The sequence below is a fragment of the Carettochelys insculpta genome, chromosome 4 (assembly GCF_033958435.1).
Source record: "Carettochelys insculpta isolate YL-2023 chromosome 4, ASM3395843v1, whole genome shotgun sequence".
Classification (NCBI taxonomy): domain Eukaryota; kingdom Metazoa; phylum Chordata; order Testudines; family Carettochelyidae; genus Carettochelys; species Carettochelys insculpta.
This window is the reverse complement of record NC_134140.1, coordinates 63,102,553-63,174,641: the sequence shown is the minus strand read 5'-3', so window position 1 is coordinate 63,174,641 and position 72,089 is coordinate 63,102,553.

Genomic DNA, 72,089 nt, shown 5'->3' with positions numbered 1-72,089 from the left:
GAATGTGTCACACAATCACTTGCACAACTATTTTATAGGCCCCAGAGGAAGGCTGAATTCTCTCTGACTCTGTGGGAAAGTGTAGTCTAGTGATTGGTGTCAGTATAGTGAAGCCCTTATCTGTGCAGAGGAAGGTTATTCCAGCAGCCAGGATACTAACCTATGACTTGGAAGAACCAAGTTCAATTGCATGGTTTTGACAGACATGGTCTATGGAACCACAGCCAAGTCTGAGTGCTCCACTTGTGATAACAGTACTTCTCTGCCTCACATGTTTATCGTTAAGACAATACTTTAAAACAGTGCAAGGTGCTCAAATACAATGGAAATGGGGACTACATAAGTATTGTGGCAAGGCCAGTACCACTCTTCAGCCCCAGACTTCAAAATACCCACACTACTTTGAAGTGCCTTTACTCCCCAAGATTATGAGGAGTGAAGGCACATTGAATTCGCATGGCACTTCAAAGTGCCCACAGGTACATGCATGCCAGCACTTTGAAGCTTGAATTTGCTGCAGGGGAGAATTAGCCTAATGAAGGGCTGCATAATCACCACAACACTTCATTAGTAATCTACTATCACCCTGATTACCCTTTGAAATTGGTGGCAAGTGTAGACAAGCACTAGGTAACTCATTCCAGTACTTCATTACCCTCCTAATAACATAGTTTTTCATAATATCCAACCTCCACCTCCCACTCTGTAACTTGAGAGCACATCTCCTTGTTCTGCCATTGGTCCCTACTGAGTACAGTCTCTCTCCATCCTCTTTAGAGCTTCCCTTTGGGAAGCTGAAGGCTGCTATCAAATCACACCTCACTCTTCTGCAAATTAAATAAGCCCAGATCCCTCAGTAATAGCCACCCCCTCCCCCGGTTGAGTAACCAGCGCTTCCCACCCATCAGCCTGAGGTTATCAGGGGAAGAAGCCCCAATGCTCCTCATGGGAATTCCTCACCTTCCCTGCTGTCTCTAATAATGCTGGTGTTCTCCTTGCTCCTCTCATTATATCTGTTCTGTCATCTCCCTACAACCAACCAACCAACCAACAGCAAATTCTCCTCACACTCACTACTAGGGTGAGGCAAGGTAGGGTGCAGGTTTGTGTGTGTGCATGTGTGCATGCAAAAGACTCCTTGCATCCTCAAGTGGGATCAGCTGGCCCTAACTGATTTATAGCAGACTCTTCCCCACTGTTCCTACTCTGCCTGTGATAACACCTGATTAGCTAGGGCTGTTTCTGCTTTTTAAGAGCTGTTTCTCTGTAAGATAATCCTCTGTCCTGAGGATTTCACAATGACTTAGGACATTCATTCTCAAAGAAACTATGATTGAGTTCTGTGATTATGTTTGAAAAGGTGAAACTTTAGCCTGGATATCAGTGTCCTGGGTCCAGATTCTAGGCCCCTTACTCCAGCAGCATGCAGAGACAGTCAGCTGCTTATAAAAACTACCTTTCCCCCTCTTCAGTCTTTATCTGCTTTGCTACACCTCCCCCGGGTTTTGTCCCCAGTGCTATCAAAGATGACCTTGCGTAAGCTTTCAGTTATTCCCATGTGCAAAATTGTGTTTGGCTGCCTCTTATTGTCTCTTCAGTGTTAAGGTCTGTGAAGTGCACAGGTTTAACCCCAGCTCAGTGGAAGAGGGAAAATTAGGATCTATGTTCTCCCCCTTGCTCTCAGCACTTACTATTAAATGTCCCTGCTCTCAGTTCCCTAATCCCTGACTTCTAGGGCAAAGGAGAAACAGCATGGTGGATGCTTCACTGTCTCTCCTTGCTGAGTTATGGCTTCTCTCTCCTGTTTGTAATTGCTATGTTAAGGATTTTCAAGAGGAATATACACAATGCAGATGGAGTGAATGACAATTTTATGGGTCTCACTAATTTGGTCAAACTTGGAGGTATTTTCATGGGGATAACAAAAATAATCTTGAATAGTAACAGAGAGAAAGCCATGCTCGTCCACATACTATCAAAACCAAAAAGCATCAAGTTGCACTTTAAAGACTAACAAAATAATTTATACATTGTTAAATTGTTAGTCTTTAAAGTGCTACTTGACTGCTTTTTAAAAATAATCTTGTTGACACAGGGCCACTCCCAAAGTGAATTTCAAGTTCCTGCTCCAAACCCTTTAATGAAATGATAGGACTTTTTAAACTTTTCTAAAACCTATTTTTAGCTGGTTTCATTCTCAGCATCAGCTAAAACATTCCTGGTGAATGTTTACAAAAATATTCAGCCTGAGGCAGAAAACAAGGGAAGGTATGCGAGGATATCAGCCCATATGGTTAATAACCAATAATGTTATAAGGAATTAAAAATGAGGATTTATAATTTAAAGTGTTCGGTAATCTTAAATATTGATGTCATTGCTGGCTCTGCTTATAATAATGGTGAAAAAGATAAGGTTGGGAGGTGGTTACGGTCTGAGCTGTGTTTATCGAAGACACCTTCAAAACAAAACCCTTCACCATGTGCAACAGGAAGTAGTGTTACTGACCCAGTATACTACACCAAAGCTTGATTGTGTATCATTGGAAAGACCACCTATGTCATGTAAAACTGTGGTCATTACATGCCATTAAAGATTCTATCCACTTTTCAAAGGATTGTTAAATCCAGATTCTGGGCCAAATTCCAATGTGAGTAATTATATTTTGCCTAACTAAATTCCCCCTGTAGTTTCAGTTAGGAAAGCTGTTATTCATTCCATCTCAAAAAATTGTAGGGTGTAATTAGAATAGAATATTTACTCTGTTTCTGCCCGGATGGTGACATATTCTGTGGCAGAGCTTATCCTCGTATTCAAATTTTCTAATAAGCTTTGAGTAAAGTATTCAAATTTAACTATGAGTATTTTATTGCAGCACAGTCTTTAAATTGGAATAACTAAAAATGGCTACAATTCAAAGCTGGTAACCTTGCTTATAAATATCCCTCAGTGAAAGGGGTTTGCTTTATTAAAGCCGCATCTACACGTGCACGCTACTTCGAAGTAGCGGCGCCAACTTCGAAATAGCGCCCGTCACGGCTACATGTGTTGGGCGCTATTTCGAAGTTAACATCAACGTTAGGCGGCGAGACGTCAAAGTTGCTAACCCCATGAGGGGATGGGAATAGCGCCCTACTTCGACGTTCAACGTCAAAGTAGGGAACGTGTAGTCATTGCGCGTCCCACAACATCGAAATTGCGGGGTCCTCCATGGCGGCCATCAGCTGAAGGGTTGAGAGATGCTTTCTCCAGCCCCTGAGCTCAATGGTGGCCGCATGGAGCGGCCCCTTAAAGCTCCCCGCCCCCTCCCTTCCTGTGCAGGAAGCTGAGAGAATGTGCAGGTGGCAGCCCAGACACGCGGCAAGCCTGCACGTCCCTCAGCCACCACAGACACCACCCCCAGCTGCAATGGCCGCACGCCAGCCCCCTAAGCGCCCCCAGGGAGCACCCCCCAAGGGGAGCCAGGGCTCCCAGCCCAGCAGCCAGGTGGGGAAGTGGCAGTGGGGCCCCTCCTGGATGGAGGCCAAGCTTCAGGACCTGCTGGGGCTCTGGAGCGAGGAGGAGGTGCTCCAGGTAATGGGGAGCAAGAGGCGGAAAGCGGATGCGTTTGCTCGGCTGGCCGAGGGCCTGGCCGCCAGGGGTCACCCTGCCCTCACTCCGGATCATGTCCGGAGTAAAGTGAAGGAGCTGCGGCAGGGTTATGCCCGGGCCCGGGATACAACCGGCCAATCTGGGGCAGCCCCCATCACTTGCCCCTTTTACAGGGAGCTCAGAGACATCCTGGGCCCCCGGCACACCTCCTCCCCTCTGGCCACTCTTGATACCTCGGCCGACGAGCCCCAGCAGGCCCCGGAGGCAGAGTCCGCCCCGGAGGCAAGCCCCGCACCCCGGGACCCCCTCCAGGAGCCCATCCCTGGGGTACCGGAGCAGGAGGAGGAGGAGGAGGAGGAGGGGGACTCCTCCTCCAGCGACACCGGCCTCCAGATCATCCTGCCATCCAGGAGCTCCAGCCAGGCAGCCACCCCCTGGGTGTCCCCTGACTGTGGGAGTGGACTGTTAGGTATGTACCCCCCCGGTGCACACCCCCGGGCTTGAGGGGCGGGGGTAATAGATATGACCAGGGCATTCCACATGCCCAGATGACCACGGCCCCAAGGACAGCAGTGGCATGTCCCTCAGAAGAGTGCATCAGCCCCTGCCCGCCCCACCCCAGCACGACAGTGCCATGCCCCATCCCCGGGGCTGGGGGGAGTGGAACCTCCAGGGTCTCCTGGGCGGAGGGGGTGGGACATCCAGCAGCAGCAGCAGCAGGTGATGGAGTGGGGGGAGTGTAAATGCGAGACTCAGGCTACATATGAGAAACAAGCAGAATTATCTCCCAGTGGCTAAAGATGATCCTGGGGCTACAACTGGCAGGTTACACCTCTGCCCTGAACAAAGAGGAGGGAGGAGCCGAGCTGGGTTTGAATTGCTGGTGGCAGTTAGAGGCTAGGGGAAGGGAGAGCTAGAAGGCAGCCAGCCTGAGGAGGGGGAAAGCTACACCCCAGAGAGGCACCCCTCGGGGTCTTCTCCCCAGGACGGGTTGGAAGGACTGTCTCTGACTGCTGTACTGTCGCTTCTGTGAGAAACTTGGCATCTGTTGCCTAACAAACCTCCTGTTGTACCTGCTGAGTGAGAGTCACTCCTGCCAGCAGATGGGGTGCAGTGCAGGGGGACCCCTGAAGCCCATCACAGCAGCATCTCCTGGGGACGGGGATGGGCAACCTGCAGCAGAGGGGTGGGGGGACAAGGGCCACGGCTCGGGGCCCACACTAACGGCTGTCTCCACTCTTCCCCCTCCCCATGTTCCGCAGCTGCACCATCGGAAGGACTGGAGAGCACCGGTGAGGCGTCAGTGGTCCCGGACAGCCATCCGGGGCCATCACTCCAGGACAGCCCCTTGGCAGAGGACCGACCAGCCCCACGGCGGGAAAGACGGCGGACCCAGCACCACCAGCTGACGGTGACGGACTCCCAGCTGCTGGACCTCCACCGTCGGCAGCTGGAGGTTGCCGAGCAGCAGCTGCAGGTGGAGAAAGGCCGCCTCCAGCTGCAGGAGTGGGTGCTGGCCTGGCGCCAGGAGGCATGGGGGGCCTACATGAGGACCTTCAACCATATCGCGGACTACCTGGCCCCCCATGCTGCGCCGGCCGCTGCTGCTCCCACCCTGCCTGCTCCACCTGCTGCTCCACCCCCTGATCCAGCCGCTGCGCTGTCCGCCGTCGCACCGCCACCCACCACCGAGGGCCCTTCCGCCAAGGGGGACCTGGGGCCAGCTGACACCCGCCGGCCGTATCTCCCGGTCTGGCCGGCCCCCAGCCAGCCCCGGCCAGGGCTGAGGCCGAGGCGGGGATCCTGGCCACCCACCCCCAACGCTGGACATTAGGGGGTGTGGGGCCCAGGACGTGGCCCCCCTCCCCCTTTGTATGTAGTCCCCCCATTTTTAAGTTAGTTTGTTTTAAATAGTTTGTATATTTGATCCCTGTTACTATGCTGATCCTTACCCCCCCATGTAAATAGTTCTCCCCTTCCTTTTCTTCCCCTTTCATCTTGTCCCTATTTATAATACATATGTATGTATAAGTTAGATTTTGCCTGTAAACAGTTAGTCTTGTTGATAATAATAATAAGAGTTCTACAGATATTTGAGTTGACGAACAACTGTCTGCTTTTATTTACAAGAAAATTGGCAGGGGGTGTGCTCTTGGGTGCTCTGTGATATGGGCGTAGGGGCAGGGAGTGTTGTGGAGGATGGGGGGGCAGTAGGGGGCCTGCCAGCATTCACCCAGCAGCCTCATCGAACGGGGCCCGCAGGGCCTCCCAGACCCGGGTCCCTTTGGGGTCCACCTGGCGACTGGGGGCAGCGGGTGGCTGCACATCAGCCCTGCCCGCCTCCACAGCCCAGCCTCCCTCTTGCTGTCCACGAGGTTGTGTAGGGCACTGAACGCGCCCACAATCTGGGGGATGTTGGTGGGGCCCGCATCAAGGTGGGTGAGGAGACACCTCCAGAGCCCTTTGAGGCGGCCAAATGTGCTCTCCACCACCTGGCGCGCGTGGTTCAGGCGCTGGTTGAAGCGCTCCTGGCTGGCAGAGAGATGGCCCGTGTAGGGATGCATGAGCCAGGGCCAGAGGGGGTATGCCGCATCTGCGATGACGCAGAGGGGCATGGTGGTGTCCCCCACAGGGATCTCCCGCTGGGGGATGTCGTTTCCCGCCTCCAACCGGCGGCACAGGCCCGAGTTCTGGAATACCCGGGCGTCATGGGTGCTGCCAGGCCAGCCCACATAAATGTCCAGGAAACAGCCCCAGCTGTCCACCAAGGCCTGGAAGACCACTGAGTGGTAGCCCTTCCTGTTTAAGTAGCATCCTCCATTGTGTTCTGGGGCACGGATGGGGATGTGAGTCCCATCCAGAGCCCCAAAGCAATTGGGGAAGCCCAGGGTGGCAAAGCCCACGATGGCGGCATCCGGGTCCCCAAGCCTCACGAGCCTGTGGAGGAGCAGGGCTTTGATGGCACGGACGACCTGCAGGGGAAGCACATGGGAGAGCACCAATGAGAGGTGTGCAGGGTGTGTGTGGCCCTCCCCTGCCAGGGCCCCCCTCCCCCACCCGCCAGGTCCCCCCTCCCCGCCCCCGCCAGGGCTGCCTCCCTCCCCTCCCCTGCCAGGGCTGCCTCCCCCTCCCCCAGTGGGTCCTCTTACCTCCATGAGGACAGCCTCAATGGTGGCCTTGCCGATGCCAAAGTGCTGGCCCACGGTTTGGTAGCTGTCTGGAGTGGCCAGCTTCCAGACAGCGATGGCGACCCATTTCTCGACGCTGAGGGCACGCCGCATGGCGGTGTCCTGGTGCCTCAGTGCGGGGGTGAGCCACTAGCATAGCTCCAGAAATGTCTGCTGGCTCATGCGAAAGTTCTGGAGCCAGCGGTCGTCGTCCCACTCTCCGAGCACCAGCCGCTCCCACCAGTCAGTGCTGGTGGGGTAGCTCCACAGCCAGCGGCGTGTGTGGCGGGGCGGGGTGCTGCAGGGTTGGGGGTTGCGTCTTCCTCCCCTGCGGGCAGCTCCTCCTCTGTGGCAAGGAGGTGCTCAGCTGCCTCCTGCATGGCATGGAGCAGGGCGAGCACTGCTCCTGCAGGGGTGTCTGGGTGGACCTCTGGCTGCTGCTGCTGCTGCTGCTGGGGGTCCATGACTGCGTCGCTCGAGGTGTGCGTGCCTATGGCTCTGCAGACCACGTGCTGTGCAGGCTGCGTGTGTCTGGGAGGGGCCCTTTAAGGGAGCGGCTAGCTGTTGCCCCGGAAGCGCTAGTCAGCCCTGTGACCCTGTCTGCAGTTGTTCCTGGCACCCTTATTTCGATGTGTGCTACTCTGGCATGTAGACGTTCCCTCACAGCACCTATTTCGATGTGGTGCTGCACAACATTGACGTTGAATGTTGACGTCGCCAGCCCTGGAGGACATGTAGACGTTATTCATCAGAATAGCCTATTTCAATGTGACTAGATTGAAATAAGCTATTTCGATGTAGCGTGCACGTGTAGGCGTAGCCTAAGTGTGAAATAAGTTGATGCTAATTTAACAAAGTTATGACTGTTTGAAATTTGGAATATTTTTGTTACATATATAGGCTCCTATTCTGCAAACAATTCTGCAAATACTACTCTCATGTTTAAATTTAAGCAAATGCATAAATATTTGCATGAACAAGGCCTTAATATGCAGCATGTGCTTCATCATAATGTACACAATATTTAACATAGGTGCAAGTAGCAGTTGACTTTGTCCAACTGATACCACTTAGGAGACTTTTCTTTCCATAGTGAGCAGGTTAGCCTGACTTCCCCTTAGACAGAGTAGGAAAATGTGTGTATCCCTTATGCACAAGTGTTCCGGTGTCCATTTCAGATCCCTCTCTACTTATAATAATAACAGAAAGTGCACAGCATCTCAGCCCACTAGATATACACTAATTGACAGTGACTTCCAACTAGATTGAATTCTAGTAAAAATAATGTGCCGTATACTGGAACCGAAAAATGTTGAGATCCAAGCTACTAGTTTATATAACTTGCATAATTTCTTCCAGGTGACTCTCCCAGAAAGAAGCATGTTTAAATATAAAGTGCTAAATGTCACCAAACTGAAAAGCATCATCATTTGTACTGATTTAATACAATTTTTTTGTAAATAAATACTCGATTTTCCATGTTGTTACAATTTTGAGCACATTAACAATATTAAATAAAACAAAACTGCATCTTAAATGAAAATTAACAAAATGAACAGCATATTAACTGGGTCTTGTAGCAGTCAACTGCACTGCTAAAACAAGTATTTTCCATAGCAAATGTAGTCAATTATGTGTAACTTCTCACTTTCAAAAAGCCCAACACACAACACAAAAATAAAGTTCTCTGTGAGAATATCCATGTAAGATTAAAACAAAAGGAAACTAAAGCAATGGCTGCCCCAAATGCCTAAGATGAAAATAGATAATTACTGAGAAGAAAGTAAAAAAGACTGGTTGAGTTAGTTAAATTTCTTAATAAAAGCACTTATTCTCCTCAGCTTCCTTGACTTCATTCTCACCTTTAATGCTCTGTGCAGCTTTTAGATTTAAGAGGTGTACAAGCTTTTACCAGAGGAACCACCCAATGTCATGAACTAAGGTTCCTGAGTTCACTGAGTCTTGAAGCCCCACAACATGCTCTTGCTGTAACTTATAAACAGTTCAGAGAAAGGGTGCATGTTGCTGAGCTTATAAACAGATATTTCAACACAGAATAAGATTCTGCATCAAAATATGACAAACCTGTAAACTTTCCATGTGGTATGGATTATGATACTTAAATTAGGGTTCACAATGTATTCCACTGACCTTCCACTGATCAGGGTCAATTTTGCACTGTAATTTGATCCAAACACAAAAAATGTTACCAAAGCACATCAGCAAATTTAGTGGGTTTTTTTTCCAAACACACTTGTTTCTGCAGTTGAAAACACACAGACACACATGGTCCTAGGGACTTTAGTCCCATGAATATTCCTGACTCATTCATGTATAAGTACAGGTTCAACCTTTCTCATCTAGCACCCTCAAAACCTGACCAATGCCAAACTAGAGAATTTGCTGAACCACAGGAAGTCAATATTGTCTAGCTGCATTACCATCATTTCCAATGTTTATTGAGCTCTTAGAGGATATTTAGTGGGTAAGTAAGTGCTAAACAATAGCACAGAACACTGAAAGTCAGGACTGAATGCTGTAAACAAACTTTATGGGACATCTGGCTCACTAAAATCATGATGGGTCAAGGATGTTGCTGGACCAGGGAGTGCTGGTATAGGAGGTTCAACCCATAATACTTTTTGCTGGCCTCCACTGTTATCACATAATCCTGGTAATTTGACCCTTCCACTTGGACAAACTCAAATTCACTACCTGGGATCAAATAATAAGTTGGCTTGAGCCTATTCCCTTAGAAGAGTCAAGGCACCCTGAGATATGTGATCTCTATTTTCAAGGACCAAACCCTGGTTCCACTGAAATCAATAGCAAACTTTCCAATAACTTAACTTTGATCATGGTTATATGCCATTCAGCACTTAGTAAACAGCTATGTGACCCTTACAGACAAATAGAAATGCCACCACTAACCTAGTTCTCTTCTGGGGAAACTCTTAAAATCCTCACATTAGTTCTCAATACAATTTTGGGGTGTGGTGGAAACATGCAGTTTGGAATGTGATAATTTAAGATAAAAGATTTTTAATGGAGTCTCCAAATCAATGTATCTGAGATACTCCACATCCTTTCTATAGTGTATCTACCATTACATAACTCTCTAACTTGCTTTTAAAATGATACTCAGTTTAGGAAGTGTCGCTTCTGTTTTTTAGCACCATCAGATGAAGTTTGTATTTTATCATTTATCATTTGCATTGGAAGGAGACATTAGTTGTCCTTTTAAATGTTGACTACTTTTTTCTGTTTGATAGGAAAGGTACATATGCAAAGAGAAACAAAATGATTTCCTAACCAGGATGTTCAGAGAGGGGAATATTTTGTTTTTTTGCTTCCCTTGAGATGAGGAAATTGTAAATATAACATACATTAATATAAAACACAGTCAAATCCTCCTGGTAAGTCAAGTGTCTGTATGGCTCACCGTGGCTGTGTCTACACTAGCTCCCAACTTCGAAGGGAGCATGGTAAGTAGGGTGTCCGGAGATTACTAATGACGTGCTGCAGTGCATATGCAGCATTTCATTAAGCTAATTCTCCCCCGCAGCAACTTTGAAGCGGCAAACTTCAACATGCTGGCTTGCGTGCAGCTGCAGCTTACCTGTGGGTACTTCGAAGTGCCCGAGCTACTTCGAAGTACCTTTACTCCTCAAAATTTTGAAGTAGTCCAGGCACTTCAAAGTACTGGCAGGTTAGCCACAGCTACACGTAAGTGGGCACTTCAAAGTTTGCTGCTTCAAAGTTGCCATGGGGGAGAATCAGCTTAATGAAGCACTTCATTAGTAATTTCCCAACATCCTACTTACCATGCTCCATTTGAAGTTGGGAGCTAGTGTAGACACACCCTATAAGACTATTAAGTATAAAGTAAAGTATATGAATTTGAGGAGGGCAAATGTATACTCCATGGATGTCTGGTAAATAAATTCCATTACTTCAACATTCAGAATTTCTTAGGTATGGTAAAATGTTTTTCACGATGGCAGTGGAAAGGCTAGTCAGGCTAATTGCTCTTTATTTCTTGTCCTGTCAGGAAACAGTGAGATTCATTTCAATATGGAGAATAGTAACAGAGAGGTAGTTGTGTTTGTCTGTATGCTAACAAAACAACCAAGCTGTCATGTACCTCCTTAAAGACTAACAAAATAATAATACAGGGGATCTGAAGAAGCTCATCACCTAATAAATAATTTTGTTAGTCTTTAAAGTGCTACATGACTGCTTGTTTGTTTGTTTGTTTGTTTCAACATGGAGAATATATCTGGAGGATCAGGTGATTGATAAACTGTGGAAACATTCTAAGTGGGAATAATATTATGACACAGAAGTACCAACCTTTTTAACTACATTTTCTACGTGATTGTGAGTGTTGGTTGCTGTAAATTACACTTTCACATTTTTCCTGTCATATCATATCTTTAAGCTCCCATATATACTGTACAACTTTAGGGTGCATGCCCTTCTAGGGAAAAGATTGTTCTTTTGAGCTAGGGTGACCATATCTCCCCTGGCCAAATAAGGGATATGGGGAATGATCCCTCTCCCGGGCAAAACAGGATGGATGATCACCCTATATGGGGCACTGGGAACAGGGTTGCTGCCCTGCCAGTGAAGTTCCCGGCTTCCTCAAAGTGTGGGTGGCAGCCCATGCTGCCGCACAGGTCTTAGAAGCTCCATACCCAACCCCACTACAGCCCTGGCGCAACCTGCCCGTGGCTCTGGCTTCAGCCCCCTCCAGCTCCAGCAGCCCCGCTCCAACCCCCCTGGCCCCGGCTCTTGCTGCAACCTCTGAACTCAACTCAACCCCCACAAGGCTCTGGCTCCCACACCAAGTCCCACAGCCCTGGCCCTGGATTCAATCCTACTGAGGCCCTGATTCAACCCCCCCGTGTCTCCAGTCCCAACCCCTACGGCCCCAGCTCAGCTCCAGCCCCCCAATGGGGAAAGCTGGGCAGAAGCTGAGCCACCCCGCGGTCTGGCTCCTGGCTCCCTCAAGTAAGGAAAGCTGATGAACCACCTTGAATAATGGGCAATTAGCGCCTTTTGCACAATAAATCCGGATGCCTTTATGGCGCTTGAAGTATAGGTCTGTCCTGCCAAAAATGGGATGGACAGTCACCCTATTTTGAGCTCCTCCTCCAGATGTCTTGCCAGTCTGTTTTTTCCTGCACAGTCACCAAAGGGAGAGGACTTTTACATTTCCAGCTTCATTAAAGAGAACACTGCCTACTAAGACAATGGAATAATTATAAATTCATATTGAAAGATGGCACAGAGCATATATTTTTCTAAAATTTTCCATGTAACTTTTATGAATGCAAATGGGAGTTAAGTGTGAATTTCTACAGCAGAATACCCCTTAAAAGGCAATAACTAATTTCCAAAAGTGTCAGTCTCCCCAGTAAATCTGTACCAGTAAAATAAGCCATTTAAAATATAAATATTTTCTGTTCCTCTTTTGGTGTTTTATATGAATATGAAGATTTTATATGTATTTCCCAAGGATAATTAAATGCTAACTATGACACAGACCATGCTGGAAACAGAAAAAGCTGTACAATCCAAAGGTTTTGCTCCATTATTTTTTTAAAAAAAGCAGTTTTCAGCCTATGGGTTAGGTTTTCATCTGTCTTCCATATTTTTCAATTGTTTATGTTCCCAATTAAAAATAAGAGTAGTTATGACATTTTGTGCTCGGGCTCTTTTCTTCTAGACTTTTCTCCAGCCATAGCAATAACAAAAATGCTCTATGACATGGAGATTGTGGCTACACTAGCCCTCTTCTTCAAAGGGGGCATGGTAATCATCCTGAGCAGAGAATACTAATGAAGTGCTGTGTTGAATATGCAGCAGCTTATTAGGCTAATTCTCCCCGTGACAACTTCGAAGATGAAAACTTCGAAGCACCAGCATGCCGTGCAGCATTTTTGGGAGTAAGGGCACTTAGAAGTTGCGCGGGTACATGGAAGTGCCTGTGGCTACATGGCATGCCAGCTCTTTGACGTATAAGACTTTAAAGTTGCTGCAGGGAGAATTAGCCTAATGAGTTGCTGCATATTTATCCCAGCACTTCATTAATATTCCCTGGTTAGGCTGATTATCATGCCCACTTCAAAGAAGGACAGCTAGTGTAGACACAGCTTCAATTAACAATGTCCTTTTTCTGATAATGAGTAGGGAGACAAAGCAAATTCATTCTCTTTAAGCGCCTGGACTGCATCATAGCTAACCACACATTTGTTTCCTACTTGCCAGTTTCACCTGGGAGTTTTTCTAAGGGACATTAATAAGGGTGTAAGAGAAAACATTTCCACTACATAGAAAACATAGGAAGTCTAGCAAAGTATCATCCTGGCTTAAGTAGGAGAACTTGAATGATCTAAAAAGCAGAAAGGAGTTCTATAAAAAGTGAAAACTGATTCACATTATAAAGAATTATTCCAAACATATACCAGAAATATGTATGGACAAAATTAGAAAGATTAAGGCACAAAATTAGCTCATTCTTGCTAGAGACATAATGAGTAACAAGAAAACATTCTACAAATATATATAAAAAAAAGAGGAAGACCAAGAACAGCATAGGTCCATTGTCCAGTGAAGAGCAAAAAACAACGAAAGAAAATGTAGAAACGGCAGAGGTGCTTAACAAGGTCTCTGTTTCATTTTTCACCAACAACGTTGGTGGCGATTGGATTCCTAGAAGAGTGAAACATGGGGAAAAGAAGGTAGGTCTGAAGTTAAACTAGGAAAGAACAAGTTAAAATTTACTTAGAAAAGTTAGATGTCCTCAAGTCACTAGGGCCTGATGAAATGCATCTTAGAATATTCAAGGAGCTGATTGCGGAAGTATCTGAGTCATTAGCTATCATCTTTGAAAAATCATGGATTACAGGAGAGATTCCAGAAGACTAGAAAAGGCACATATATTGCCCATCTATGAAAAGGGAAATAAAGGCAACCCAGTGAACTACCGACCAGTCAGTTTAATTTATCTGCCAGGAATAGAAGAGAGAATTAAGGAATCTATCTGCAAACAACTACCAAGTGGCTGCCTAACTGGCTGGATAACTACTCTCAGAGAACAACAAGAAGTCCTGTGGCACCTTATAGACTAAAAGGTATTTTGGAGCACGAGCTTTTGTGGGCAAAGACCTGCTTCATCAGATGCATCTGATGATGCGGGTCTTTGCCCATGAAAGCTTATGCTCCAAAATATCCGTTAGTCTATAAGGTGCAACAGGACTTCTTGTTGTTCTTGAAGATACAGACTCACATGGCTACCTCTCTGATACTCTCAGAGAGTAATTATCAATAGTTCACAGTCATTCTTGAATGAAATAAACATTGGTGTTATGAGGGGATCAGTTGTGGAACGACAAACAAGATAATGGCACAGAATGTCTGCTTATAAAGTTTGCAGATGATTCTGGGCTGGGAGGGATTTCAAGTGCTTTGAAGGGTAGAATTCAAAATTATCTGAACAAACTGGAGAAATGACCTAAGGTAAATAGCACGAAGTTCATTAAGGACAAATGCAAAATATTCCACTTAGGAAAGAACAACCAGTTTCACACATGCAAAATGGGAAGTGACTGTCTAGGAAGGCATACTGCTGAAAAGGATCTAGGGGTCACAGTGGACCACAAGGTAAATATAAGTCAACCGTGTGACACCACTGCAAAAAAAGCAAACATTGCTCTGGGATGCAATAACAGGAGGGTTGCAAGCAAGACACAAGTAATTGCTGCACTGATTATGCCTCATTTAGATTATTGTATCCAGTTCTGGGCATCACGTTTCAAGAAAGATATGGAGAAACTGAAGAAGTTTCAGAGAAGAACAAAAGAATGACTAAAGGTCTAAAAAATATGACCTATGAAGAATGATTGAAAGAACTGGATTTATTTAGTTAAGACTGAGAGGGTTATTGTAACAGCTTTTAAAGTACCTAAAGGTTTTTAAGAGGAGGTATTGATATTATTCTCCTTAACCTCTGGGGGTAGGACAAGAAACAATGGGCTTAAAATTACATCAAAGAGATTTAGGTTCAACACCTCCACATCCCCAGAACTCAGCTAACTTCTGCACCTCCTACACAATCCAGCCCGAAACCCTGAGCACCTCATATATCCCAAGCTTGACTCCTGCACCCCAACATACCCAGGCCACTGCCCTTAGCCTCTGGCAATCCATCCCATAATTTTTGGAGTATTTCTAATTGACTTATAGATTTCTTTAGCATCTAAAAGCTAAATTATGTGGGTAATATACATTTTGGTGTGTTCACTGGTTTGAGCTGTTAGAAAGGATGATAATACAGGTACTAGAAGAGTAATAATACAATAAGTTTGGGTCTACACTAGAGAGTTTTGAAGATAGAAGGGACCTTGAGTGGCTGCACAATTAAAGCATTCTGTTGACAGATTCTTGACAGAACTCTGCATGTGCCTCGACAGAATTATCCCTCCAAAATTTTAGGCTCCGTCTACACTAGAGAGTTTTGTCAACAGAAGGGACCTTCGACATAACACACAGAAGCTGTGTCTACATGGGGACAAATTTTCAAAATATCCGTATTTCGAAGATTACTAATGAGGTGCTGAATTGAATATTCAGCGCCTCATTAGCATTAGGACGCTTCCGGCTGCAGTGCTTCAAAAGTGCCACTTTAGAAAGCGCACAGCTCGGCGTGGCTACACGGGGCTCCTTTTTGAAGGGATCCTCACCTTTTGAAATTGCCTTATCTGATCAGTGATTGGGATACGGGGATTTCGAAAGGTGCGGGGTCCTTTTGAAAAGGAGCCCGGGTAGCCACGCCAAGCCATTCTCTTTCAAAAGTGGTGCTTTCGAAGCACCGCGGCCAGAAGCGTCCTAATGCTAATGAGGTGCTGAATATTCAATTCAGTGCGTCATTAGTAATCTTCTAAATAAGGCTGTTTCGAAGATTTGTGCCCTTGTAGACACAGCCAGAGAGTCTACATTCTTAAAGCCTTCTGTCAACAAAATCTCAATGGTATCATCCCCCAAAAATTTGAGGCAAAACAATCTCTGGACAGAGTACTGTCAACAAAAGTGCAGTGTACACACTTCTGTCGACAGAGAGGGCTTCTGGTTGCCAGGCAGCCCTCTTTGCAGAGCTGCCATTCCGCTTTCTGGCACCAGAGAGAAGTGCAGTCTGGTAGTTCTCTGTCGACAGAGCAAGTTGTGTGTAGACGCAAGACAGAGGTTCTGCTGAGATTTCCCTGTATCTTCTGTCGACACGTGTCTAATGTAGACATAGCCTAATATTGTTCATTTTCTTTTTATTTGATTTCATACTAAATAATTATTGTAAGCATTGATCCTCGTTAATTATCCCTTATTTGAATGTATTTTCTTCCACACCTATGGAATATTTGCAATATATATTTATATCCAGGTGTTTTTGTTTGTACTGGTGCTGCACAGCCACACAGTACCTCAGTAATGGTGTTCCACATAAGGAATTTTAACCAGCTCAAAAGAAAATTCAACCTGTCCAAGGATGGAACATTTTAGCGAGAAACTGGTCCCCTGCCCTGCACACTGGCAGGAGAATCCCAGCATATGTGCAAAGATGGGGGCAGGTAGAAGAGCCCAGTGCGTGACAGCCAGGATCCTGGTGTGCAGTGCAGGTACGAGACGAGAGGGCAGCAGTGGCCCTGTGGCTACAGGCAGCAGGGATGCTGAGAAGAGGGGTGGAGCTAGGCTGGCTGGAAGATGAGGGGCAGTGCCAGCTGAAGGGGGGGGCACATTTGCAAAAAAGCCCCCTTCCCTGAAATTTCTGTGTATGGCCCCACTTCCAGTTCTAGCATTCTATGATTTCTACGTCTCAAATTGCTTTTTCTGGTTTTGATCTTGGCCTTTCTTTTGAACCACATTGCATCTCTGTTACCTCTCAAAAGATTCTATTTTGGACCCTTTCCCCTTTCTACTTGTTCCATTCAGTCATTTTGTCACTACCTTTAACCCCTAATTACCACTTTTCAGCAGAAGTACACGTTAAGTAATTTCCCTAAGTAGAGATATGTACCAATAAAAATCAAAATTTCTTCACTAATGGGTATAATCAAGTAAGCAATATCAATAATTGTTAATTTCCAAATACATTCACAGTGTACTTTCAATATCTAATTTCCTTTGGTCAAGACCCCAGCATGGAAAAGCAGAGAATAGCTCAGGGACAGGAAACTAATATGTCTATGACGGGATTCTTGAAACTAGATATGTGCTAGTAGTGAGTCATATTATTTATAATTTTCTAGATAAATGAAAAATGACTGGTCTTGTCATTCTGTGGTTATGCTCTAAGTTTAAAACAACAACCAGGCATTATAATAAATGTGTGTTAAAAGAGTGGGAAGGAATAAGGAGAGATGAGGATTAAAACAGTTGAAATTGAGTCGTGGTTCTGATTATCATGCATGTATCTTGTTATAGTAATTCCTTTAAACATTCAATGTATTAATTTTTTGTGAGAAATACCTAAAGAAAGAAGGTGGAGAATCTTCTGCTTTTTGAGGCTGAGTCTGATGCAGATAAGGGGAAAAATATCAAGCCACAGTAAAATGGCAAATGTAGTATAACAGTTGTTCAGAAGAGTTGACAATGTGTGGCATTGAGGGGTACAATGTTGCTCATATTAAGACATGCTCAGAGGGGTAACCATGTTAAACCGCTTTCTGTGGTTTGTAAATATTAGTGTCATTCCGTTTAAAATATTAAGTTTGATTTTGCCACAATTATTCATGTTGGGCATATCTTACTTCAGTGGTTCCTGACAGGGCATGTGTACCCTAGGGCATGGAGGTGTTCCAGTGTGTACAGAAATTTATCTAGATATATGTTTAGTTTCTCAACAAGCTTCATAAAAAGCACTGGCAAAGCCAGTGCAAACTAAAATTTCATGCACAAAATGACTTATTTGTCTTGCTATACATAGTCTACACTGGAATGTAAATACAACATTTATAGTCCAATTGATTTATGTTGTAATTCTATGATAAAAATCAGACAGTAAGCAATTTTTTTAGTAATCATGTGCTACAACAGGTTTTTATTTTGATACGTGTAAGCAAATAGTTTTTTAAGTGAGGCAAAACTTGCATGTACAAAAGACAAATTGACTCCTCAAAGGGGTACAGTAGTCCAGAAAGTTTGAGACCCACTGCCTGAGTCCACAAACAGTCCCAGTGGTTTAATTTGGTATAACTGCAGAGCAAGGTACAATGCAGGCTGAAATTGAGCTACATGACTGGAATTAGCCCAATCTTAAATGTATTAAACACTTCTAAGTCCAGTGGCTTTCATGTTTGAACATGTGGATGTCATACAAACATTTCATAATGCTGGTATATAGAATGAATGGAACATCAGGCCTAAAAAATTAACTCATCAGTTAATGAGTTCATTAAAAGCAGCACTTTTTGTGAGGAAAAAAAAACAAAGAAGAAGAAGAAGTGCCTTTACTATACCCCACAGCCCTGCAGTTGGGAGTTGGCTGGGTCCAGGGTGCTGTGAAAAAGGGTGCCAACACTCTGTACCAGTAGGTACCAGCACAAAAGAAGTATAATATTCAGTAGAATAAAAGTATAATGTACTTACTTATGCATAGGTTGCATTCCTGGGCAACCATGCATAGGTCAAATTTTGCATATGTTGTGACCAGCAGGTGAGGGGCCCTGCCACCTTCGGTTCCCCAGTCATGTTTCTGTCTCCCCGCCACCCATGATTTTGACTCTTGTTATTGAAAAAAATGCAAAAGTCAAAGTAGTGTAAGTCAGGGGTCTACTGTAAGATGATATCCAGGACATTTGGAGGGCCATTTGGGAAGCCTACAATTGATTTGCAAGTTTTTTTTTTAAATCAATATATTTTAACCTTAGCAATGTATGCTAATGCATTATGGAGTGATCTGATTGATAATGGGCCAAATTCTCTTCTCAATACAGCTTTCAGTTACACTGGTTTAGGTCTTGAAGAACTCTATTGACTTGTCATTTTAATAGGAGTACTTTATTATAGCATATGATGTGTAGTCACAGCATTTGTTAATAATGTATATCCAGGTCAGTGCACATCATTCTTTACGCATCCAGTTAGTTTTCTAACACAAAATCACAAGGGTTGGTTGTCAACAGTGGTTACCGAAGTGCTGAATACGCAGTGAGCCTTGACATGGATGGTGAATGGAGGAGAAGGAGCAGGACACATCTTCTCCAAGCAACACCATCGACAGTTTGATTTCTTTCAGATTCCAAAAAATTCATAAGGTTTAAAGAAGTTGTAAGTCCTAACATTCCTCCAACTTTTTTTTCTTAGTTCTTTGCAAATTCTGCAAAATGCTTCCTTAACTGAAAGGGTATTGTTTACAAATTAAAAGCAATTCATCTAGGAACTTTTTAGGCATGACTCTTATTTACAACAAGGCCACTTTAAATTGCTCCAGCCTTACTACAAATGAGAATTAAGCCATTTGTCTCTGGGGGGGGGGGGGCAAAAGGCTCGGCCCAGCACTTTCTTTGTTCAACATACAAATACTAAATCCCTCAGTCCCTTTCTTTCAGCTTCTTTTTTTTTAATAACCTTAGCAAGCTCCACACAAACACTCCCTCAGCTGTATTGATTGTAAAACAAACAAGTTTATTAACCAAACATAGCACCACAGAATTTTAAAAAGGCATTAACTCTTCAGCATTATCTGGAGCCCAAATGAGGAGTAGCTCTATAAACAAGACCTTCCGCTGTATTGATTTTAAAGTAAACAAGAGTGTGGACTAGAGGGGCGAGCCAGACAGACTACTGGGTCCTGTTGCCCAACCTCCCTATCAGACGGTTATTCCTACCTACCCTCTGCTAACAGGGGAGTGGAATGAGGAATAGATGAGGCTTCTGCTGCATCTTTTGGAGAAACTCACTCCCTGGGTCCTGCTGCCAATGACAACCATAGTGCTGCAGCTTCCCTCCACACCCCTGTTTGCAAGGGAGAGCCAGAACTACATGGAGTTGCTTTTGGTGGTGACGTGGGGAGAGGACATTTCAGATACAGCAAGATTATAGCATTTTCTCCCCACCAGCCTTTGACTCAGGAATGAGAGGGCAGGAAGCAACAAATTGGTGGAGCCAAGTCAGGGACACAGTTAAACGGGCTCTTCCTTGCTTGTTTGGAAATAATGCATCTGGGCAATTGGGGAAGTTAGCTATTGAGGCAGCTGACTGTTAGGGTAGCTGGCAGTTGGTTGATCTGCTCCTCCTTATGCTGCTGTAGCAGGAGCTGGTGTTTCTGGGGAGGAAGGAGAGATACAGCAGCAGCCAGGAACCTAGAGGGCATGGAAAAGGCTTCAATCTAGTCCTCCTGGACACATGGAGTGCTGTCCTCTGAGATGGACAAAAATTCCTTTATCAGCTTTGTAAGGCAATCATGGGACTAGGGTTTCTGCATGTTAAGGAGAAGAATACTCTGTTTTCACAAGGTTTGGAGTGGATGGGGACCACAAGCAAGGAAACACTGTTGTGGAGGGAAGTTGGACAGAAATAAGAATCTCAGCTGCAACCAGTCACCTACAGGCTTGGCAAACAAAAGACTCAGTGAACGCACACCACTTGCTAGCAGAGATCCACAGATGATGCCCTACCATCTGTGGAACCTTGAATTTGTACATCCATCTATCTAGATGAGAACTCAGTTGCCAAAAAGACATTTTGGGCTTGAAATTCCTGCCTTACTGAGTGACAGAATTTAGAACTTAAGACAGCTCCAGGATCTGTGGTCCATGCCTGAACTCACAGCATGAGTGTTGTGGAGTTGCCGTGTGGTGGCACATTGTGGGTGAAACTAGCTGATCAGTCCATTTGGTGTAAGCTAGTAAATTGTTGGTCACATGTAGATATTTAATAGTGCAGAAGCATTTAAAGAAGTGGGCTAGATGCAACATCACCATAGAAATTAGTAAATTCTTTGCCAGTGATTGATCTAGCCACCCTGTATCCTGTCTTCTGACAAAGGACCATGCCAAGTGCTTCGGAGGGAATGAACCCAACAAGGCAATGATTACGTGATGAGTTAAATGTTGTCCACTGCCATCTTCTGGCAGTCAAAGGATAGGGACATCCACAGGATGGCGTTGCATCTCTGCCCGTATTGGCTAATACCCATTGATGGACCCATTCTGCATGAGCAAATGTTTACATCTTTTTTGAACCCAGTTATAATTTTGATTTTCAAAATATTCCCTGGCCGAGGTTTCCAGAGGTTGACTGCCCATTGTGAGAAAAAGTACTATGTTATGTTTCTTCTAATCCACAGCCTATTAATTTTGTTGGGTGTCCCTATACTTTTGTGTTATGTGAAGGATTAAAAACACTTACTGATCCTATTCAAAATGTTATAGCCCTATATCATATCTTCCCTTAGCTGTTTTTCTTCCACATTGAATAATCCCCACACCCCGTCCTTTTAATCTCTGTTCACATGGAAGATGTTGCATACCCTAAATAAGTTTTTATTGCCCTTCTCTATACACTTTCCAGTTGCAACCTATCTTTTTTTTTGCAGAATATTTGACCAGAACTGCAAACAGTAGTAAAAGTTTGGATATATAGTGGCATTATTATATTGTCTTTGTCTCTAACCTTTTCCTATGGGTTCAAAACATTTTGATGGTATTTTTTTTGTCAGTGCACATTGAGCAGCTATTTGCAAAGAACTATCCATGATGACTACAAGATCTCTTTCTTAACTGACAACAGCTGATGCAGAGCACATTATTTCATATATATAGTTTCAATATGCATTACTTTGCATTTATCAATATTGAATTTCATTTGACATTATGTTGCCCAGCTACACAGTTCTGCTGGATCTCATTGTAACTCATCACAGACTGCTTTGCACTTCACTATCTTGAATAATTCTGTATCATTCACCAGCTCACTCTTTACCCTCTTTTTCTTCAGATTATTTATGACTATGTTGAACAGAATTGATCCTAGTACAGATTAGTGGAGGACACTGTTACTTACCTCTTCCAATTCTGAAAACTACCAGTTTATTCTAAGCCCTAGACAGTTATTAGTCTATGAGAGGAGTTAATCTTTCTCATAAGTACTTACTTTGTTTAAGAGTCTTTGATGAGGGATCTTGACAAAGGCTTTCTGAAAATCCACATTGTACACTTTACCCCCTTGATCATCATTGTTACATGTTTATTAACTCCCTAAAATAATTGTAACAGATTGATAAATCATGATTTCCCTTTACTGGACCTGTGTTGACTCTTCCCTAATAAATTGTGTTCATCTATGTATTTTTTTAACTGGAGTTTTAACTAATTTGCCTATGTACTGAAGCTAGGCTTACTGGCTTGTCATTGCCAATATCACCTCTGGAGTGTTTTTTTTTTCTTTTTTTTTTTAAAGGTGTCACATTAGCTATCTTCTAGTCATCTCATGAAGAAGTTGATTTAAGTGATAACTGCATTCCACAATCAATACTTGAACAATTTCATATTTGAGTTTCTTCAGAACTCCCAAGTAAGTACCAGCTGGTCCTGGTGACTTTTTACTGTTTGACATATCAATACTTGAACTGTAATACAGGAAACTCTTTAATATCCATCATTTTATTATCTGGAATTCTCAAATAACTGGCATTTTAACCATAAGTAAATTTTAGTTACATATTACATTAGTCTCTTGGCAGTCACTTGATAATGGGTAAGATGTCTTCATGTCACACTCCTATCTGTGAATCCATTGATAGCTAATCAGCCCAGTTCTGGAGCTGCAGATCTTATCAATGAAGAGGCAGGCGTTGGTAGCTGTTGCAGGGGCGTGGGGCAGTGTGTCACACGCTTTTCTTCTTCTCCGCCTCTCCTCATCTGCTCTGTGGCAGGACCTCTCTAATTGCGCACACTTCCCACCATCCCTCATGGATTACTGTTGTCCACTGGGGATGGTCTTGGGCAAGGTTCTCCCAAGTGTCGACACCACTTCTGCACTTTTTCATGTGTGCTTTCAACATGTCCTTACATTGCTTCCACTGCCCCCCAGTCCTCCTCTGTCCTTCTTGGAGTTTGGAAAACGAATCTGTTTTGGAAGGTGCCAGTCAGGCATCCAAACCACGTGACCAGTCCAACAAAGTTATTGATGAATGACAATGGCTTCAATGCTGCTCAAAGTAAATACAAATAAATACAGCAAATAAATCATAAGTTTACAGTGTACAGTACTACTGTTGGGAAATAAAGTACTCCGCATTCATTTTTTTCATTGTTTCTTAATATATAGCCTTCTTTATCTTTAGTGTTATGCATTGCTATGTATAACTCTCTCTTATCCAGAGTATTTGAATATCTGGCAACCTTCTGGTCCTGGGGATGCTGGATATGAGTTTACTATAAAACCACCTCTCAATCTTCTTTTTGATAATCTAAACAAATGGAGATTTATAAGCCTCTATTATAAGTGTTTCCTCCAGCACTCAAATATTTTTGTATATCTTATCTGCAGCCTTTCCATTTTTTCAACACCCTTTTTAAATGTGAGTGCCTGTATGATATAAAGTATAGCAATATCTGTTACACCTATTCTGTTTATCAGCTGTGTCCCATATCAACTTTTATATTATTTTCACTGATTTTTTCCTGGGATAAGGGGCTGCCAACAAAGGGGGGTTATGCCAACAGAACCATGTTTACATGGAATGTTTTCTGATGACAGCAGCCTCTACTGGCAGAGCGATCCCATGGGAGTGTACAAATTAGCTGCATGACTATGAAAATGAGCAGCCATTTGCATCTTCGAGAGCCCTTCTTTGCATCATGCTGTTAGCAGCACGGGTCTGTGTAGACGTAGCCTTGGATGTAAGTTACTCAGGCCTGCTAGTTTTATAAATGTTTATCGTACTAGATGTTTTCTAACATCCTCCACATTTACTAATGGACTGAAATGTAATTCATCATCTTGACATGATATGAATACTTTATTCAGCCTTCATCCATATATAGAACAAATCTTTAAAAATACTTTTGCTTTTTCTTCATTATTATTAACCATTTTCCCTTCTATATCTAGCAATGGGCATATATTATTTCTAGGATTTATTCTGTTGCTAATACATTTTTAAAACTCCACAGCCTTGCCAGAAAGGGATTTTTTTCTATCTTTAGCACTGCTTATTAATTTCCTACATTTCATAAATTCTAATTTACATCAAGTACTGTGGCCCCATTTGTTATATTTTGCTTTTTTAATTTCTAACTAATGCCTTCACTTTCCCACTGAACCAGCATTAGCTGTATTTGTCCCTTTTCTTGATTATGGAATTGCGATTTAATGATCATCTCATTTTTAAGCTGAACCCAAATTTTCAACTTTCATGAGCTCCCTTGTAAGCTAATTCTCAGCTAAATAGAATATAGGTTTCCTTACAAAATGTAACACAGACATTAGTTCTAGTATTGAGTAATACTTCTGTCACAATCAAAAATTTGGCTCATATGAGTAAGTTTATTAAAGTTGGTTAGAGAGAGTTTTCCCTTGCCATTTTGAGCTGAATTCACAAATTAGTCAGGTTTATAAATTTTGCTTCACTAACTCCATTATCTTTCCAACCAGCTAGTTTCCCCTTTAGTTAATATTAACATTGACTTGCCCTGCCTATAAGATATTACCTTACTAGCGAAGAGTACTGTCATGTTTACAATACCGTTTTTGTAAGAAAAGAGGAGTCAGTACTCAGCCAACTCCCCCAACCCTAGCCAATCTCACAGCTGGGGCTGCTGAGGTGCTGGTACATACTGGCACAAAAAAGCACTGCATACTTATCAGAGCAACCCAGCTATTTTTCCACTCAATTTCAAGGTTCAGTAAGAACATTGTGGCCATTCTAGTGCCAAATTTAGAATGTCTGAGCAGAGGTCTCTCACCACCACAATCCCAACTGATGTAAGTATCAGTCTAGCTCAGGCTGGTTGCTATTACATACTTAAATTCGTATGACGTCCTTTTTAAAAAGTATGCTTGATGTCTAGGTCTGAATGATACCTCACATATGGGAAAGGGTTTGAATTTGCAATTAGCTATTGTTTCATCTCAATACAGGATGAGAATGAAGACTAAAAAAAACCCACATGAGTAGCTGGTGGAATTTAAATATGTATTTACTTAGTCTCTTCCTTTTGAATTTGTTCTCTCAGAGTACTAAAATGATGAAGAAAGAAAATTATAAATTTGCATGCTTGAATACTTGCAGATAAGTCAGATTTGGGTGTAGGAGTCCTCTTGCACTTCAGAGTAGATACAAACAGCACAGTCATGACATCTGTCCAACTAATCTCCTGCCAATGTTCCTGGTATATTTTACAAAATCAAATGTGGTCAATTGTCCAGTCTATCATCAAACCAGATTTCAGTAATGGATGCACAACTGGCACTCATCTCCAAATGTATAATGAATGTTTAAAAATGTATAAACTATTGATCTTGCGCTTAACAAGAACCTGGCATGGGAAGCTATATCTAATGTTGTACAAATCTTTTGGGATTTAAATACTGAGGAATCCTACAGAACTGGCATGGTTTACACCAAGGGTATGATATTCTCTGGCCTTCCTTCCTAAGGTCAGTTACACAAAAGCCTTTAGATACCTCCTTAGGCACCACTAATATTCTGAAAACGATCTCTCAGCTGCCATCTAACTCAGCAGGCAGCAACAGTTCCACTGGTAGGCATTTACAAAACTATCCAAGCACTAAGGCAATTTAGCAATCCTCAGACTGTTTGGAGCCCTTTGCTCGAGCCAAACATCTCAAGGGGGAGCTCAAACTAGGCATTCCCCCACCTTAATGGGGGGCCTGATTCTGCAGAAATTCCCAGAATGACCTGAGACCTATGTGAAACAAAGTTGGAGGTAAGCAGTTCAGAAATATTTTGTGGAAGACTCAAATGCAAATGCCAGCTGTGCCTTGTGGAGCATGGACTTGAACTTAAGTCTCCTTGTCCTACATGAGTGTCCTAAATACTTGGTTATGGTTGTTTATAAATTGTATAGTTAGTTTCTTGACCAGACTTTCCTTCATTATGAAAGATACTCAAGAGACCAAATAACCAACATCAGTCATGCTTATTAACACGGTACAGGTAAAAAGGTTTTATACAATGTCAGTATCTGAGAATTCATCCTATAATAACTATTGTCAAATTCACCTTAAGCAGAAGGTGTACTTCCCAAACTTCGCATTTGAAATGGTATTCTTTATATGATTTTACAAGTTGCCCATCTCTTTGCACATTACTGAAAGCCAGCCCATCTGTTTGTTCCACTTCCCTCAATTTGTTGTTCTGTTATTTCTTTGTGGATAGTGGCAGTTCAGATACTGATCTACGAGGGTAATTACCTATGTTGTACTAAGACATAGAATGAAGGTATATTGATTTTGAAAAGTTTCCTATCTGCTTGTGCCAAATGCTTTTTTCAGAATATGCATGGTGTGATGAGATACTTACCGTAAGTGAACAAGATTATAGTAGGGGCCAGGTTAGGCTATATTACTGTTACGGTATGTGTGCTTAGTGTGTGTGTGTGTTTGTTTGTGTTTGTGTTTGTGTTTGTGTGTGTACACATTCTATCTATCTGAATGTATATGCAATATTAGGAATTCTGTGGTGGGTCTGTCTCAATCTCTGGGGTGGGTCTGTCTCAGTCTGGCATGGTGGATCTTCTGTTTCACTTTGTACAAAGAATTAGATAGATATTGAGCCACTTAAAGGGTGAGTGACTCTATGGCTGTGTCTACACTACGAGATAAATTTGAATTTATTAATATCAGTTTTGTAATTCTGGAATTAATACATTTAATTCCGTTGACTATCCTCACCTCCCCTCGTGCTCCTCACAAAGTTACTTTATTACTGCCACACTCAATTGACAAACATTGACTGTTGCAGTGAGAACCTATCCCACAGTTCCTTCATACCCATAGCATTCTGGGTAAACTCACTGGTCTTTGACATCTTCTTCCCACATTGCATTTTCCTCAGTCCCCTCCCATGATAAGCAAACACCCAATTTTCCCATTGGAAGGAAGGAAAAGCAGGGCGTCCACTGAGATAGCAAAAAAAAATTACAGAAATACCTTTCTCTGTAGCTGAATTCTCACCTGGCCATCCACTGATGGCCCCCCTCCCATGATTGCATCTGATCCTTGAAAATAATACATGGACCCTGGAAAGCTTAAAGAAAGAGAAAACAGAAAAGTTTTTTGAAAAAAAGAGAGTTGCTGAGGGGAAGGTTTTTGGCTTTCCGCTGCACTGTAAGGATTCTCTGCACAGGTGTGTTCTCAACCGGCCATCAACTGAATGTCCCCCATCCTGTGATTGCATCCAATCCCTGAAAATAACACAGGGACAGACTGTATCTCAAAGTTAGAAGAAAGATGTTAGAAAAGTCTAGGAAAAAAAATCTTTGTCCTCCCTCTACACTACGCAGCCATTGCTAACACAGGGATGGCAGTGAAATCTCATACACTGAACTTATAATGAAATAGGAATCTCTACTGGCCCTCCACCCTGTATTTTTTTTTTGGGTGGGGGTCAAGAATGAAGAAAGATAGGAGATGTTAAAAGATTTTATAACAGAAATATCAAAGCAGCAGGTGTCTGCAATGGACAACAAGTCCCAGAAAATATTTTTGTTGCAGGGTGGTTCTGTGGTCTGTGGTTGAAATGTTGAAGTAGTCCCCTCAACTATCTTAGCCACCTGGGGAGACTTCCCTCGGGTGGCAGAAAGCCCCTGAATATCTTAGCTGCTGAGGGAGACTCCCCCACAGTGGCAGCAAGCCCCTCTGGTTCCTTGCTAAGGGCAAGAGATGGGGTCAGTGGGAGGCCAGGTGAAGTAGTCCCCCCAAATATCTTGCACCGGGGGAGACTTCCTTCCATTGGCAGCGAGCTCCCAAATATCTTAGCTGCTGGGGAGACATCCCCCCAGCAGCAGCAAGCCCCACTGGTCCCTTGCTAGGGGCGTGGTGGGGTTCAGTGGAAGGTCAATTGAAGTAGTCCCCCCCGAATATCTTAGCTGCCAGGGGACACTTTCCCCAGGTGACATCAAACCTCATTGGTCCCTTCCTACTGTTGTGGGGGTGGGTCAGTGGGAAGGCAGTTGAACTGGTCCCCCGAATATCTTAGCCACTGGGGAAGACTAATCCGCAGTAGCAGCAAGCCCCAAAATATGTTAGTCACTGGGGGAGACTTCCCCTCAGCAGATGCACCCCCCAAAATTCTTTTCTGCCCTTGCAGCCTTAAAAGCACACAAGCTAGGACAGGGTGCTGCCTGGCAGCATGATCAGCACTGAATGGAAAACACATCCTTTTATTTGGTTGGGGGCTATCCACGTGATGTGGCTGAGTGCAGGAAACACACGACTGCATAGTGCCTGTGGGAGAATTAGAAGAGGTTCATGCACAACCAAATGTAAACCACTGAGGAACTTTCTCAGCCTCTTATGCAAGCACAACCCCCACAACCACCTGGTTGCCATGTGGTGTGGTGGGGCAGGGGGCATCACCAGGCAGCACAGAAAAAAATAAAACATGTAAAAATAGAACCATGAACTTCATGTAGGGGCTATTTGTAATGGGTAGATGCACTCACAGCACTAATAGCAAGAAAAGAAAGACATTTCTCAGGCTCTCATACAAACATGAGCCCACAGCCACAGTCTTCCTGGTCCCAGTTTGAAATTCACTGTCTTCCTGTTACCTATGTCCTGTGTACCTGGAGACCAGCGGCCAGAGTGGAGCAGTGAGGGGCATTGTGGGTTACATACGGAACACCTCTGCAGTCCCATAAATTCAGTTTTAAGACATGGCATTTCCACACTGGTCTTTAATTGAACTTTTGAATTCCAGCTTAATGTTATACCCGTCAGGTAACGACAATATTGTAATATCGATATTAGTGCTCCCTAAATCGATCTAATGGTATATACAGTGAAGACAGTCACATGGTAATATCAAGCTAAATGCCTTAAATTTGAATCTATCTCCAAGTGTAGACATAGCCTGTGAGGTGATCCTGAGACTGAAACATAATTGTCCCTGGTAGACAATTACAACAAATCTTGTACAAAGTATGATATGTAAGGTGTCAGTAGAAAAGTTGTGATATGCTACATATGATTGTCTTGTTTAAATGTTCCTTCACTGTATTTGAAGCTATGAATATTGCTATTAATCTGTACCACAGCTGTGTCTGTTCCAGGTGTAACATCCACAAACTAGTTTACATCCAGTGTAGCCAGCCCATTGTGATAGACTATTACAGTAAACTCTTTCATATAAAGCATTCCAGCATCCAGAACTCTCAAATAACTGGCATTTTAACCATAAGTAAATATTAGTCACATTTTTCTTAATACAATATAGTGAAAGAAAATACAAATAAATATAGCAAATACAGCATAAATGTACAGTGTACAATACTACTGTTGTTGGTAAATAAGTTATTCTGCATACATTTTTGTTTGTTTCTTAATATCTAATCTTAGTTTTCTTTAGTGTTATGCATTGCTAGGTATACATCTCTATTATCCAGAATATTTAAATATCTGGCAACCTCCTGGTCCAGGGCCTGATGGTTATGAAAGAGTTTACTGCAATGTCTGATGACTCATTAAGGACACTTCACTCTAGACATGGCCCATAGAGGAATCTCATTCTGCCCAGATAGATCTTCCTGTGGATGCTTGAGCATGGATACGGACATCGGCTGCTCCTGTGTGTCACTGCGCTGTAAGGACTCAGGTAATCCTGGACTCCATCTTGTTCCACAAACTAGGTTTTGATCTTTGTTTGAAACAGACATTTTCCAGGCACATGGCAAAGGAATTAAAAGCCAGTGCTTTTTTGATGGCAGTATATGCTGGTACAGTGTACTGCCACCTTTTTTCAGAGTGGGAGGATGGGAGCTGGCACCTCTGCCGGCCTGCAGCACTGCAGAGCCAGGAGCCAGCACTCCCACCAGCCCACAACATTGAGGGGCCAGGAACTGGAGTCCCTGCTGGCCCCGAGGCACTGCAGGTCTGGGAGCTGGAGCACTTGCCAGAGCCACAGCAACACAGGGATGGGAGCCAGAGATCCCACTGCAGTGTTGGGCTGGGAGCCAGAGTCCCTGCTGCCCCTCAACAGCATGGAGCTGGGAGTTGGAGCCCCCAGTGTCCCCCCACTGTGTTTCCAGCAGCCTCAGCCATGAGAACCCTGGTGGGGAGGCTTCTCTCTCCCTCTCTCTCTCTCTCTCTCTCTCTCTCTGTTTATTTGTTTATTTATTTATTTATTTATTTATTTTACAAAAAAAACATCATAAAAGGCCCTGGAATTACTCAATTTTGCCTCTCTGGACTATGCAGTTACAGCTAAAAGAAGCATCTTGAACTATAGAGAGAGGACTTTCCAATCTTTTGGAAGTTGCCAGAGAGACTTTACAAGGTGTTAATTTCTAACTGCACTACTGCAAACCTGATAAAAGGATATTGCGATTTTTGTATGTGACATATAACCATTCTAATTCTCTTTTCTGATTAATAAATCTTCAGATTTTAATTCCTAAAGAATTGGCAGCAACATGATTATTCAGTAAGATCTGAGTTACACATTGACCTGACTAAGTGGCAAATCTCTTGAAACTGGAAGGACTCTATATAATTATTTTTCATAAACACTCAATGTAGAGTCCAGTAGCTGGCTGGTGAAACAAAAACTGGAATGCCAAAGGAGGGTTTATTTCTGACCTCTTGTTACTGAGGCTACATCTACACTAGGACGCTACGTTTAAGTAGGCTATTTCAAAGTAACAACATCGAAATAGGCTACTTCGACGCATATCATCCACACATCCTCCTGGGCTGGTGCCATCAATGTACGTCGAAGTAGCGACGGGGAATATTGAAAGGGGATGCCCTGGAAGGAAAAGCAGAGCATCCACACACACAAGCACCCCCCTTTGAAATAAGGGGCCAAGAAAGCCTGCGGATGGGGTCACAGGCTGGACTAGCCCTTCCGGGGCAACAGCATGCTGGTCCTTTAAAGTGCCCCTCCCAGACACACCCGGCCTGCAGTGCATGAGCCCTGCATTGGTGACACAAGCCTCGCAGACCTCGAGCCCACAGATGGACATCCAGCAGCAGCTGGAAGCCCTCCAAGCTGCCTCCTGTGGAGCAGGCGCCTTGCCAGACACTGCACGGGTGGCCACCCAGCAGATTTTGGCAGGGGAGCCCTCCCCAGGGCACAAGGGGACGTCCCAGACCATCGGGCCCTCCTGCTCCCACCCCCGCCAGGTGTCCCGCTGTTTCTAGAGCTACCCTTCCAGCACCAAGTGGTGGGAGCAGCTGGTTATGGGGGAATGGGATGATGACCAGTGGCTGCGGAAATTCCTCATGAGCCGGCAGACCTTCATGGAGCTCTGCCAGTGGTTCACCCCTGCCTTGAGGCACCAGAACACCCAGATGCAGCTCACCTTCACCTTTAAGAAGAAGGTCACAATAGCAGTCTGGAAGCTGGCCACTCCAGACTGCTACCGCTCCATGGGCCAGCAGTTTGGCATCGGGGCTGCCGTGATGGAGATAAGGAGGCCTGCGCCTGAACCCCCTGGGGGGGGGTGGAGGGCCCGGGAGGGGGACCTAGGGATGGGGACCTGGGGAGGGGGCCCATGTGGGGGGGCACACTCTGCATACCCTCACAGGCACCCATGTCCCCTCCCCACAGGTGGTGCATGCACTCAGTGCCCTGCTGCTGCAGATCATCATCCGAGCTGGGCACCTGGACACGGCCATCGTGGGATTCACCTGCATGGGATTCCCTAACTGTTTTAGGGCCCTCTGTGGGACCCACATCCCCATCCATGCCCTGGACCACAGTGGTGGGCTGTATATAAACAGGAAGGGCTATCACTCCATGGTCCTGCAGGCCATGGTGGACAGCCGTGGCTGCTTCCAGGACACTTACGTGGGCTGGCCCAGCTGTACCCATGATGCTCGTGTGTTCTGCAATTCAGGACTATGCCACCAACTGGAGGCAGGGACTTACATCCCCCTGAGGGAGATCCCTCTGGGGACACCATCGTACCCCTCTGCTTCATGGTGGATGCAGCCTACCCCCTCCAGCCCTGGCTTATGCACCCCTACACAGGCCACCTCAATGCCAGCCAGGAGCACTACAACACATGGCTGAACCGCACCTGACAAGTGGTTGAGCAGACCTTCGGGTGCCTGAAGGGCTGGTGGCATTGCCTCCTGGCCTTCCTGGACGTGGGCCTCTCAAACATCCCCCAGGTTGTGGGTGCCTGCTGCGCACTCCACAACCTGGTGGAAAGCAAGGGGGAAGGCCTTCATGCAGGGCTGGGTTCTAGAGGCCGGAACAGGCTACTCCCGGCCAGCCACTGCCCCTAGCCACCTGGCCCACTGGGATGGGGTCTGGGTCCGGGAGGCCCTGCAGAAGTACTTTGACCAGGGGGCCTAGCGAGTGCCACCCAGGCCATCTCTGAGTGGGTCCCCTGCACACTGCTCCTCGCACCTGCACACCATCCTCACCGAAAGCACACAGAACACAGGTTTTTGAAAAATAAAACTGCCTCTTTAAATAACCAAAAACCTCGTCTCTGTGCATATAAACCAATAACAAACAGCATCATGGAAAATAACTACGTATGGGTGGGGACAACTATAATAAACTATATATGGGGGTACGACTATAATAACTATATACAGGGTGGGGACAACTATATTCACGGGGGAGATGTGGGCAGGCCAGACATTGGCCCATCATTCTGGGGGTGTGACCCCCCCACTGTGTTCCGGTGGCTGGTCTCCCCCTCAGCCAGGGTCCCCGGCAAGGCTGGCTGGGGGACAGGAGGATGGGGAGGTATGGCTGAGGTGGGTCCTCAGCCTGGTTGTCAGCCCCAGAGGGCTCCTGCCCTGCAGCGCTGGTGGGCGGGGCAGCAGGTGGAACATCAGGCAGGGCAGCAGGTGGGACATCAGGTGGGGCGGCAGGCGGGACATCAGGAGGGGCAGCAGGTGGGACATCAGGCGGGGCAGCAGGGAGGGCACAGCACAGAGGACAATGGGGGTGGGGAGGGGCAGCCAGGCCACCAACTACTTGAACGTGGCAGCCACTGGTTAAAGGTGGCCATAAAGGCCCACCAGGCCTCCGGGCACCAGGCAACCTCCCGCTCTTCAAAGTGGAGTCTCTACTCCATGATGTCCGCCTGGCACCAGAGGGCAGCGTCCACCTAGGGGTCATGGGTGGTGCGCCCATCCCAGTGCAGGTGGTGTCCGTGGGTGGAGGTGGTCCAGGGGTCTCAGGGAGCTGTCCGAGATGACGGATGGTGCATCTGCAGAAACGGGGTAGTGGGGAGGGAGGCCATGAGTACCGAGCACTGACCTGTGGCCCACCCCCATACCCCCAAGGGCATCTGGTCCCCATCCCCTGTCCCCCATTGGTGCATGTAATGACCCTGTGGGTGGCCCCTTCCAGTGGTCCACCCCTCCCACCTCCCACCAGGGGTGGGGCACAGTGCTGGCCGTGAGTGGAGATGCTGATGGGCACTGCTGGCTGTGGCACTGTCCCTGGACCATGATCTGCCTGGGCTCTGGCAGGCTGAGGTCTTCTAGGGATGTGGAGGGGCCCCCGGTCAAGTGGTGTCCCCACCCTATATCCTGGGGGTGTGTGCCCTGTTGGGTATGTACCCAACAGTCCACCTCCATGGTCAGGGGAGGTCCGTCTGGCAGATGCCTGGCCGGCGCTGCAGGAGGGGATGTCCAGCACGAGCTCCCCCTCCTCACTGGACCACTCCATGGCCAGGGTGGAGGGTCCCAGCTCTGACCCTGGGGATGCAGTACTGGTCTCCGGACCTGACCCTGGCTCCAAGGCCACTTGCTCCCCATTACATGGAGCACCTCCTCCTCACCCCAGAGTTCCAGCAGGTCACGGAGCTCAGAGTCCGTCCAGGAGGGGCCCCACTTCCTTCCCCACTGTCTGGAGGCCTGAGAGCCTTGGGAATGCCTGGGGGAGAGCTTTGGGAGTGCTCAGGGGGCTGGCTTGCTGCCATGGTCTCCCTCTAGGCTGTACAGGGGCACCTCATGGCACAGCTGCTGCCTGCGTGGTGTCAGCTTCCTACTACAGGGTTTCTGGGTCCGAGCAGCATTAAGAATCGCTGGGCACAGAGATCATAGAGCCCCTCAGGGGCTGGACAGCATGTCTCCACCTAACAGCTGATTGTCACCATGGCAGACTTCGCTATTTCAACATAGTGGGACGTGGAACCTCTACACACATCCTACGTCGATGTTAGATGTCAATGTAGGGTGCTATTCTCATCTTCTGATAGGAATAGTGATTTTGCCATCTCACCGTCTAACTTCGATTTCATCTTCGAAATAGCGTGTGCCGTGTATAGAGGCAGCGCGTGCTAGTTCAAAGCTGGGCTTGCTACTTCGATGTTGCATTCTAGTGTAGACACACCTCCAGTGTGGTGAGACAGAAATTGACTTTTGTTACTGGCTTGGTATGTCTAATGATAGATTAACCAACATTTTCTGGTAAGTCTGACCTATTTCTCAGCAGTCCTGAATCTGGAATTCTCTGCTGTGACCCACCGAGGCACAGTGACATATGGCCAGAGGTTGGGACACTCCCATAGGAGACATATGTTCAAGTTTCTGTTCTACTGACTATGTAAGGGTTAGCTACCTAACATCTATGACTACCTAAAATCTATGAGGACTCCACTTGTCAGGAGGGACCTAAGTAGTGGGTATTGCAACAGAAAAGCACATTGGTGGATCTGGCCTCAGTTGACTGATACCACACAGCATGCAAAATTGAAATGCTCACAAATGAGTCTATCTCTTCAAGTTTCCTGATTCCTAGCTACTGACAATCTTAACCTTCTCAGACAGTTTAATGTAGCCATCAAAGTCAGGCAGCTGGCATAACTGAATGTGGACTAGAAAAAGCGGACTAGGAAAATAATCTCACCACTACAATGTGTTAAAATATAAGAACATCCCCACTAGTCAGAGAACTGCTCATAATTAATCCATGGAGTTTTAGAAGAAAAAAAACACATCAGGAATAAATCTTAAAAACAAATAGAGAATTCCTGTTTTGCAAGACTGTTTATATGAAGGATGTGATACAAAATAATGTGTGTGTGTGTGTGTGTGTGTGTAGTAAAAAAGACAGTATAACTTTTTAAAAGACAGGGCAAGATCCACATGCAGTGTGAATTGCCACAGTTCAATGGAAATTAATGTTATTTTATCAATTTATAGAAGCTGAGGAGCTGCCTACAAGCTCCAATTAAGTTGTCACTGGTGAAAAAACAAAGGATAAAGTCTTATATTTTTACAACTAGTTTTATAAATTCAGACTTCTTTTAAACAATTTAAAAAATATCTTTTAATTAGCTTAGCTCGAAGTTTGCAAGAGCTGTTAAGAGATAAAACATTCTATAAATTCTTAGTGTGCTTACTTCAGAACGACCTCAAAATGTGAAGAAATAAATTTTGTGTATTTAATAAAGCCATTAGCATTTTAAGTAACTTATCCTCTATATAAATAATAGTAAAGAAGTACAGGTAGGTTAATTGGTATATGTTTGATAAAAAGTGAGGAATGTTCAGGGAAGACTAGTATTAAAAGAAGATAGCATGGATTTTTTTGTGAATTCATTCATTAAATATGACCTTTGTTCTGAGATTAACTAAAATATAGCATTAAGAAAGGAAATGAGGTAAAACAAATGAGAATGCTAGGTATCTCCTGTCTGATCAAAGAGATGACAGGCAACTTGAAAGCTTAACTTAGTTCCTTCATAGATTTGTAACAGGAATTTGAAGAGAGAATTTTACTTTTCTTCCTCACTTGAGCTACAAATTGCAGTATATCATTATTCAGGAAGGCACTGAAGCATATTATCAACTTCAGGCTCTTGCTTACAACCTATTTAGGTGTAACATTGTTACTCAGTAAAATGCTGACACCTTTTAAGGCTTTTACTGAAGAGGGATGAAATGATCACTTACTTAAAACATTTTGCTGAATTGGGGCCGCCAGTGTGGAATCTAAACATACTGACTTTTTGTTGACTTCCCAGGGTGACCAAATATTCCATTTTTAAAGGGACAACCTCTCATTGAAGTCCTCCTAAAGGTGTCCTAGCTTTTACTTTAAAAATGGGCAAATTATCCTGTATTTTCTGTCTCTCCCCTCCCATCAGTACTAGCTGGTACTGCTGCTGGCTGAATCATTGCTTGCCAACTGCCCACACAGCTGCCAATGGTGAGGGGAGGGTGGGGGTTTCACTGGCTGACAATGGGAGTAGGACTGCAAGGCTGGAAGTTGTCAACACTGCATTGTGTGGAGCCAGCTGCTCCCTGTGCTGATCTGTTAGGACAGTCCTTGTTGTGTGCCTCCTTTGGATCAGCAGGCTCCCCCTCATGCTCTGTCTCATTTCCAGCCAGCACCGGCTGCTTGTTGAAGTGGCTGGTGTGTGTGAACAGGTGGTGGCAGGTTACAGGTCCCCTCTGCAACATACCCATTGGCTTTTTATGTGTTTCCCATCTCACTGTTCTCTCCCTTCTGTGCCCCTTCAGCCCCTCAGTGCCATTGCTTCTCCACATCCCTGCTAGCAGGCTGTATCTTGCTCCCAGCAGTATTTGTAGAACAAGCCCCTCTTGCACCATTTAACTCTCCAACAGCCTGACTGGCAGGCTTGTTTCATCCCCCAATGCCTCTGCCTGGACTGGTAGTTGTGGAAAGCTCAAGAGTCTCTTGCCTGAGATGTGGTTAGGAAGAGCCAAACCCTGCATGTGCCAAAACCCCACACAGTGCTAGCACAGGGAAGCTTCTCCACCCGTCAGGTAAGCTCAGGAGTGGAGAGGAGGAAGCTTTATCCAGCCTGTTTGTGCCCTGATGCTCTAGGCACCTCGTCGGCTCTCCAGCCAGTGGCTTAGAACACTTTTCCCACACTTCCCCACCACCAACTGTAGGTCCTTTTGCCAGATTGTCTAAAATGTACTAATGCACCAGCAAGTCAAATTTGCTACCTCCCAAAACTCCTCATTTTTTCCAGTCACTACGTGGCATGCTGAAAATGAGTCCAGAGGCAAACACTATGGCATTGTGAATGTTGGCTACCCTAAGCAAAGAACTAAAAACTAAAACCAAAAAACAAGAAAAACCCTAATATTTTTTTAAAGGGGGATCCTTCTTTCAAGGTCTTTGCTCTGGGTAGAGCATAGACTTCTCCTGGCTCCCTGGGTTTCTGAGGGGCTGCCCGTAAATTACATAAACATCTTCTGGTAATTTCCAAGACCCATCTACCTTTGTAACACTGTAACACATATGTGCGAAATTAAGAAAACTCCTACCCCCTAGCGTATTACATATCTTATGGATAGCCCATATGGTAGTTTCTGATGGTTATTGGTAGCTGCTGCTGGGTTTGATTTCTACCTTCAGAGATGCTCACCTCTGCAGATCTGGGTCTGCTTCAGCCATATACTAGATCCTACAGCAGTTCAAAGGAGGACAGCAAGTTAAGCACAGATTCCCCGAGCAGTTCTGCTGCTCTCACCGCGGCTAAACTTGAAGTTGAAATGAAAATGAATCTGTGTCTGAGACAGGATTTCTCTCCCAGCATGGGGGAGGGCTGAGAAGCCAAGGCTCATGAAGAAATTGCTGGACCATATTATCCTGTGAAGAAGCTTTTGCTTCAGCAGCAATTCCCCATCCTTGTTGGTAACTGGTGTCAGAAGTCTTTGGTCTTCATTATTGTTGCAGTCTTCAGAGTAAGAATCCCTTAAGACCCAATCTCTGGTTCCAAGAACTAGCTGTCTCCCTTTTTATTTTTCCCTGTGTTTTTCAAGGCTCCAAAAACGCAGATGTTGCAAACAAAGAACAAGAGAGATAAGTGAAAATGGAATGTTTTCTTCCACGTACAAAATATGTTCATGGTTTGTAAAAAATGTACTATTTGGTAAAATGAAAGATTGTATAGCTGTCAAAAAATAATGTGTCAGCTGTCAGGCACACTTGTTTAAATAGCAAAGCGGTTGGGATCCATATATTAAAGTAGTCAACATAAACTGTTTTGGAAAAAAAATGGATAACAAATTTATAAAGGCTGAAAAGAGTTGCGGGAGTAATTTGTGAAATGAAATCAATAAAATTCATTGATTAAATTTCTGGTTTTCAGAAGATGATAAAATCCACTGTCTCACTTTCATTGTTGTTCCTGGGACTGAACTCTTTAAATCAAAACCTGCCATTCTTAGCAGAATGCCAGTTCAGAAGTCATTCCCTCCAGTGATCTGCCTAAGTCAAATCAAATGATCATCAGGGCACAGTGTAAGACATAGGTTTTGTATATACTACCTCTGTGGTTCAGCCTATCTGGTGAGAAGAGCCATGGTTACCAAAGTGCTGGTTGTGGAGGTTTACAGAGGCATTTAGGCTGGTTGTGGAGATTTACAGAGATCTTATATGACCAAGAATGAACTATGTGATTTGGGGCAGGGCCAAATAAAATTCAGTGTTCCCCAGAAAGAAAGGGTTTGTGTTTTGTTTTGTTTTTGTTTTTGTTTTTGTTTTACTGGAAATTTCCTTCAAGGAAACCAGACCTATTTTGGAGCTCTTTATAAAGAAAGCTGAGGAAATTCTAAGTCCAAGAGCAAGCTGCACATAAGTCTGATTTTAAAAAAAAATGTGTGTTGGTAAGGATATGTTGTTGAAGAGATAGGCTTTACCAGGATTCTGGTGATGGATATGTAGAAAAAAGTAGTAGCAGCAAAAGTAATCAAAGTAATACTGTGAAACTTAGTGCCCCAGTATGGGGTCTTCCAACATATGTATCAACCGTTACACTAGCAAGTTTTGTCGATAAAACTGGGGTTTTGTTGACAAAACTCGGGGAGCATCCACACACAAAATGCTTTTTATCAACAGAGACTGTTGACAAAAAAGATGCATAGGCACAACAGGGAGCCCTTTTGTCTACAGAGCAAAACTACAGAGTTTTGTCGTGTGTTTATACTGTTTTTATTTATACTGGGCAGGGTGCTCCTAATACGACTTTGCTGGAGGGAAGACTACACTACGAGATAAATTTGAATTTATTAATGTCAATTGTTAAGTGGAATTTCTAAACCCAAATGTTCCTCACAAAGTCAACTTATTGCTGCCACACTCAATTGGCAAACATCAACTATTGCAGTAGTACATTGTGGGAACCCATTCCCCAGTTCCCTCGTCCCTGTAGCATTCCGAGTATGCTTGCTGGTCTTTGACATCATTTTCTCACATTGCATTTTCCTTATTCCCCTCCCTTTTTTAACATATGCCCAATTTTCCCATGAGAATGAAGGAAAAGTAAGACATTCACAGAGATGGCAAAGTTAACAAAAATCTCTTTCTTCTGCAACTGAATTCTCAACTGGCCATCCACTAACTGTCCACCTTCCAGTGATTGCATCCAATCCCTGAAAATAACACAGGGACCCTGAAAAGCTTGAAGAAAGAGAGGATAGTAAAGTTTATGAAAAACGAGAGTTCCTGAGGTAGGGTATTTGTCTTTCCAGTACACCCTAAGGCTTCTGTGCACAAGTGTGTTCCCAACTGGCCATCTACTGACTGTCCTCCATCCCGTGATTTCATCCAATCCCTGAAAATAACAGTGAGACAAACCGTATTCTCAACTGGGCCTATACACACTCTTCACTGCAAGAAAGGGTACAAAGTTAGAAGAATTCAGATAGAAAAGTCTAGGAAAAAAGATTTTCGTCCTCCCTCTTCACTACACAGACATTGTCAATGCAGGGAATGGCAGTGAAATCTCATACACTGAACTTATAGTAAACAGGAATCTCAACTGGCCCTCCACCCTATGTTTGGAGGGGGGATCAAAGCATGAAGACAAAGAGTAAAGGTTAGGAAAAAAGATTTTATAACAGAAATATGAAAGCGGCTGGTGTCTGCAATGGGCAGCAAGCCCCTGAAAATAGTTTTGGCAGGTGGGGACTATGGTCTGCATCTCGTGAGTAGTTGAATTCATCCCCCCAAATATCTTAGCCTCCAGGGGAGACTTCTTCCCGGTGGCAGCAAGCCCCATGAGTCCCTTGCTAGGGACCTGGGGGGTGGGTTCAATGGACAGCCGGTTGAATTTGTCCCCTCGAGTATCTTAGCTGCTGAAGGAGACTTTCACCCAGTGGCAGAAAGGCCCCAAAATATTTTTGGTAGGGGGCCAGTTGAAGTAGTCCCACCCAAGCATCAAATGTTGGATGTAAAAATGTATGAATGGGAGACAGACTGAATTAATTCAAACAAAAGCCGAGTGAAATGTCTCAAGAACTGTGTCATGGTCATGTCTGGTAAACAAAAGGAGTTACTAACTGTAAATAAATAAATGGTATTAGAAATTAGGTCTAACTAGTGAACATAATAATGATAGGTTGGGCTATTCTGCCCATTGCTTCCTTCTGGGATCACCAAAGAAAGAGATTTGGGGAATTAAAACTAACTATTGAAATGAGCTTCCCCAGTCTGGCTGCCACTCTCACCATATTCTGTGGCCCCAGGCCCTCTTCAGCCTAATCCTGTGCCATGTCCTACAGTGTTTACTCTATTTTTGCTTCCCATTTGGGTGCGGAATAGTTTTTATGTGCACAGAGGCAGCTGGAGATAGACACCACCATTGGCAACACACGCTACCGGCTGGGGAGGTTCTGCCAATCAGTTGAGTGGCACCTGAATCTCTGCTGGGCAGCTGCCCAAGTGCTCAGCTTAGTGGGAACACTGATGTTCTGGCAGACTGGGCCAATAGGAGTGAGTCAGATGACAGTGGTACCTTCACCAACTTCAGCTGAATCCCAAATATCAGTTGGGATGTGAAACTTCACCACACACATTCACATGTGCACACACACACACACAGAGTATTGTTCTCCACCTTCTTTCTGTTCTTTCCTTTCTTCCTCTTTTATTTTTCATTCAATTTAATCAGAGTTTGATGTACCCAAGACTGCATATTTTTCAACATTGCTATAAGCCTGTTACCTGCAAGCAGACACAAGTACTGCTGTAAAGAGCCTTATGCTGGTTTGAGTTTGCCAGCTCTCAGAGAGGCTGACATAACTATGGGCTATACCTGTCTTTTTTTCCAGCAGGGCAATTGCAAGTGACAGTCAACACCAGAGACAGAAACTGCATTTTCTATTTTTTTTGTTCTTTCCTTTCCCCTTATGTGCATGTTTGTCTAATTTTGCCTTCTAGGAACTGGAGTTGGACTTTATTAACAACTACCAAAGCTCCAGTACAGCTCATCTATGTACACTTTTCTCCTAAAGAACAATAGTTCTTTAATAGTTATTTAATATCATATAAAAGATTGTCAGAACAAGGGGTTTTTCCCCCCCTTGTAAAACCACTCTGTAGCTCCAGGGAAAGGGAAGAGATGTTAAAATGAAAAACTGATTTAATACTTTACATTTCAGGTGCTTTATTTTTTCTTCTTTTTCTCTGTCCTTCATAAAAAAGTTAAACAGATTTTTAATGGTGTGTTTGCCACAGTACTAAGAAGGCCGAGTTTGCTAAAACTGTTTCTCATTGGACAGTTTCAGAATCATGTTAACACTTTTAGCTCTCTAGGCCCATATATTCTTTCTAAATTAACAGAACAGATCTGTAGATGGACCTATTTTCAAGAAAAGGAATGATCTTATTGTTAGTAGCTAGAATCACTGAAAGGTTTATGCTGTAGAAGATGCAAAAGAACTGGCATTGGGGAGAGACACTGTGATACAAACAGCACACAGGAATCAGAGCAGAACCTGCTACTTAATGATTGTAGAGAACTCAGCTGGCAAGAACTTACCGCCTTCTGCCAACGCTAGTGAATCTGCTGTAGGGAGGTATGTAATCTTGTTTACCAATATCTTGTCTGTATCATTTTGAGACACACTTAATTGTATAAAACTCAACTTGTCAGCCGATCTCAGAAATGAGTCTAGCTTTAAACAGAATAGAACAGCTATGCTTCCATGGTGTGGGTATCTGTGCATTGTTAATACTCCAGTGCAGGTTACAGTTTTTCAGTGTGACCTGTTTTATGAGGAAATACAGTGTTTTGTGTCCTCGTATATTTAACTTTTTGATACTAGCACTAAACTGTGTCTAAGCTTCTGATGTACCCATGCAGCAGCCTTTCTGTTAGAAAGAATGGACTTCTTTCAGAAGCTATGCACATGTTGCAGCCTTGCCTGATTCTTTGTGATTTTGTGATTTTTAAGTGTAAAAAACACTCTATTTTTATTGTTGCTTTTTGAAAAGCACTGATAATAAGAGTCACCTTTCACACAATGAACTAAAGCATTGTGTTTCTGACTTAACACTTCTGGGCAGATAGATTATTAACTTTTTCCAGAACAAAAATAGCTTCCTTTTTTATCTAACTAGTATTCTGTTTCAATTTTTTAGCCTACATAGAAATAGGTTGTAAAGATTTCTACAAATCCACTGATCTTCGACATGTTTCTTTACTACTGCTACTAACTTCCTGTCTTGTTCTTCCTGTCTAGACTTATCACTCTTCGGATGGCCAAGAAAGAAATGTGTTTTAATGAGGATTTTAAGAAGAAAAAGATTGTGTACTTGTAAGAGTACAGATGTAGAGGTCCCAGTGCAAGGTATGAGGAAGGTGAGAATGGAAAAAGAACGCAGGGAGTATGCAAACAAATGGCATGTATGCCCTTTTGTGGTCAAAAGAAGACTTCTTATGCAGCATGTGTTCAGGGGAAAATCATTGAGCACTGAATGTTTTGGTGAAAGAGAATTAAGGGAACTACAGTAAAATCCAAAAATGATTGTGAATGTCTGCCCGTGAACAGAGTTAAGATGAAAACTTTAAAATATTTCTAGCCATCAGAGAAATGAAGTGCTGGAACAGCCTTCCAGTAGGAGCTGAGGAACAAACAATTTAGTTTTAAGAGCGAGCCTAATAAATTGATCAGTGGAATTATCTGATGGTTTTGCCTGTGGGGGATAGAGGACTGGGCTTTAAGGTCTTGAGGATCACCTCTAGTTCAAGTTTTATGTTCCTAAATTCTCACTCTCCAGGATATTACCTGGTTATAAATAAGGGAATTATTTTCACCAATGTATTCTGTGTTGTTGATTTGTTTCTCGTTCCTCCCAAGTATCAGAGATGGCTACAGCTGGAGCTCTGGCACTGAGTCAGTGCTCAGAGATAGTGCTAATAATTCTCAGCTGCCTGGCAGATGCCTCTTACTTAAATACTTGGGAACTATTGTATCACTCTAGTTGGGGCTTGGAGGGAATTTGCCTGTAAATCAAGATTGGTAGGGGGCTTGCAGATATTTTCATCGCCTTCTGCCATAGCCAGTGGCATATCTCAGTCTCCTCTGTTTTCCCTGCATGAGTGACACACAATATTTTTATCTTTTGAGGGCTGTAATACTTTGGTCTTTTTCTAGCCGTTGTGTATTGTGTGGAGGTGGCTGCATGGTGGTTAGTGGCATGTAATATACATGAGCTCAGCTTAGATGATCTGGTGATACTTTCTGGCCTTAAACTCTGATTGGTATTCTGCTGTGGATAGATAAAGGGAATGAAAACTGGTAAAAGGGCTTCAAGTAAATCTCCACAGAAGTTCCCTCCACTGTGTATTCTCTGACTCTCCAGCAATAGTCTGAGCAACTGAATGAGTCTTGAAATATGGCATGAAACTGAGCAAACTCAGGTCGATATTTTTTTTTTGCTTGCTTGTATATTTGATCTCCGTGCACCATTTGTTTTCCATTTTAGATTGCACGGTTGTTCAAGGCAAGAAATGTTTTTTTCTCTGACTATAAAGCACCTAATATAAAGATAAAGCAGTCAAGTAGCACTTTAAAGACTAGCAAAATAGTTTATTAGGTGAGCTTTCGTGGGACAGACCCACTTCCTCAGACCATAGCCAGACCAGAACAGACTCAATATTTAAGACACAGAGAACCAAAAACAGTAAGCAAGGAGGACACATCAGAAAAAGATAATCAAGGTGAGGAAATCAGAGAGTGGAGGGGTGGGGAGGAAGATCAAGAATTAAATTGAGTTAAGTATGCAGACAAGCTCCTATAGTGACTCAGAAAGTTCCCATCACGATTTAAACCATGTGTTAATGTTCCGAATTTGAATATAAATGTCAATTCGTCCACTTCCCTTTCTACAAAAGAACGATAATTTCTTTTCAGTAACACACATACCTTGAGGTCATTGACAGAATGCCCCATTCCATTAAAATGTTGACTAACTGGTTTGTGGATCTGGAGTCTTTTGATGTCTGTTTTGTGCCCGTTGACCCTTTGTCTAAGGGAGAAAGAAGTCTGTCCAATATACAAAGCATCTGGACATTGTTGGCACATGATGGCATATATGATGTTAACGGAGGAGCATGAGAAAGTGCCCGTGATTCTGTGAGTAACCTGGTTAGGTCCAGTGATGGTATTTCCAGAGAAGATATGTGGACAAAGGAATGTAGTATGTTGATTGAAATGGGTTTTTCACTGCCAATCCCTTGAAAAACCCATTACAATCAACATACTACACTGACTACAGTGAACATCTATGCAACACGCTTTCTAAGAAACTGCGGAACCACTTGATCAAAATCCTTTATAATAAGCAAAAGAGGATCAAAAATGAACTCTCTGAACTTGAAATTATCGTCAACAAACAGGCATCCACGCAAGACCCCACAGTACGAGGCTTTACCAGTGCCAGACAAGAAATTTATAAAACACACTACCTCTCTCTACAAAAAAGAAAAGGGAATAAATTTTCTTCATTACTTCATTCCTCAGGATACTTCAACCACAATAACAGTAGTTCAACCAACAACATTGTTAACCTTTCAAACTACCAACTCAGCCAAATGTGCCAAATGAGAAACAATCTCAACTATGCTGAACGCCATGCCATCCAGAGTCTCAAAAATAACCAAGACATCATAATCAAACCAGCTGACAAAGGGGGTGTTGTTGTCATCCTGAATAAGTCAGACTATGAACAGGAGGCAGCCAGACAACTCTCCAACACCACATTTTACAGACCTCTCTCTGCTGATCCCACTTTGGAATTCCAAAGGAAATTACAACAACTACTGAAGGAACTCCCTGCTGCTACTCGGGACCTCATAAACTCAGACACACCATCTGAGCCGCAGCCTGGATTATTCTATTTACTTCCCAAAATCCACAAACCTGGAAACCCTGGACGCCCTATCATTTCAGGTATTGGCACCCTTACCACCAGACTATCCAGTTACGTGGACTCCCTCCTCAAACCCTATGCCACCAACACTCCCAGCTATATCCGAGATACCACCGACTTCCTGAGGAAATTACAAAACATTGGAAAAGTTCCTGATAACGCCATCCTTGCCACAATGGATGGCGAGGCTCTGTACACTAATATTCCACATAAAGACGGATTACAAGCAATCAGGAACACCATCCCTTTTGCCACCACAGCCAGTCTGGTGTCTGACCTCTGTTACTTTGTTCTCACACAAAATCATTTCCGTTTTGGGGACAATTTATACCTCCAGATTAGTGGAACTGCTATGGACACCCGCATGGCCCCACAATATGCTGATATATTTATGGCTGAACTGGAACAACGATTCCTCAGCTCTTGTCCCCTATTACCACTCCTCTACTTAAGATACATTGATGACATCTTTATGATTTGGACCCATGGTACAGAGGCTCTAGAAGAATTCCACAGAGACTTTAACAATCTATACCCCACCATCAACTTATGCCTCAATTACAACATGCAAGAGATACATTTCCTGGACACTACAGTACTAATCAAGGATGGCCTGATCAGTACCACACTGTACCGAAAACCTACTGATCGGTATACTTATCTACACCCTTCTAGTTTCCATCCTGCACACGTGACTAGATCCATTGTTTACAGTCAAGCTCTTAGGTATAATCGCATTTGCTCTGATCCAACCGACAGAGACCAAAAACTACAAGAACTTTACCAAATATTCATAAACCTGAATTACACACCAGGGCTACGTCTACACGTGCAGCCAACATCGAAATAGCTTATTTCGATGTTGCAACATCGAAATAGTCTATTTCGATGAATAACGTCTACACGTCCTCCAGGGCCGGCAACGTCGATGTTCAACTTCGACGTTGCTCAGCCCAACATCGAAATAGGCGCAGCGAGGGAACGTCTACACATCAAAGTAGCACACATCGAAATAGGGATGCCAGGCACAGCTGCAGACAGGGTCACAGGGCGGACTCAACAGCCAGCCGCTCCCTTAAAGGGCCCCTCCCAGACACAGTTGCACTAAACAACACGAGATACACAGAGCTGACAACTGGTTGCAGACCCTATGCCTGCAGCATAGATCCCCAGCTGCCGCAGAAGCAGCCAGAAGCCCTGGGCTAAGGGCTGCTGCTCACGGTGACCATAGAGCCCCGCAGGGGCTGGAGAGAGAGCATCTCTCAACCCCCCAGCTGATGGCCGCCATGGAGGACCCAGCAATTTCGACGTTGCGGGACGCGGATCGTCTACACGGTCCCTACCTCGACGTTGAACGTCGAAGTAGGGCGCTATTCCTATCTCCTCATGAGGTTAGCAACTTCGACGTCTCGCCGCCTAACATCGAAGTTAACTTCGAAATAGCGCCTGACGCGTGTAGACACGACGGGCGCTATTTCGAAGTTGGTGCCGCTACTTCGAAGTAGCGTGCACGTGTAGACGCAGCTCAGGAGAAGTAAAAAAACAAATCGACAGGGCCAGACGCATACCCAGAAACCAGCTACTCCAAGATTGGCCCAAAAAAGCCAAGAACAGAACACCACTGGTCATCACCTACAGCCCCCGACTCAGACCACTGCAACAAATTATTAAAGGCCTACAACCTATTCTTAACCAGGATGCTACACTCCAGAAAGTCATGGGTGACATGCCTGTTCTCTCCTACAGACAACCTCCCAACCTCATGAGGATCCTTACTAACAGCCACAGTCTATACCCCAGGAACACCAGTCCTGGAACCTTTCCCTGCAACAAAGCCTGCTGCCAGCTTTGTCCACATATCTTCTCTGGAAATACCATCACTGGACCTAACCAGGTTACTCACAGAATCACGGGCACTTTCTCATGCTCCTCCGCTAACATCATATATGCCATCATGTGCCAACAATGTCCAGATGCTTTGTATATTGGACAGACTTCTTTCTCCCTTAGACAAAGGGTCAACGGGCACAAAACAGACATCAAAAGACTCCAGATCCACAAACCAGTTAGTCAACATTTTAATGGAATGGGGCATTCTGTCAATGACCTCAAGGTATGTGTGTTACTGAAAAGAAATTATCGTTCTTTTGTAGAAAGGGAAGTGGACGAATTGACATTTATATTCAAATTCGGAACATTAACACATGGTTTAAATCGTGATGGGAACTTTCTGAGTCACTATAGGAGCTCGTCTGCATACTTAACTCAATTTAATTCTTGATCTTCCCCCCTACACCCCTCCACTCTCTGATTTCCTCACCTTGATTATCGTTTTCTGATTTGTCCTCCTTGCTTACTGTTTTTGGTTCTCTGTGTCTTAAATATTGAGTCTGTTCTGGTCTGGCTATGGTCTGAGGAAGTGGGTCTGTCCCACGAAAGCTCACCTAATAAGCTATTTTGTTAGTCTTTGAAGTGCTACTTGACTGCTTTTTCTTTTGACAGTGTATAGAGTAGCACGGCTTACTCGCTGTTACTAATATAAAGAGGTTTTGGTATAGTACTCCTGTGATAATAATTGTGTATTCAAGAATACAAAGCCTATGCCAGATGTGTAACTCTGATACTGTTCAGTGTGAATGGGTTGATCTCAGTTGTCTAGAAAGGAACATGCACAGAAATGACATCTAATGTAGGCACGATGCAAATGCTATAGATAAAAACAACAGATTTGGATGAGGGGAGACAGAGTCCCAATATCAACACGCAGGAGGTTTCATGGACTACTGTATCAGATACACCATACTGATGCCCATCACTGAGTGCCTTCCACATAAGTGACAAACATACAGCACTGGCAACTACAGCTATGTCTCCCCCGACCCCATAACTTCTGAAGATGCTACAGACCAGGTACAGAACTGCTGCAAACCATTTTTTGCAAGCAATGATATTTCAGGGGACCTGAATCAATGCTACTATTGTGTTCACAAACACATTGTCAGACATGTATTCTGCAATAGAACAAGTCAAGAAAATAAATGTTTCCAAAAAGTTTATGAAAACTTTTGATTTTTGCAGGCATGTATTTCAACCTGAGAAAGAATTGTGAGGATTTTTCCTTAATCTGAGTGGGAAACTAGATGGGACAGAAATCCATATTTTTCTAGCCCAAGAGCAGGCAAAACTTGTATTTATGAAGTTAAATACTGACTCCTTTTTCATTAGAACAACTGGCTCAAAGGGGAAAATAGACAGCGAAGACTACATGTTATGAAAATATTGGGAATATCAACACAAAAAGAATCCTGCTGAATGCTGCGGCCTAATTATTTATTAAATTATGTGATTTATATTTGAAGAAAGATAACTCAATATATAAAAAAATATTCAGTCCTGACCTGGATGCAGTAACTGAAGCTATGTCTGGGTTGCAGGGTTTTATCAACAAAACCATTGGAGCATCCAGATTGTGAAGTGTGTTCTGTCGATGGTAAATCAACAGAACAGGAGCGCTTTTCTTGACAGCTGTAACCCACTCGCCATGAGGAAGAAAGCCGCCACTGAGAGAGATCTGTCAATAAAACACAGCTCTGGACATTCTGGACTGGCCTGGTGGATGGTGCTATGCCCAGCTGCTCATGGGCATGTCCCCTCATTGACAGCATCTGCCTCCCACCCCAGGAGGAGGGTCTCCCTGTTCTCCTCAGCATTGTGCAGGGCATAACAAGCCCCCACAGCCTGATGGATATTGCACTCCCATATATTGAGGTGGGTGAGTAGGCACCTGAACTGTGCCTTGGGATGGCCAAAGGGGCTGTCATGAAAGAGTGCAGAGAAGGGGTTAATCCCTTCCTGACATAACTTGAGCCCAGGTGAGCCAAGGGGAGTGGATTGACTTTTTGAACTGAGAACAAGTGCAGCTTAAGGGGACTTTTGTCTGCTGGGAAGTCAAAGAGAATGGATGGAGAAGGATGTCTGCCAGCAACTGAAATGAATCCCATAAATATCCTGACTGTCACAAAATCAGCCATCGAGATGTAAGTAAAAGCGAAATGCATAGTTAGATGTGATCAGGTTATGGTTATTTTGAATTTGGTTGGACTGGCTATTTTCTTGTTGCTTTGTTTTAATGTTTTGCTGCTCTGCCTTTTTTGTTTTTGTTTTCTTTTGACTTGATTTGTTTCCCCTGTATCTGTTAAACTGAATCCCACAGCCCCAAGGTGTGTTACCTCCATTGGAAGGCCCTAGCTGAACTGGGTGTCTAGCCAAACTGGTTGCCCACTGGGTGGTAGCTGTCGGGGGCGGTGAGCTTCTAGAAGGCAATTGTAAAGTGCTTCTCCATGGTGATGGCGACCTGCAGTTGGGTGTCGTGTCTCTGGAGGGCACAGGCAAGCCCGGCACAGAGCTCCAAGAAGGTGACCTTCTGCATGTGGAAACTTTGGAACCACTGCTGCTCAACCCACTGCTCCATTACCAGCTGGTCCCACCAGTCAGAGCTGGTGTGGTGCCTCCAGAGCCACCTGTGCAGGATGCAAGTATTCAAGTCCTGCAGCCAGGGCACCATCCCTGAAGGTGCGCTCAGGCTCACTCACTGTGAGGAACAGGAAAACAGCTTCCAGGAAGTTCATCTCCAGCTGCAGCATGTCCGTGTGGGACCCTTGCAATTCCAGGGCAGCTTTGCCTGCATGGCTTCCAGGGATGGGCTGTGTCACCCACACACACAGGGCAGGCACAGCAGGTGCTTGGAGTTCTCTGCTGTCCCTCACAGGGGTAGGTAAGCCTTCAGCAGGGTCAGGGAATGGCTGTCTGGAGGGGTCCCTGTAAGCAACCATCTCTGCAGGGTTCTGGCACCAGCTCCTAGAAGGAATGGGTGACCTGCAACCCTGGCTAATGTTGGTGGTTTTGTCAAGAGAGCAGCAAGGCTATCTGGCCACTCTCTGTTGACAGAGCAGATCACTCGTTTGATGCACCATGCTGTATGGACATGTCCTGCCAAAATAAGTATTGTCACAAGTTATCTTCCAACATGAACTTCTACTGACAAAATCCTGCAATCTAGACACAGCCTGAGACTCGAATTATCTGTCTCTTTAAAACTGTGATGAAAAACAAAACATCTGGAAAAGATCTTCACTCTTCTTGACTTGAGCCTCTATTAAGCAAAGGATACATAAGCAACATGTTTTAATTGAACAGGAATTTATACATGATAGATTGTAAGTATTTTGGGTGAAATAACTTTCCAAAAGACATGTCTGTCTTGGGTTGAAAAATGAACAGCTGATTTTCTGAAAGATCAGAAAGAAAATGCTAAATTCACAGAGTATTCTGTGCTTCCTGGATTCAAAATGAGAGCCTATTGCTCCCCCCAATGCCATCCCTCTGAGGCTATGTCTACACTAGCCCCGTCCTTTCAGAAAGGACATGGTAATGAGTGAGTTGGGAAGGTGCTAATGGAGTGCTGCCATGAATATGCAGTGCCTCATTGACAGAATGGCAGTGGCACATGATTTGAAAGTGCTGCTTTCGAACTCTGTACTGCCCCATAGACAGGAGGCCTTTCAAAAGGAACCCCCAGACTTTGAAAGCCCCTTCTTCCTATTTGGTTTTAGGAAGAAGAGGCTTTCGAAGTCTAAGGGCAGCACCTTATTAGCATCTTCCCAAATCACTCATTACCATGCCTCTTCCGAAAGGAGGGGGATAGTGCAGATGCAGCCTGAAAGTGTTAAAACCACCTTGTCTCTCACATATCCCCAGTGTTGGGTTGTTGTCATAATCCAATTGCTAGAGTTCTCCCGATACCCACTATGGGGGATAGATACTCAATTAATTTTTAATCATAGATTTCTAAGCCCTACATTGATTTGTTTAAAACTCTTTCTTTTAAGACTGTGAAGGACACATGAAACCCCAGATAGGCAATCCTCTAACGGTGTCCAAAAATCTGAATAACTATAACCTGAATACTGACAATTTAGTAAGCATAGTGTCTCTTTTTTTTATAGATGTTGTTTTTCTGGACAACACAAGGATAAGAGTTTAACACTTCCTATGGCAAGATCCTTGGTAAGTCTTTGTTTTACTGCTCTAGTAGTTCAACGGAGACTTCAAATTGCTTTAAGCCAGCAGCTCAGGATTCCGTCAGAATAAGACAGTCACAGTATAAGCTCTGTTCATCAGGGAATTAGATGTGTTGTCAATATTTGGCAGAATGGATGATATGCTACTGACTTACATAACATGCCTGCCAAAAATATGTGAAGTTTCATTCAGCTAGATCATTAGTCATTCCTCTCAAGTTTAATCCCAGAGTTTGTGATATCTTCATTTTTGCCTTATGGACTCTGATCTGTGGGTTTGTGCACAATTCAATCTCAGACTCCTCTGTTTTTTTAATATATATGTATATGTAAAATGCATATGGGATATACGGTTAGGTGAAGTTCTGTAAAGCAGAGATTACCTGGTTCTAAACACCCTACATGCAAATGCATCTGTGACTGGGAAAAAGGATCTAGATAAAGAGCAGTTGCTTGAAGTAAAAGCAGGCCAAGACAGATGATACTAGCTAGCATTTTGAAAGACTAAGACCTGAGTAACATACCCTATTGACTGTACCTCAAGGTAACTCACTTCTGGACTCAAGGTACCCTTCTGGACTCTCTTGCAGCTCTTGAATAAACAGTTAACAAGAGCAACATGAAAGACATTGCACCATTTTAGGTGAGCCAGGAGCCTGGAGATCTGGTAATCCAAAATTTGTTCTGAATGTCCAGTCTCTACTGAATGTAACTTAAATCCCTGATCTTAGATACTGAATTCATTGTACCAGAGGACCTTTCTCAAATGTCTTCACATATCATCATAGGTCATTGGGAAGTATGTAGTTAACAGAAGCATGTAAAATATGGTAAGGGCAGGGATACACCTTGTCATCAGCTGGCTCATGATTCTAGAATTACCTGTAACCACACTACATTTCATCACAGTCGAAAATACAGCTTTCCCTAGCTAATTATTTCCATTGGTGTGGCTAGACAGACTAAGGAGGAAACTGAAAAGTAAAGTGAAGGTGAAGAAGCAAGAAGTAAAAAGAAATTTTTATATCTATCTATCTATCTATAAATGAGAGTATGTGCCCCAACAGCAGTTATGAAGAAATAAGGGAAAATAATTTTCCCTCCTTGTATGTCTAAATTTCATTAGCATTCAGACACCATGATCAGGCCCGGGAACTCCAGCTACACTGCTATTTTTGTTTTTGGAAACATGATCATGTGAGCTTATGCAAATGAGGTGCGACATTTGTAAATCAGCTCTTCATTTTCATTTTCAGTCTCTCTCGCTTGTATTCCTCCTCTGAAATGTGACTGTAGTATAGTCAGAGCCTAAGTGTGTATACATGGGTTTCAGGTGGCATATACTCAGCATGACTACTCCATGCACTGCTCCCTGCTGCCTGTATTACTTGTCTTTATTCCTTCATGAGACCAATGGTCTTTGAGAGTTTTATCATGTCATTTAAAGAGGCTTTTCACATGCTTCGATATTTATTTTTCAAACCTCCTTTTTATTTCTGTCATGAAAATGTTCAAAACTGGCTTGTTAGTGCATGCGCGCACACACACACATGAAATTACCTTTTACCTCTATAGCTGTCCCATTTTGAACAGCCTTCCTATATTTCTGCACCTCAGCCACTCTTTCTGGATCAGATCATCAGGTAACAATTAATGAAGCTGTAACTTGTAAATGTTAGCAGTTGTCCCTTGCCAAAAAGCACCAGGATTCAAATATTTTTCCCACACATATGCTATTGCTTTCCTGTTCTGACTGGCTGCATCAAGAGTTTGTCAGCAAAACTCAGCTATTCAGACGGCAGCATTATCCCTGTTCCTGATCAGGAATAACACCTCTGACAGAGTTCTGCCAACAGAGATGGCTTCCGGTCACCCATTCTGCCGAGAGAGGGCAGGGCAATGTGGCCGCTCTCATTTGATAGAGTGGATTGCTCTTTTCATCTGCTTTTATGTGTAGACACAATCAGTCGACAGAAATACTGCTGAGGTGTCACTGTTAGTGACATCTGTCGACAGAGGCTGCCTATGTAGATGTAGCCACACTGTCATAAAGGTATGGACAATGTGACCAGACATTAGACATCAACAAATGCACTTCAGTTTTTTCAACGTGAAATGTGAACCCTTATGAAATGACTCATTAACAATTCCTCATGTTTTACCTGCCCACTTTATTATATATTGATGACTGTCTCTGCTGCTGTCCTCAATGTGTTTTTTTTTTGCCTCAATTTTTTGTGTATAAATTACCTTAATTTTCTCTCTTTTGTTTACATTTTCAAATTGCTTTGTTGGCTACAACACTGGCAGATAGTATTTCATTTTATTAAATGCAAATATGACTGTCATATTTTTGTACCATAGCACAATAGAAATATTGGCTAGCAGTACTGATACACACTGGCTTCAATTTACATTTTAAAGAAAACACAGAATGTCTACTCATGTATTTCCAAGCAATGAAATCACGTTTTCAAACAATTTTTGAAAGGAGGGTACTGCATCATTAAAGATATGTTAAATACACATGAAACATATATTTTCCTCTTACCAGGCAAATGCAGCTCAGTTTGAATAGCATCTGCAAAGACGAACTTGGAAATAGAATTTTTAGTGAAAATTTGTCATGTCAGAGGTCCAGTCCAATGTATGTATAAATGTTATTTCATTGTTTACAGGACCCAAATAATACATTAAGCAAAGTAAACACCTTAAAAAAGCCCCATATATGAACTAAATAAAATGAAATTAGGAGGTCCTTATCGGAGAAGTCTCTTTGCCACAATTCTCAAGGGGTAAACCAAAAAAATAGGTTAATATTCCATTGGAGTTATGCTGTTTAACATATTTGAACAAGACAGAAACAGCATCCAGTTTCATGAAACGTGTGACTCCTATTTCCTTGGTTCTGCTGAAGATGATGAAAAAGATGCAACTCCATTACAAGGTGGTAATCTCACTTCTATAAAGTCTCTTTTGAAAGTAAAGTACTACATCATCAAAGGTATCCTAAACAGATGTGAAACATTTTTTTTTTCCTCAAAGGCCAGGTCTACACTTGGCCAAAATTTCGAAAGGCCCATGCTCATGGGCAAATCAGAGAATACTAATGAGATGCTGAAATGAATATTCAGCATCTCATTACCATGCTGCCAGCTGCAGCACTTCAAAAGTGCTTCACTTCAGCCACACATAGCTCGTCTACACGGGTCCCTTTTCAAAGCACCCTGCAAACATCAAAATGCCCTCATTCCTATTAGCTGAGACATCTCATCAACAAAATTCTCTGTGAAGTTTCTGTGGATTCTGTACCTGATGACAAATCCTGCACTAACTTGTGTACATGTCAGAGAGGTAGCCATGTTAGTCTGTAGCTTCAAAAATAGCAAGAAGTCCTGTGGAACCTTATAGACTAACAGATATTTTAGAGCATAAGCTTTCATGGGCAAAGACCCGCTTCATCAGATGCATCTGTTAGTCTATAAGGTGCCACAGGACTTCTTGGTGTTAACTTGTGCACTGCATTCCGCTGGATGCTGATTACAGTCTGGAATTTAATGTTTCTGAGAACTAGTTTCTGAACGCATACTTTCATGACTAATTCCCACAGGAGGTCTAAATTCTGAAACTTTGAATAGAATACTTTTGTCTGCAAAATACATTGAACTACTGTATGGAAGTCTTGAAATCACACAGAGAATCTGACAGCTTTTACTTATCACACAGAGTATCTAATTTAAACTGATTCTTTCCAGTTTGGGCTTGTTTGTAGTTTGAATTTTTAGTATGTCATCATTTTAAGCACATGTAAATGAATTTTGAGCATGTTATAATTTAATGGTGAAGTAGCAATCTGGACAAAACAGTAAATTATGTATTATTTTTATATACTGCATATGAACTATATTTAGCTGTAGCTGCAATAAAACAATATATATTTTTTCTTCATAGCAGAACATTTTATGTGACATTAATAACATTTATTGTCATGGATAAACAGGTGTGATTATATAAAATTGATCAGACCACTGAAATGAAAAGCCTGCAGAGGGGAGCATAAGTCAATAAATTGAAATGAAGTTGTATTTAGCAGCTAAGTTCTCTTGAATACAGTAGTATTTTTTTCTAAATTTTTTTTGTGTGATTGCATGCAAATGTATTCTAAAGCTGAAATGCATCAGCAGGAAGTCAGAGAGTATCATTTTCATCTCTCTAAATCTGCTTTCATAAAACTTGCCAAAGCTCACACACATAATGGGAAATTATGTATTATGTCATAAAATTAACAGTCCCAGTATGGAATCTAGATTTTTAAAAAAAAACTAGTGAATTCTCTTCATGTCTGTGCTACATACAAATAACTCTGAGACATGGCTTTTTTTTTTTAAGGGGAAACAGGTATTTAAGAAGTTCGTGGAGGAAGTGCACTGATCAAACAATGGTCTCAAGAGACATAGGCTTCCTTTAAAAAAAAAAAGGAAGAAGGGTGCTTTTGCATATAGGGTTTACTTTCAAAAGAGCACTGTCTACACTGCTGGTTTTTTTCTTTTGAAAGAAGCTCTTTCAAAAGAAGAATAGGCAAATGAGGTGCCAGATATGTAAATTTGCACCTCGTTTGCCTTTCCCATTTCTCTCATTTGCATGCCTCTGTCAAAAAAACAATGCCAGTGTAGACACAGCCATAGTTTTTCATTGGCCTTGGCTACACTAGCCCTCTCCTTTCGGAAGGGGCATGGTAATGAGACACTTTGGCAACTAAGCATATTTCAAAAATGCTGCTTTCGAAACGCATGCTGCCTGTGTAAACAGGGGCCTTTCAAAAGGACCCCCTTATTTCGTAAGCCCTTCTTCCCAAAACCAAATGGTAAGAAGGGGATTTTGAAATCTGTGAGTCATTTCAAAAGGCTCCCGTCTACACGGGCGGTGTGTGTTTCGAAAGTGGCACTTTTGAAATATGTGCAACTGTCATTATGCTAATGAGGCACTGCATATTCATAACAGCACCTCATTAGCATCTGCCAAAGTGGCTCATCACTAGCCCCCTCATTTCAGAAGGGGAATGGTATAGCCAGGGCCACCAAGACTTAATGGCATCTTGCCTCTGTGGAAAGCATTGTAAGCCAGAGGCATTTGCTGTACATTTAAAAAAAGGTGAAACTAGTTTTTTCAGAGCAGGTGCTAGAAATATGATGCATGGAGGGAAGCGCCATTCCCATCCTTATAAAGAGCATACTACCTCTGGAGCACTGAATGCTGCCAACAGCACTGGCTGTCCTGCCTGTCCCCACCATCTCCATTCTCTCCCCTGTATGTACAGGTAAATTATGATTGCCTCCTGCTTGGGTGTGTGCGAGCTTCGTGTTTTTGTAAAAACACCTAGTACAATGGCAACTCCAGCCACAATTTGCTCTATGAAAATCTGGACAATGTTTTTCATTCACACTTTGGTATTGCACTCTTTTAACATTATGAATAGAAATGAAGTTATTGATGGGTTGAATAAATTTGCTCAATGTTGAACAACTCGATTAGAGCTGAGAGTAAAGGTCCTAACTGAACAAAGTACTTCAACATGTGCTTACGTTTCACTGACACACACGTAAAATTGTTAAATGATACATGTACTTATGGCCCATTGAAGTAATTTAGCCCATTCAAATGAGTGGGAAGGGCTTTGCTGAATTGCTACTTTAACTCTGAATTGACAGATGCAGAGTTTGGTACCCTACATATTGGAACAAGTTCTTTCCATAAACAAAACGTCATTTAAGGGATTCATTGCACTGGTATTAATTTTAAAGGTCTTCAGCAGAATATATCAACCATGTGAAAGTACATCTGCAATATAGGGAGTGAGTCAGTTAGTTTCCTGAGTTAGAACTTATTTTTGGATTTGTAAAAGATCTCTGTTAGATAATAACATGGTGTCAACACCACATGAGAAGCCAAAATGAATGATGAAGTCTAAAGCTTTCAGAATGTCTGAAACCGATTTTTATTTTATAGCATTCAAAATTAATGTCATTTTTGTATTAAGCATATCATTATCGTGCCAGCCATTTGGCAATACCTTCTTCATAGCACAAACTATGCTACATGAAATTAATAACATTTATTGTCTTGGATAAACAGGTGTCATTATATAAAATTGAATACAACACTGAAATTAAAGCTGCAGAGGGGAACATACCTGAATGAAAGCGGGAGAACTGTCACAAGAATGGGAAAATACATACAATGTGAAAGTTTGCCTTTTTTGAAGCAGTTCATATTAGGTTCAGCAATGTGCATACAGAAATATTGCCAGCATATTGAATCAAAGCTCCTCTATAACTTATTCATGTTATCAACCTCTGAACTGGTGCAACATTCATTCAGCTGTAACAGTCAGAAATACTTTGTTTCTTATTTACTACTAGATATTTCCTCCTCTACAAAGAAAATGCCACTGTTTTTAATAGTCAATTAAAATATTATTTTCATTAATTCTTTGTTCAGTTAAATCTGGGTTCCACTGAAGTAAATAGATTGGCTGTGCAAATATTGGGTGTCTGAATTGTTTACAGGTTAAGGTTGTGGAAATTTTTTCCTGTCATCTAATCCAAACAAACACTTGTACTGTTCATATAGGCTACGTCTACACGTGCACCCAACTTCGAAATAGCTTATTTCGATGTTGCGACATCGAAATAGACTATTTCGATGAATAACGTCTACACGTCCTCCAGGGCTGGCAACGTCGATGTTCAACTTCGACGTTGCTCAGCCCAACATCGAAATAGGCACAGCGAGGGAACATCTACACGCCAAAGTAGCACACATCGAAATAAGGGAGCCAGGCACAGCTGCAGACAGGGTCACGGGGCGGACTCAACAGCAAGTCGCTCCCTTAAAGGGCCCCTCCCAGACACACTTTCATTAAACAGTGCAAGATACACAGAGCCAACAACTAGTTGCAGACCCTGTATATGCAGCACGGACCCCCAGCTGCAGCAGCAGCAGCCAGAAGCCCTGGGCTAAGGGCTGCTGCCCACGGTGACCACAGAGCCCCGCAAGGGCTGGAGAGAGAGTATCTCTCAACCCCCCAGCTGATGGCCGCCATGGAGGACCCCGTTATTTCGATGTTGCGGGACGCGGATCGTCTACACGTCCCTACTTCGATGTTGAACGTCGAAGTAGGGCGCTATTCCCATCCCCTCATGGGGTTAGCGACTTCGACGTCTCGCCGCCTAACGTCGATTTCAACTTCAAAATAGCGCCTGACGCGTGTAGACGTGACGGGCGCTATTTCGAAGTTAGTGCCGCTACTTCGAAGTAGCGTGCACGTGTAGACGCAGCTATAGAGAGTGTTCCTGGTACTAGGGCTGTGTCTACACTGGCACAAAACTTTGAAATGGTCACGCTATTTCAAAGATTCCTAATCTGAAATGCATATTCAGCACCTCATAAGCATGTCGCCAGAATAAGGGGATTTTGAAGTTGGCAGGGTCCTGGATAAGCCGTGCAGGAGTGAAACACAGCAATTTCGAAGAGCCGCCACCAGTGGCATGCTAATGAGGAGCTGAACATGCATTTCAGTGCCTAATTAGTAACCTTCAAAATGGCCATTAGCCATTTATTTCAAAGGTTTCTGTTAGTGGAGACATAGCCTATGTGTGTAACCCTCTCTCATTCTTCCCTGGATTACTCAGTTGCAAGCAGCACTCAGTTGTGTGTCTATGTACTTGATGGGTTCAATAATAAAGGAGATCCTGAGTGACACAGTGGTGATATTGGATAGTTGGGAATCCCTTTTCCACCCCTGATTTTTAAAGCTCTTAAAATGGCGGTGCCTGCACCTGGCTGGCCCTTGTACACACTTAATGGTGTGACTTGAGACCTGCCAGGAAACTTTATCTTCAGTTATAATCCAGATTTAACTCCCAAACAGCAATTATGAGTAGTATATGTCTAATAGAGCACATAAGAACCACCTCACACCTTTACTTAGCAATGTAAGGAGATGGGGTTACACACTAAACATGAATGAAATGAATTATCAATATACACAGAAATGAATGAAACATAACTAGCATGTACACTACCATCAGTTATCCCACCCTAGAGTGTACACTCTTTAATTATCAAAGTTCCAGCTACCGGCTTGCGTTGGCATGTGGCTGTTGTTCACTGGATTGCACAAACCTTGGTGAGGCTTCTGTGCCTCAGTCCAGGCACAGCAACAGGCAGACCAGGCCCTCTGACCTGGAGCTGGCCTCTGCAGCACTTTAACAGACACAGATAAAGTTCCTTCCCTGCAGTGTTTCTCATCAGCAGGCTGCAGCTCTCCAAAGCAGTTTTTGTTTGGGAGAAAGCTTCATGCTTCCCTTGAAGCAGTCTATTCCATCAGCCTTAACTCTCCAAGAAAAGGAGACCACCATCTTCTTTTTTAGCCTTGCCAAAAAGCCCCCTTTCCTTCCCAAAGCCTCGAGTGAGTTGTCGTCTCTAGAGCCAGATTGACGCACACAGCAATAGCTAGAGGCTCTCACATACAGAGGGGCCTGCATTTGGAATGGAATCATTATGTACAGACCATATTCTGCCTTTCTGAACGTACAGGGCCCAGTGAACCAATATACTGTGTTAATCAAAAGAAAGGAGAAAGTAAATATATTTTTTTAAGATCAAGTAAATCTTAATTTTCATAGTTTTTACAGGACAGCAACCTGCTAGTGCCTTTATTTGTCCTATGACTTGTGACCTTGGCAATACTACTTGATTATTGAAGAAAACATACATGTCTGATAAATATAATCTAATGTGAAAACTAACAAGTCTATCAAGCTACATACAGCAACCTTAACCATAAAATATTGCAAAATTATTTGCACAATCTGATAATTTTTCACTATTTTTGCTACATTTTTCTTCCAGGGCAACCTTCCTCTCATGGAGGAAACCAGAATTAGTGTTAGTTAATTATTTTAATTAAGAAAAAATGTTTTAAAAAGATCATTTAATTTCAGCATAAACTTAGTTAAACAGAGACATTTTCAAAAAGGAAATTAGTATGTATTAGGCAATAAGGTGACCATAAACACTTTTTTAAAAGGAAGCTAACCAACAGATTAAGAGATAATGGAACAGGTAAGTCTCACTGTTAGAAGCCTTGTTTAAATGTTAGTAAGGCAATACAATTTGACTGAAATGTTACATTAATCAGCCTATTTTACACCTCAAATGTCTGGATAGAAGTATATTTTTCCCCTGAGCATCTTTTATTGTAAATGTCTTGTGAATAAGAGCAATAATGCTAATCTTTGACTTCTATATACCTTCTGGGCTGCTGATTGAGTTCATAGTTTTTATTATTGTATTATTGCTTGTGCAATTCAAATCTGTTTTTTTTTATTTTCTAGCTTGATCAGTAATTAGATTTGAGTATCTTGTATCAATCTTCATCTTAATGTCAGTTTTTCTCACATCAAACATGGCCATCATGGAAGATGTATGAAGACTTGAGTACACATTCAGTACTTCCCTTGATATTAGGTGAATGCATTGTTTCCAGTGCAGTTGGCCAAGAATGAAGGTAGGGATTTTTTTGTTTGTTTTTTGTTTGTTTGTTTGTTTGATTCTGCATGTTTTTGTTAAATATTTACTTTATTCATGTGCACTTAGCTGTTTCTGGCTGATGAAACATTAAACCATCTTCTTCTGACTTCACAACCAGATGGGTAGATGTAGTACAATGGCCAGGCTTCTGTCCCTCTAAATTTATTTTCTGCAGCAGGTTCAAAATCTATTTGTTTTGTTTTTTCTACTTCTTTAATGGTGCAGGTGTTGCACCTTTTGTTGCTGAGATTAATCACCTGAGGTTTGAGGTACTTGATGACTTTCTTGTCTCATTTCATGCATGTTTATGGTTTTGTACAGGAGTGTTTGAGGTGTGTCTTACTGTTTTCAAAGCAGGTCAATGATTTGTATTTTGAAAGTGGAATAATATGTAAAGAGATTTTAAATCATATATTATTTTTAGTGTCTTAGTATCATAGTGTTCACCTGAAACCTGAGACACTTTGAGATTTTTTTTTGAGGTTGGGGACCCAACACTCTCTAAAACTCAAATTCTTTTTCATCAGTCAAGTTGGGCAACCAGAATTATCTAGTAACTTTTAAAAAAATTACTAGGTATGCTTTTTTTCCCAAGTCAGTTTTAATTGTATATTCATGGTGATATGAGTTCTATAAATCATGCATGATCATATTAATATATTACACAAGTGAAATTATAAACTATTGCCATTAGGTGGTTTGAAAGAAGAACCTCCTGTAGACAGAAGCAAATAGGTAGAGGATGGGAATCAAAAGTAACTGTCTAGCTTGTGCCTGAAATCCAGACCAGAAATAGGATTCGAATGGAGAAGAGGTGGATGAGCATCTAACTGACTTTCTTGCACAATTAAATATGCCTCAGATAAGCTGCCCAAGGCTGGGACCGCCCAGATGAAAGAAGCACACTGTCTAGGAGAGAGTACATCAACCTCCAGCCACAGAAGCACACAGACATTTACAAACAAGTGGGACCTATCATCAGTTATAGAGCATGCTCTGTAATTGGGAGGACAAATCTTATTTCTGACAAGATGTTCCTGTAATATATCAAATGCTGCAGGCATCCGGTGTAGAGCTGAGAATTTTTTGACTATGTGTTTTTGTCAGATAACTGTTAGCAAAAGATTTTGTGGGAAAAATATGAGTTTTGCATTAGACAAGAATTAGATAAGTTCTTGGAGGATAAGTCCTTCAGTAATCTGTTAGCCAAGATGCCCAAAGATGCAACCCCTTATTCTGAATGACCCTAGCTCTCGGTTACATGGGATTGGACTACAGGGTATGGATCACTTGATAATTATCCTGTTCTGTTCTGTTCTCTTCTTTCCCTTTGAAGCATCTTGCATTGGCCATTGTCAAAAGACAGGATTCATCTAATCTAGTATGTTCATTCATATGTTCTTAAACAGCAAATTCCCCCCCTCCCACTTCAAGTCCCATAGCCTAGCAAGTATATTCGCATGGGATGATGGAGGCTAAGTTTCAATTTCTTTTTTTTTTAAATATATATTTAATCAAGTCCTTTCTCTGGGGCTGCATCTACACTCGCAAATTCTCCCTAGGTTTTTTGAAAGAAGGGAGCTCTTTTGAAAGAATCCATGGACAGTCTATACACAAAAGTGTTCTTTCAAGAGTAAATAGAAAGAATGCAGACTTCTTTCGATAGTGCTCTTCCACTCCTGTTTCAGGAAGAATGCCTTCCTTCAAAAGCTTCTTTGGAAAGGAAACAGACAGTCCACAGGGCCCCTCTTTCAAAAGAGGAGTCCTCATGGCACCAGATTTTTCAGTCCCTGGCCTGTTCTTTTGAAAGAGCAGGGGGCTGCATGGATGTTCTTTATCTTTTGATCCATTTTTTTTTGTGTGTGAACACGCTGTTTTGAAAAGAGTGTTTTTGGAAGATATCTTTCAGAAGAACCTCTTTCGAAAGATTTCTGTAGTGTAGACTTAGCCTGGATGTCTCCCACATTCCAGGGACATCCCTTAATGTTAGCCTTTTGCCTACAGTAGGGTACGTCTTTCTATCTTCATAAAATTTCAAAAGGTCTCATTTCTGGTCAGCATTGGAAAAATAGATTCTGAAATATCATTTTAGGTGAAATTCTTGTCTCTTTGTTATACCCAGTCTGATGTTCCTGTTCTTCCCAACTTTGTCATGAGACATATACACAATGCAACACTATAAACCTTAACATGCACTTCCATTTGTATTCATTTAACAATGTATATTGAAGAAAAAGAAAAAAAGGAGATTTAAACTGTGCTGAAACAAACCTGACCTTAGTAACAGAAGGTTAGCAAAACACTTCAGAAGAAATCTTCTATGGTATTACCTTGATGTCTGAATACCTTTGATCAATAATAAAATAGGAGACTCCAGAATCAAAGAACTGCTAACCACTAGTGAAAGACAATAAGTATGATAACGCTGGAGTGGAGACATTTACATCTTGGCATTGTAAGCAAACTCAGATTTAATTTGAAATAGACATAGGTAGAGAGACTTGAGAAAATGTTAGCAATTCACATTTTCCAGCTTTGCACTTGGATCTTATACAAGCTAACAAAGGGATAAAAAAACCCATCAATATTTGATGAGATGACCTATCAAATATCTTTTTAAAAAAGTCACCTTGATTCAAACTCTAGACACTAGACTCTAGATTTTTACAGCCTATGGGACTGATTACATACTAGAGGGACCATTAATAATGTCATTCAACTGCATTTATTTTAATTACATTTTATAGTTGTTGGACCTTCTCATCAAAGAATCACATTGTGGAATTTTATTTGTAGCCCTCTGATGAGGAAAGGAGCATGATTTGTTTAGCAGTGTGCTAGTCTACAGAGCCTGCATCATCAGAACCCTCCTTTATGGCAGTGAGACTTGAACCCTGCATGCCCGCCAGGAAAAGAGGCTGAATGTCTTCCACTTGCACTGCCTCAGGCACATCCTTGGAATATGATGGAAGGACAGAGTGACCAACACCGCCATCCTCGAGCAAGCTGGAATCCCAACCATGCACACCCTCCTCAGGCAGAGTCGGCTCCGCTGGCTTGGCCATGTCCACAGGATGAATGATGGAAGGATTCCAAAAGACATCCTGTATGGTGAGCTAGCCTCTGGCAAAAGACCTCCCGGACGCCCCCAGTTACGCTACAAAGATGTCTGCAAGAGAGACCTCAGAGAGGCAGACATCGAGCTGGACAACTGGGGAGGACTAGCAGACGACCGCAGCAGATGGAGGCAGGGGTTACACAAGGGCCTTCAGAAGGGCGAGATGAGGATCAGACAGCTAGCAGAGGAGAAGCGAGTGCACAGAAAGCACACTAAGGACTTGCCAGACACCCACCACATCTGCAAGAGATGCAGCAAGGACTGTCACTCTCGTGTGGGTCTTCATAGTCACAGTAGACGCTGGAAATGAAGTCCTCAACTGAAACTATAAAGGGTGCGATCCATAGTCTATGCAGACTGGAGGATGCCTACTACTACTATGCACAGAAGATGTATGCAAGCTGCACACTCCTTTTGCATGGAGGAATACAACCAGCACTGCTGGCCAGTATGTGAAATAGGTCAGGAGCTGATATGTACCCTTGTGGCAAAGAGGGACCAGTTGTGCAACTCTGAACATAGGAACTGTCACTATTCCTACCATTGCATAGGATGCACACGTCATTGAGCACCAGGTTACTATGAAGAGAAGCATGTTGTATGATTGTTATGCCTACGTCTATGGAAAAATTTGAAAATCTGGACTGAGTTCAAATTTGACCCAAGACATTGACTTTAAGGATCACCAAGAGCCAACTGACAAAAGGGGTCATCGTTCTGTACAGTAGCCTCCGGCAGCCCTGATAAACTCACCACATCCAACACATTTTTTCATGGTATTCATCCAAAGAAGGGATAATGAGGTATCCAATAAAAGCTTATGTCATACTGATATTTTAGAGCTGTATGTACACATGATATTTAAGGACATTTGTGTATATATACTGGAAAATAAGGTTTAAAGTCTGAATCAAATCAGCGGGTGTGTCTATTCTAGTAACTAATTTCGAAGTTAACTTCGAAGTTAGGCACTACTTCAAGGTAGCCTCAAGAGAGTCTGTACACATTTTCCCTTACTTTTAAGTTAACTTTGAAGTAAGGGAGCCCAGATTTGAAGGCCTTATTCCATTCCCAGGAATGCCTTATACCCTACTTTGAAGTTTAACTTTTAAGTAGGGTGTTTGTGGACACTCAACTTCGAAGTCTGTTACTTCAAAGTAAGCGACTGCAAAGTTATTTTTGTTGTGTAGACATGGCCAGAGTTGACAAGTAAATTTTCACTACAGAGAATATATATATGTACCTGTTTGCTTCAGTTCACATGCCAATTAAGCACAGTAAGCCAACACAATGGAATCCTGTTTGCATACTATATCAGCATAAGGATGTGAAGTCAACACATAACCAGAGAATCAGATAAACCACTGGGGTCATCCTGATTCTGAGGACAAAACAATGAGCTCTAGGGATACAAGAAGGATGTAGAAAGGAAACAGAAGTCTTGGCTTTTTTGAATGCTGGATCCAAGCCACATTGATTGGCGATGCTGGGAAAATTGCTTTAGGTGAGAAAGTACCTTAGACAAGGGTTTTAACCTGTTAATGTTAAATTTAGTCTCTAGGAAGCTTATGTGGATTTTGTTTTATATTGTAAACATTTCTGTATCCCTCATTATCCCTAATGACTATCACTTAAGATTAGCCTTTGATAATAACTTACAGTTGTTGCCACTGTAAATATATTTCAGTACTGTAATGGTATATTGGCATTGGTACTCAGTGGTACCCAACAAGCTGATGTGCCTACTTTTTCCTGTTGGGCAGCATACTTGGTAATTTCTGTGTACACCAAGCAGTAAAAAGACTGGTCTGCAGAAGATCATTTCCAGGAGACTTGGGTATTGCAGTGCACATATAGTTATCCTGCAAGGCAAAGTAAGTAGTGGAAGAGATCTAAGGAGATTGTCAAGGTAGCTAACAAACTTCTGGGGGCAGAGTACTGATACTCAGTTAAGCCCCAGCAAACCAGGTGTATTCAGTTGATTTATATTAACCAAGTTGCAATATTTGGTGTCTATCTTTAAAGCCCTTGCTCCTGAAATCACGAAATAAATGAAAATCTCCAAAGCCATTTTTTTCTGAATAATAAAAAAAAAGTCAATGTTGTGTGGAATATCTTGAGAACATCACCTAGGTGCACCTAGAGGCATACTAAACGAGCCCAAAACATGATGTACATTTTAAATCATGATTCATGAATGCTTCAGGTTGGCAATACTATATTGTGATCCCATAAAATGGAATGGTGGCTACCATACTAGACTCTAGGTCCACCACCTTTATTTTGGTGCAACAAATTCCTGTGAACTGAGGCTAGCAGAACATCAGGATCAGAGGCGAAAGCTATGCTGCTCATAGCCCTGTTAGGATTGGCTCCAGAAGCTTTAAAGATATGCAAAAAGACTCTCTTGTTAGGACAATTAGGAACAGGAATATCAAAATGTTTCCGAGGCTCTTAGGCCTAAGTCCTAAAGAAAGATGTCCCAGCATCCTTCCCAGTTAGGGCACTATCCAAATATGCCAATTAGGCTACATCTACACTAGCCTCAAACTTTGAAATGGCCATGCAAATGGCCATTTCAAAGTTTACTAATGAAGCACTGAAATGCATATTCAGCGCTTCATTAGCATGCGGGCAGCCATGGCACTTCGAAATTGATGCACCTCGCTGCCATGCGGTGCGTCCCAACAGGGCTCCTTTTTGAAAGGACCCCGCCTACTTCGAAGTCCCCTTATTCCCATCAGCTGATTCCGTCAATTTTGAAGTGCCACAGCTGCCCGCATGCTAATGAAGCACTGAATATGCATTTCAGAGCTTCATTAGTAAACTTCGAAATTGCCATTTGCATGGCCATTTCGAAGTTTGGGGCTAGTGTAGACACGGCCTTGATGTGCTGTCCAGCATAGGGTAGAGAGGGACTCAGTGAAGGGCAGGATCTGGAGAGTAAATTTGACTTGCTTCACAGGCCATCTTCTTTTGCAGCTTTGAATAGAGAGAAATTAATTCTGGAATAAACAGGGTCAATTGACAATGTCATGAATAAAAATGATGCTTTTGCTGCTATCAGACTTTTGTCATGGAACAATGATTTTTATCTACACAGAATTTTTAGGTGCCACTATTTGTATCAATACACATCTATAAGAAACAGAATGATGCTTCTGGGGGTGCACCATCTGCGTCTGTCAGTTCTATAATATAATTGGTGAACTTATTTATTTCTAAATGGTGATTAATCACAAAATGCATATCAGCTATGTTCCTGAAATCCTGTTTTCCCAAACAGCCATATAAACAAAACATCATTCATATGGATGTTTGTACACAATGGAATAAAAAGAATGATATGCATGGTTGTATCAACATTCTATTTAGCATATATGAAATAATTGTTTCATTTTCCCATGTTCATTATTCACTCGGCTCCTGTAACGCCTTACTCAAAGAGAAAAAAAAAACAAAGCCAAAATTATTCAGTGGTAATCACAATTGGACTACGAGCAGAACTGCTCATGATTCTTTTTTAATTTTCGTCAAAAAAATCCAGTTAATCAAAAACCAATCTGTACATGGAACACATTTTATCTGCTGAATCTCCTGCCTCAAAATTTGAGGTAAAAAATGAAATTATCCACTATGTTTTATTTTTCACATTTGAAACAATTTCCAGTTTTCTTATTTAAAATTATGTTTTATTTTCAAATATGTGCTTATTAGATTAAAATGACAGGTCAAAATTGAAACAATATTTCAAAGTATTTTTTGTTTCATAAATACTTTTAAGAGGTGCTTTTTATGCTGATTTGAGCCAGGAAAATTTGAACCCTCAAATATTTGAGGGACTGTTTCCTTCCCAGTGAAAATCAGGAGATAAATGCAACATAAAACCTGAACCGTCATTATTCTATTTATAATCCTATTTTCTTCTCTCATTAATGTGATATATCAATAGAGTGCTCTAATTGGTCAAAGAATGTGAACCCATATAGGTTAAAAGCTAAGTTCACTTAATATTTTTGTTCTGTCTTTTCCATTTATCAGAAATAAGGCTTCAATCACCATTGTATAAAGACACTTAAGAAAAAATCATACCAGTTTAAAGATGAATCATTAACGTACCAGCCATTGGATGAACCCTTAATATTTCACCATTTCCAAGTGGATTTTTTTTAAACTTCTCTCTCTCTTCCTCATTGTTCTCTGGCTTATTATGGGAAGATAGGTAGGAAAAGGCAAAGTAGGGGGTTAGCATGCTATGGCTGTAGCCGCAATAGCACTTCCTTTAGGAAGCAATATAGTAATATGGCACTTGGGAATATGCTAATGCGGAACAGCTATAAAAATGCAGTTCCTCGTTAACATAATGGCAGCTGCACACGCTTTGAAACTGCTGGTTTTGAAATGCATGCTGTCTGTGTAGCTAGGGGCCTTTCAAAATGACCCCCTGATTTTTAAAGCCCCTTCTTCCCAAACCCAAATGGGAAGAAGGGGCTTTCAAAATCAGGGGACCATTTCGAAAGGTCCCTGGATCCACAGGTGGCATGCTTTTCGAAAATGGCAGTTTTGAAGTGCTCGTGGCTGCCATTATGCTAAGGAGGAGCTGTATATTCATAGCAGTGCCCCATTAACATATTCCAAAGTGCCATATTACCTTGCAGAGGGGCTAGTGTGCTCACAGCCTATAGCTGTGGCCACACTTGGTCAAAACTTCGAAATGTCCATGCAAATGGCCATTTCGAAGATTACTAATGAGGCACTGAACTGAATATTCAGCGCCTCATTAGCATTAGGACGCTTTCGGCTGCGGCTTTCGAAAGCATGCGGCTTGGCACGGCCACACGGGGTTCCTTTTCTAAAAGACCCTGCTCCTTTTGAAATCCCCTTATTCTCCTCCACTGAAAGGAATAAGGGGATTTTGAAAGGTGCGGGGCCCTTTCAAAAATGACCCCCATGTAGCTGCGTGCTTTCGAAAGTGGCGCTTTTGAAGTGCCACAGCCGGAAGCGTCCTAATGCTAATGAGGCGCTGAATGTTTAATGCTCCCTCTGGGGGATGCATTAAAAGCTATGGGAATGGCTCATTTGGGTGGTAAAGCTGGAAGAGACAAGACCTGAAAACCATCGCTCCAGCAATATAACATAGAGCATAGGGAAGGCTGAAGTCCCTGATACAACTTGCTGTCCCTGAAGGAAGGGAGGACTCACCCCATAAATTATCAGAAAGTGAAGTATTCTTCTAAGCCTCTCTTATTTTCTTGATTAGGACTTCCCAACAGGGGAAAGCTTTGGACTAAATTCATGCAGGGGAGAAGGGAAAACGAAGAGTGGCCAAGGGGTTTCTCCAGGGACAGTAGCTATGACAACCCAAAGGGCCCTAGGTTAGAGCATGGTGGAATTGGAGGGGCCTAGGCTTCCTTCTGAACAACCTCCCCTGGCTGGGCATGACTTGTGGCCTGATCATGAAGCCACACTTCCCACTGCATGAGAACAATTTTATTGTATGATATTTAGACAAGATTTCAATGTTGGCCATAATTATAAGTAACATGACTTGTATCAATGGGCATTATTTACAAACTCTTGTTCTTTGTGGATGGAGATATTTGTGTGTGCCCTACTACTTCAAGGCTCGGGACCTTTTTGTGTTTACCCTCACTCCGAATAGTAATCCCATTGACTGCAATAGGTCTGCTTAAATGAATAATCAAGACCTGGCTCAAAATCAGACAAAAGATGGGGAAATTCTTAGGACACGATTTAACTATAGTTATAGTGTTGTTAATTTTAATCCAAATGACTTCAAAGAATCAGAGCATGAATTGCAACTGTAGGATTACATAACTACTAGTCTTAATCTTTTAAAAGCTAAGAATTTTATCCCAATGCAACTAAAACAGAAAGTATGCCTATAAATGTTTTATTTGCTTAACTAACTTAAAAAGGGCAAAATTCTCATTGACTTCAGTAACAAAATTAACAGGTCTCAGTGCTGCTTAACTTTTAAAAATGCTGAAAGCCTCATCAAAATCACAGGTATTTAAGCAAATGATTAAACAAATTTTAAAAGTGCTTTACTGAATAGGGTTGGTTGCTTGAATCAGATCTTAATAGGCTAAGATGTCTTGCACTTTATGTAAACAATTAATTTTATCCTGTTATCTTTTCATTTTTTCTCAAATGAATATTTTGTCATTCTCACCTATTTTAGATTAAGTGACGGTATCATTTTTAAATCAATATTTTTTAAACTTACAGTGCTTTCTTAATACCTTGCTGTGCGAAATATGTCAAAGTGGTCCCAGTAGAGCTTGCTTTTATCCTTACAGTGGCTTATGTCTTTGATTACCTAACTTAAAATATATAGAATATTATTTTTCAGTTGAGTCAAGATAAAAAGTATCTTAGAGAGAAAATGTCCTCCTTTGCCACTCCACAGTCTTTACTATTAATAACAATGTATGAACGATGTTTCCTTGTGAACAACACAGATGAGTGATCTAACACACACATCCATTTTTGCTTCATAAGTTTCAAGAACATAGGCACTGCCACTGTGGATCAGATCAGCAACCAATCTAGATGACTAAACTATCTACAACAGTGACCAGAAACAAATTCTTTGGAAGATGGCAAAGACACTCTGAAGTCCCTTCCCACCCACACATAAAGCTCAGTAAGACCTGTGCTAGAGAATGATTAAAGACCTATTGCGCAAGAGAAAATACCCCTTCCAAAGTGTTCTTACAGATACGACTATCCAGAGATAGCCTATTGGCAACTCTCGATCATTTTCTGACTGCTGTTCAACTTCTTTACATCAACAACTTTCTGTCGATTACTTCCACAGGTCAATTACACATTTTACTAAAAAATACCTTTTATTGATTTTAAAGTTCTTACCTTTCATTTAACTGAATGACTCCTTGTTCACTGTGATAAAACTGGGGGAACTCACATTAGGAAAGAGTACAAGTGTGAGTAAAGATTTATAGATTAGGTTTTTGTTAGTTAACATTTAGTGGCAAATTCACACTGACAATATTATTCATGAAAAAATACAAGACCTGATTTTCTGCTTATTTTAACTATCAAATTTTGAACGTGCTTTTACCCTGAAGAATCATGAACTTATCTCCTGGTCTCCCTCTTTTTTATTAATATGATTGTCCGTCCTCTGTATCAAACCTTCTGACTGAAGCAGTAGATTTGGATTAAGTTGCTCTGGAAAGGAGATTCCAGCTGTTCAGAAAACAGCTGGTGTAACCAGCGAAAGGTCACCTTCCAGCTCCTGGGCACAGTTGTTAAAAATTTGCACCTCAGGTATTCAGAGCTTGATTTTTTTTTCAAAGATGCCAAGTACCTTCAGCTCTCTGATTTAAATTAGACTACAAGTAATTGGGTAATTATTAGCAACACTTCTGAAAATTAGGCCTTGATGTTGTGTATTTGTGTATACTTTGATGTGCAGTAATTTTCTTTTAAAAACAAATTAGGGACTGAATTCTAAAACGCTGTTTGATTTTAACCTGCAATACAGATCTGTTCTTTTTAGCTCTCTGGCAGTGCAAATGAGGCATTTCTTTTTAGTTGGGGGTCTTTCTCTCACAGTCATACATTTTCTGTAGCATATCCATTTTCTCCAATTTTCTTAGGAGGTTACCCTCCCTCACAAACTAAGTATGTTTTTTTATGATAAATATATTCACTGTTGTGTGCACTTGAATACATCTGAATCATGTGGTGTTTGCACAGCTATATTATTCAGGTGCATGGACTATAATAGTCTGTGCTTTAGCTTCTTTCTACCACTCTAGGCAAAAAGTCCATAAAGCTAGCTTAGCCAGTTTATTAGTCTTAGGGTGTGTCTACACTAAGAACTTATTTCGAAGTTAACTTTGAAGTTAGGCACGACTTCGAAGTAGACAGCAGGGAGGCTACACACATTTTTCCTTACTTCGAAGTTAATTTTGAAGTAGGAAGCCCAATTTCAAAGTCCTTACTTCATTCCTGGGAATGGAGTAGTGCCCTACTTTGAAGTTTAACTTCAAAGTAGGGTGTGTGTAGATGTTCAACTTTGAAGTTGCTTACTTCGAAGTTGTACTTTTGAAGTAAGCAAGTTTGAAGTTATTTTTGTAGTGCAGACACAGCCTTAGACTATTCTCTTGGCACTTCCCTTCTCTTCCCTCTA